Raw genomic sequence first — 72,089 nt, 5'->3', positions numbered from 1 at the left:
CACCAGTGTTTCATCCCGCAAGTCCATGAATATCTCTTAGAGAAGGGCTTGCCATTCAAGATCCTTCTCCTTATGGATAACGCTGGTGGACACGCAACTGACCTGTCGCGTGAGGGCGTTCAGGTTGAGTTCCTGCCACCCAACACCACGTCATTAATTCAACCGATGGACCAGGGGGTTATCAGGGCGTTCAAGGCCCTCTACACGAAGAATACCTTGGCGGACCTCGTTGCGTGTGTGGATGCTGCCCAAGATGACGAGGATGAAGATTTCAACTTGAAGGCGTACTGGCGGCAGTACACCATAGCCACGTGCCTGCAGAATATTCAAAAGGCACTTCAAGAGATGAAACCTGCAACCGTGAATGCGAGCTGGAAGAAGCTGTGGCCCGATATTGTTTACGACGACAAGGGATTTACTCCGTCGGAAATCCAACACTCTGCAATACAGAAATCTGTGCAGTTGGCTGCCATAATTGGAGGTGACGGGTTTGGCGACATGACGACTGAAGACGTCGACGAGTTGTTGGACTGCCATTCCCAGCCCCTAACTGACGCAGACCTCGAAGACCTGACGAAATCGGCAAGTGAGGAAGAGAGTGAGGGTACCCAGGAAGAGACCTAAGAAAATGTCGAAGAAACGGGCTTAACATTAGAACGGCTTGCCAAGTTCTGCAACCATATGAAGGAGGCGAAAGAAATGTTACAAGAGTGGGACGAGGATATGGTTCGCTCGATGCAATTCTCAAATAAGGTCGATGACATCATGACTCCCTACAGGATGCTCTTGGATCGAAAAATGTTATTTCCATTAGTAAAATAAATTTTTGAATATACTTACCCGATAATCATGTAGCTGTCAACTCCGTTGCCCGACAGAATTCTACGGAAGGGATACGCCAGCGATCACTATACAAGAAGGGGGTGTACTCACCAGCGCCACCTGTGGCCAGGTACTGCAGTACTTCTTGTTGACACCACCTCAATTTTTCCTCGGTCTACTGGTTCTCTATGGGGAGGAAGGGTGGGTCAATTAAATCATGATTATCGGGTAAGTATATTCAAAAATTTATTTTACTAATGAAAATAACATTTTTCAATATTAATCTTACCCGATAATCATGTAGCTGATTCACACCCAGGGAGGTGGGTGAAAACCAGTGTACATGTATATCAAGAAGCTAAGTATCCCGTAATTCATATTATCAGTTATTCAAAATAACAATGAAATTATAAGTACCTGGTAAGGAAGTCGACTTGAACCATTACTCTGCCTTTAATAAGTTCGTCTTCCTTACTTAGGAGGCTGAACAACCCTAAGGTGCTGAAGTATAAAGGGCTGCAACCCATACTAAAGGACCTCTACACAACCTCTAACCTAGGCGCTTCTCAAGAACGAATTGACCACCCGCCAAATCAACTAGGATGCGGAAGGCTTCTAGCCTACCGTAACAACCCAAAAAACAACAATAAAAGCATTCAAGAGAAAGGTTAAAAAAAGGTTATGGGATTAAGGGAATGTAGTGGCTGAGCCCTCACCTACTACTGCACTCGCTGCTACGAATGGTCCCAGGGTGTAGCAGTTCTCGTAAAGAGACTGGACATCTTTGAGATAAAATGATGCAAACACTGACTTGCTCCTCCAATAAGTTGCATCCATAATACTCTGCAGAGAACGGTTCTGTTTAAAGGCCATCGAAGTGGCTACAGCTCTCACTTCGTGGGTCCTTACCTTCAGCAAAGCAAGATCTTCATCCTTCATGTGAGAATGAGCTTCTCTAATCAGAAGCCTTATATAATACGAAACTGCGTTTTTGGACATAGGCATCGAAGGTTTCTTGATGGCACACCATAAGGCCTCTGATTGTCCTCGTATAGGTTTTGACCTTTTAAGATAGTATTTTAGAGCTCTGACAGGGCAAAGAACTCTCTCTAGCTCGTTACCCACCATGTTGGAAAGGCTAGGAATTTCGAACGATCTAGGCCAAGGACGTGAAGGAAGTTCATTTTTTGCTAAAAATCCGAGCTGTAAGGAACATGTTGCTGATTCGGATGTGAATCCTATGTTCCTGCTGAAGGCGTGAACCTCACTAACTCTTTTGGCTGTTGCAAGGCAGACGAGGAAAAGAGTTTTGAGAGTAAGGTCTTTGAAAGAAGCTGACTGGAGAGGTTCAAACCTAGGAGACATAAGGAACCTTAAGACTACGTCTAGATTCCAGCCTGGAGTGGACAATCGGCGTTCTTTAGAAGTCTCGAAAGATTTAAGGATGTCTTGTAGATCCTTGTTGGAGGAAAGATCCAAACCTCTGTGGCGGAGAACTGAAGCCAACATACTTCTGTACCCTTTGATCGTAGGAGCCGAAAGAGATCTAACATTCCTAAGATGTAACAGGAAGTCAGCAACTTGGGTTACAGAGGTATTGGTAGAGGAAACTGCATTGGCTCTGCACCAGCTTCGGAAGACTTCCCACTTGGATTGATAGACTCTACGAGTGGATATCCTCCTTGCTCTGGCAATCGCTCTGGCTGCCTCCTTCGAAAAGCCTCTAGCTCTAGCGAGTCTTTCGACAGTCTGAAGGCAGTCAGACGAAGAGCGTGGAGGTTTGGGTGTACCTTCTTTACGTGAGGTTGACGTAGAAGGTCCACTCTTAGAGGGAGAGTCCTGGGAACGTCGACCAGCCATTGTAGTACCTCTGTGAACCATTCTCTTGCAGGCCAAAGGGGAGCAACCAGCGTCAGCCGTGTCCCTTCGTGAGAGACGAACTTCTGAATGACTCTGTTGATGATCTTGAACGGCGGGAATGCATATAGCTCGAGATGGGACCAATCCAGCAGAAAAGCATCCACGTGAACTGCTGCTGGGTCTGGAACTGGGGAACAGTACAAAGGGAGCCTCTTGGTCATGGAGGTGGCGAACAGATCTATCGTTGGCTGACCCCACAAGGTCCAAAGTCTGTTGCACACGCTCTTGTGAAGGGTCCATTCCGTGGGGATGACTTGATCTTTCCTGCTGAGGCGATCTGCCGAGACGTTCATATTGCCCTGAATGAACCTCGTTACCAGTGAGAGGTTTAGACTTCTTGACCAAATGAGGAGGTCCCTTGCTATCTCGTACAGCTTCCTCGAATGGGTCCCTCCCTGCTTGGAGATGTATGCCAAGGCTGTGGTGTTGTCGGAGTTCACCTCCACCACCTTGTTTAGCAGGAGGGACTTGAAGTTCATTAAAGCCAGATGAACTGCCAGCAACTCCTTGCAGTTGATGTGAAGCGTTTCCTGTTCCTTGTTCCATGTTCCCGAGCATTCCTGTCCGTCCAAGGTCGCGCCCCAGCCCGAGTCTGATGCGTCCGAATAGAGATGAAGATTGGGGGTCTGAACCGCTAACGATAGACCCTCCTTGAGAAGGACGTTGGTCTTCCACCACATGAGAGTAGTCTTCATCTCTTTGGTAACAGGAATAGAGACCGCTTCGAGCGTCATATTCTTGTCCCAGTGAGCTGCTAGATGGAATTGAAGGGGGCGGAGGTTGAGTCTCCCTAACTCGGTGAACAGGGCTAACGATGACAGGGTCCCTGTTAGACTCATCCACTGTCTCACCGAGCATCTGTTCCTCTTCAGCATGCTCAGAATGCACTCTAGGGCTTGGCTGATTCTTGGGGCCGACGGAAAAGCCCGAAAAGCTTGACTCCGAATCTCCATTCCCAGGTAAACGATGGTTTGGGAAGGAATAAGCTGGGACTTTTCTAAGTTGACCAAAAGACCCAGTTCCTTGATCAAGTCCAAAGTCCAGTTGAGACTCTCCAGACAGCGACGACTTGTGGGGGCTCTTAACAGCCAGTCGTCTAAATAAAGGGAGGCTCTGATGTCCGCCAAGTGGAGGAATTTTGCAATATTCCTCATCAGTCGTGTAAACACCATAGGCGCCGTGCTTAGGCCAAAACACAGGGCTTGGAATTGGTACACAACCTTTCCAAAAACGAATCTCAGGAAAGGTTGGGAGTCTGGATGAATAGGAACGTGAAAGTAAGCGTCTTTCAGATCCAACGAGACCATCCAGTCCTCCTGCCTGACCGCTGCTAGGACCGACTTCGTCGTCTCCATAGTGAACGTCTGCTTGGTGACATAAGCATTGAGCGCGCTGACGTCCAGCACCGGTCTCCAACCTCCTGTCTTCTTGGCCACCAGAAAGAGACGGTTGTAGAAGCCCAGGGATTGATGGTCCCGGACTATCACCACTGCCTCCTTCTGTAACAGGAGCGACACCTCTTGGTGTAACGCTAGCCTCTTGTCCTTTTCCTTGTAGTTGGGAGAGAGGTTGATGGGAGAAGTGGTCAGAGGGGGATTGCGGCAGAATGGTATCCTGTAACCCTCCCTTAGCCACTTGACAGACTGGGCGTCTGCACCTCTTCTTTCCCAAGCTTGCCAGAAGATCTTGAGTCTGGCTCCTACTGCTGTCTGGAGAGGAGGAGAGTCAATGTTTGCCTTTCGAAGGCTTGGGACCTTTCTTGGACCTGCCCCTGAAACCGTCTGGACGGGTACTTCCTCGGCTGGGGGCTCTGCCACGAAAGGGCGGAATAAATCTTGTAGCAGGAGTATCGGCCACTGGGGTGCGGTAAGTTCTAGGAACCGAAGGAGCAACCTTAGCCTTACGTGCTGAAGAGGCCACAAGGTCATGAGTGTCCTTCTGAATAAGAGCCGCAGACAATTCCTTGATAAGGTCCTCAGGAAACAGGAACTTAGAAAGCGGAGCAAAAAGTAACTGAGACCTTTGACAAGAGGTGATACCAGTGGAAAGGAAGGTGCAAAGTTGTTCCCTTTTCTTGAGTACTCCCGAAACAAACATGGAGGCAAGTTCGCCGGAACCATCGCGAATTGCTTTATCCATACAGGACATTATAAGCATGGCCGAGTCCTTGTCAGATGGGGCAGTCTTCTTGCTCAAGGCCCCCAGGCACCAGTCGAGAAAATTAAAAATCTCAAAGGCGCGAAAGACTCCCTTTAAGAAGTGGTCTAAGTCAGAAAAGGTCCAGCAGACCTTAGAGCGCCTCATAGCCGACCTTCGTGGAGAGTCAACCAAACTTGAGAAGTCAGCCTGGGCAGAGGCAGGGATTCCCAAGCCTGGTTCCTCTCCTGTGGCATACCATACGCCCGCCTTAGAAGTCAGCTTAGTAGGTGGAAACATGAATGACGTCTTCCCTAGTTGCTGCTTGGACTGCAACCAATCCCCTAACATTCTCAAAGCTCTCTTAGAAGATCTAGCGAAGACGAGCTTAGTGTAGGCAGACTTAACAGGTTGCATGCCTAGAGAAAACTCTGATGGAGGAGAGCGAGGGGTAGCAGAAACAAAGTGATCCGGGTAAACTTCTCTGAAAAGAGCCAGGACCTTGCGAAAGTCAATGGAGGGTGGTAACGACTTGGGTTCCTCCACGTCAGAAGAGGGATCATCCAGGTGCGCAGCTTCCTCCTCAGAAACCTCATCACCTGAGGGTTGAGAAGCGAGAGGTAAAGTTACAGCGGTATGCTGAACGGCAGAATCCTGACAAGCGGGTGCATATACACTTGCGGATTCATCCTCAAGTCTCTGTTGAAGAGGATGAGGGCTGGTAATGACAAAGTCATGAGGCTGGGAAGAAGGAGGCTCTGCGGGAGTCTGGGGAGCAAGCGTGGTGAGAGGCGACTGTAGTAAAACCTGAGGTTCAGGCTGCAAAGACTGCTCAAGCTGAGGAGAAAGAGGTAGATGCATGCCTTGAGGTGGCTGACTCATTGCATGAGGTTCATGTCTCAAGAGTTGCGCTTGCTTCAAGGGTTGAGGTGGCTGCGCAGTAAGAGATTCCTGTCTCACGAGTTGAGGTTCTTGAGGTGGGTGCTGCGAGAGTTGAGGTGGCGGCTGCGCAGAAAGAGGCTCCTGTCTCACGAGTTGAGGTTCTTGAGGTGCTTGCCTCGAGAGTTGAGGTTCTCGCCTCGAGGAAAGTGGAGGTATCAGCTGCGAGAGCTGAGGTGGCTGCCTCAAGGATGGCAGAGGTTGTCGTACCTCAAGAGGTTGCTGCCTCGAGGATGGTCTTACTGCAAGAAACTCTTGCCTCAAAGGTAGAGGAGGTTGTAAGGCATAAGACTCCTGTCCCCATTGTTGAGGAGGTTGCCGCGTGGTAAGAGGTTCCTGCCTCAAGGAAGGCGGAGGTTGCTGCACAACGCTGGTATCTGGCAACTCCCAACGCGGTAGCTCACGCATGGAGGTAGCTTGAGGAACCTCAACTTCGTACGTCTGGCAGACTGGACTGCGTAGAGGAGGAGGAGCGCTCGCAGGAGGAGGTGTAACCTTCTCTGCCTGAAACTCACGCATCAATACCGCAAGCTGCGACTGCATAGACTGCAGTAAAGCCATCTTGGGATCAACAGACGTTGAGGTCTGTTGAGGCAGAGCCTTAACAGAAGTTGAGGTCTGTTGAGGCATCGCCTTACCTCTCTTAGGAGGCGTGCAGTCACCTGATGACAGCGGCGACTCAGAGCTAGCCCAATGACTACATCCGGGCTGTAGAACTCGTGCGGTCTGGACTTTACGCTTAAGAGGTCTTGAGACCTGAGTCCAGCGTTTTCTCCCCGAAAATTCTTCTGCAGACGAGGGAAATAAGGGCTCAATCGTCTGAGAGTGGAAGTGACGATCTCTGTAAGATACGCCCGCAACCACCGAGGATACTGCTGTGCGCCGATCAAGGCCTGCCGAACCCTTTTGCCCTTCGACATTGCTTCTCCCCTGGGCTTGGGAGCTTGCAAGAGGTCCCGGACTGGGAGGACGACTGGCACGCACAGAAGTACCCTCACGCACAACACTGACACTGACACTAGCACTCGGCACAGCACTGGCACTACCACTTCCCACTGCACTTTTCACTTTAAGTTCCTTGACGTCTGCCAAGAGGAACTTGTGGTCACTCACTACCGACTCCACTTTATCTCCTAAAGCCTGAATGGCACGTAAAACATCAGACATATCAGGCTGAGCACAAATAGTAGGATCGGGGGTAGCCACTACAGGGGGAGGAAAAGGTTGAGGATCATGGGGTGAGGAATAAAGCGAAGAGCGAGCCGAACTCCTCCTAACTCTCTCTCTCTCTAACTTAGTGGTATACTTGAGGAATCGAACAAAATCAAGTTCCGAAAGTCCGGCGCATTCCTCACATCGATCTTCCAACTGACAGGATTTTCCCCTACAGTCGGAACAAACGGTGTGAGGATCAACCGAGGCCTTCGGAATACGCCTATTACAAGTCCTACATCGTCTTTGGGGAGGAGCTTGAGAAAGGTCGGACATCTTGAATCAAAGAACAGTCAAGGGGGATTCCAATTAAAGCAAAAAATCGTTAACCATTAATCATATCAATCTAAAAGCTATCTAAGCTAAGAGACAAGTTTCCTGTATAGCGAAAGCTGAAATCTTAGAGCAATACTTCACCAAAAACCATGAACAAGACTCCAAAATTATAAGCGTATCCATGTAGGTCTTGCCGGAAGCACGACAGAGGAAAAATTGAGGTGGTGTCAACAAGAAGTACTGCAGTACCTGGCCACAGGTGGCGCTGGTGAGTACACCCCCTTCTTGTATAGTGATCGCTGGCGTATCCCTTCCGTAGAATTCTGTCGGGCAACGGAGTTGACAGCTACATGATTATCGGGTAAGATTAATATTGAAAAAAGAAGCAGCGGCAACAACTTCCAATCACAATGTTCTTCCAGCCTCGCAAAAAAGAGCCAGTTCCTCCTGCTAGTACGCCTTCGGAAGAAATTGAAGAAGTTGAAGAGGTGTCCCAGGAAAAGACACCTCCGTCTGAAGAGACGTAAAATGCTATCATTGACTGCACAGTAGAACACATCATCAGCTTCATCATCATCATTTCTACTGTGCAGCAAATTCATCGCCATCGTCATTCAAGTTTTTCTTGAACTTCTTTCGTGGTGAGTACAGTAACAATCTTTATTTTTTACTTTAACCTGTTTTATAGTTTAGTAATGTACGTACTGTATGCATTAAGTTAAAGGGAAGGTTTTAAAAGTCTACATGTTGTAACCTATCATATTTTTTTTGTTTAAAATTTACATTCGTACGTAAAACAATCTCTCTCTCTCTCTCTCTCTCTCTCTCTCTCTCTCTCTCTCTCTCTCTCAAATTGTTTTCCTGCTTTGCTACGTACAAGTACTGTATAATTTATATTTGTAAGGTATCATATTTTGTAAATGCTTTTACTGTAAATACTGTATGTACTGTATCATTATTTATCACTATCATCATGCGCGTTAAATGCCTTGTTTGTTCTGAGCGTGGTTGTTTACTGAGCGTACAGGCCGTCGTTTCAGGCGGCGTCATAAAGAAAAAGATTTCATTTGGAAGTCCTAAGCAAAATACGTAAACTAAAACATTGGTAATAAAAAAATCAACATACAGTACTGTATAATCAATATAATCGATGCAAAAACTAACCTATACATATATGTGTACACTAAATGAGTTTGTTTCTTCATTATGATCAGAGATGAACGTAAACAAAACATTGGTTGCCATTTTTTATCGTGCTTTTTAGGTGTTTAGGAAACACATGATATAAAATCGCCTTTAATATTTGTGCCTGTTTTAGTTTAGGGTGCTGTAGTACATGCATTAAGTGTTCTGTACATTAAAGGGTGGTTTGTTAACAGTACTACGTACAAGGGAAGGTTTTAAAAGTCCGAATATACATGTTAAATAAATAGGTAAATATGCTGTCACTACTTCGCGGATTTTCACCTATCGCGCCCGCGTCTGGAACCTATCTACCGCGATAAACGAGGGTTCACTGTATGCTTAGAGTTTTTGACAGTTATAATATAACAAAACCCAAATATATAGGTACCTGGTAAGGAAGTTGACTTAGACGATTACTCTGCCTTGTAAGTCTGTCTTCCTCACGAAGCCCAGCGATCCTCTCAGGATGCTGAAAGACTCCCAGGAGCTAAAGTATCAAGGGCTGCAACCCATACAAACAGGACCTCAACAAACCCCTAATCTGGGCGCTCTCAAGAAATGACTTTGACCACCCGCCAAATCAACCAGGATGCGAAAGGCTTCTTAGCCTTCCGTACAACCCAAAAAACAATATTAAAAAAATTTCAAGAGACAGATTAAAAAAGGATATTGGAATTAGGGAAGTGTAGTGGTAGAACCCTCACCCACTACTGCACTCGCTGCAACGAATGGACCCAGTGTGTAGCAGTCCTCGTAAAGAGTCTGGACATCTTTTAAGTAAAATGGCGCGAACACTGACTTGCTTCTCCAAAAAGTCGCGTCCATGATACTTTGCAGAGATCTATTTTGCTTGAAGGCCACGGAGGTTGCTATAGCTCTAACTTCGTGCGTCTTAACCTTAAGCAAACATCGGTCTTTCTCATTCAAGTGAGAATGAGCTTCTCGTATTAAAAATCTGATAAAATATGACAAAGCATTCTTTGACATAGGCAATGATGGTTTCTTAACTGAGCACCATAATGCCTCAGATTTACCTCGTAATGACTTAGTACGAGCTAAATAGAACTTAAGAGCTCTAACAGGACATAATACTCTTTCCAGTTCGTTGCCTACGATCTCTGATAAGCAAGGAATATCAAAAGAGTTAGGCCAAGGACGAGAAGGCAGTTCATTTTTGGCCAGGAAACCAAGTTGAAGTGAACAAGTGGCTTTTTCTGTAGAAAAGCCGATGTTCTTACTGAAGGCATGAAGTTCACTGACTCTTTTAGCCGAAGCCAAGCACACTAGGAAAAGTGTCTTGAGGGTGAGATCCTTCAGGGAGGCTGAATGTAATGGCTCAAACCTGTCTGACATGAGGAACCTTAGGACCACGTCTAAGTTCCATCCAGGAGTTGCCAAACGACGTTCCTTAGAGGTCTCGAAAGACTTAAGGAGATCTTGGAGATCTTTATTGTTGGAAAGATCTAAGCCTCTATGCCGAAAGACCGAAGCCAACATGCTCCTGTAGCCCTTGATCGTGGGAGCTGAAAGGGAGCGAACCTTTCTCAGATGTAGCGATTTGGACTACAGAGGTACTGGACGAGGACACAGATGCTGACTTGCACCAGTCTCGAAAGACTTCCCACTTCGACTGGTATACTCTAATGGTAGAAGCTCTCCTCGCTCTTGCAATCGCACTGGCTGCCTCCTTCGAAAAGCCTCGAGCTCTTGAGAGTCTTTCGATAGTCTGAAGGCAGTCAGACGAAGAGCGGGGAGGTTTTGGTGTACATTCTTTACGTGGGGCTGACGTAACAGATCTACCCTTAGAGGAAGACTTCTTGGAAAGTCTACCAGCCATCGAAGTACCTCGGTGAACCACTCTCTCGCGGGCCAGAGGGGAGCAACCAACGTCAACCTTGTCCCTTCGTGAGAGGCGAACTTCTGCAGTACCTTGTTGACAATCTTGAATAGTGGGAATGCATATAAGTCCAGATGAGACCAATCTAGGAGAAAAGCATCTATGTGTATTGCTGCTGGGTCTGGGACTGGAGAGCAATAGATTGGAAGTCTCTTGGTCATCGAGGTGGCAAAGAGGTCTATGGTGGGTTGACCCCAAGTCGCCCAAAGACTCTTACACACGTCCTTGTGGAGGGTCCATTCCGTAGGAATTACCTGACCCCTCCGACTGAGACAGTCTGCTAAGACGTTCAAGTCGCCCTGGATAAACCTCGTTAACAGGGAGATGCCTCGATCTCTTGACCAAATGAGAAGGTCCCTTGCGATCTCGTACAGCGTGAGGGAGTGGGTGCCTCCTTGCTTGGAGATGTACGCCAAGGCTGTGGTATTGTCGGAGTTGATCTCTACCACTTTGTTTCGAAGGAGACTCTCGAATTTCATCAAGGCCAAGTGGACTGCCAAAAGCTCCTTGCCGTTGATGTGCATGCTCCTCTGACTTGAGGTCCACAGACCTGAGCATTCCCGACCGTCCAGGGTCGCACCCCAACCCAAATCCGACGCGTCTGAGAATAGTACGTGGTTTGGGTTCTGAACTGCTAGGGAAAGTCCCTCTCTCAGACTGATATTGTCGTTCCACCATTTCAGGCATGCCTTTACTGGTTCGGAGACCGGGATTGAGACCGTCTCTAACGTCTTGTCCTTGTTCCAGTGAAAGGCTAGATGGAACTGGAGAGGTCGAAGGTGTAGTCTTCCTAGCGAGACAAACAGCTCCATGGATGATAGAGTTCCTACTAGACTCATCCAATTCCTGACTGAGCACCGTTCTCTCTTCAACATTAGTTGGACTTTGAGCAGGACTTGATCTATTCGGGTGGCAGACGGAAAAGCCCGAAAAACTGGACTGCGAATCTCCATCCCTAAATACAGTATAGTTTGGGATGGAATCAGCTGGGACTTTTCTAGGTTGACCAAAAGTCCCAATTCCTTGGTCAGATCCAATGTCCAATGAAGATCCTGCAGACAGCGATGACTGGACGAAGCTCTGAGAAGCCAGTCGTCCAAGTACAGGGAGGCTCGGATTCCCGATAAATGGAGGCATTTTGCTACATTCCTCATAAGCCTCGTAAACACGAGAGGAGCAGGACCTGGTATACCACATTCTTGAAAACAAACCTCAGAAACGGTTGGGAATCTGGGTGTATAGGGATGTGGAAGTACGCGTCTCGTAGGTCGAGAGAGACCATCCAGTCTCCCTTTCTGACCGCTGCTAAGACTGATTTCGTGGTCTCCATAGTGAACTTTGTTTTCGTAACAAAGACGTTGAGCGCACTGACGTCTAGCACCGGTCTCCAACCTCCTGTCTTCTTCGGGACTAGGAAGAGACGGTTGTAAAACCCCGGTGATTGAAGGTCCGAGACTTTCACCACCGCTCCCTTCTCTATCAACAGAGACACTTCTAGGTTTAGGGCTTGTCTCTTTGACTCCTCTCGGTACCTGGGAGAGAGGTCGATGGGGGATGTCGCTAGAGGAGGTTTGCGTACAAATGGAATTTTGTACCCCTCTCTGAGCAACCGAACAGACTGTTGGTCTGCGCCCCTCTTCTCCCAGGCCTGCCAGAAGCTCTTCAATCTGGCTCCTACTGCTGTCTGAGGCTGTGGGCAGTCAGACTCTGCCACGTGAGGACTTGGCTCCTCTCTTCTTTCCTCTCTTTCCCTCGGCACGAGTACTTCCCCTGCTGGGAGCTCTGCCACGAAAGGGCGGGATAAATCTGGATGCCGGAGTGTTGATCCTGGGTCTAGCAGCAAAGGATGTAGAAGGAGTCCCCTTGCGAGCAGAGGACGCCATCAAGTCATGGGTGTCCTTCTGCACAAGCGAAGAAGCTATGTCCTTAACCAATTGTTGCGGAAACAAAAACTTTGATAAGGGAGCAAAGAGCAGTTCTGATCTCTGACAGGGAGTAACTCCTGCCGAAAGAAAAGAGCAAAGGGACTCTCGCTTCTTTAAGACTCCCGACGTAAAAGAGGAGGCGAGCTCATTGGAACCATCGCGGATGGCTTTATCCATACAGGACATTATCAGTAAGGAGACATCTCTATCAGCCGATGAGATTTTCCTACTTAAGGCTCCCAAAGACCAGTCAAGGAAGTTGAAAACTTCAAAGGCCCTGTATACACCTTTCAGCAGATGGTCAAGATCCGAGGAGGACCAACTAATCTTCGAGCGTCTCATGGCTAGGCGGCGGGGAGAGTCTACGAGGCTTGAGAAGTCACCCTGGGCAGAGGCAGGGACTCCCAAGCCGAGAACTTCTCCCGTGGCATACCAGACGCTCGATCTAGACGAGAGCTTTGACGGAGGGAAGGCAAAGGCCGTCTTCCCCAAACTCCTCCTGGTATCCAACCAGTCGCCTAAAAGTCGTAAAGCTCTCTTGGAAGAGCGAGAGAGCACTAGCTTAGTAAAGGCTGGCATGTTAGCAGGTAAGCCTAGAGCAAACTCAAACGGTGGCGAACGAGGAGCAACAGTGACAAAGTGATCGGGAAAAAGCTCCTTGAAAATTAACATGACTTTCTTAAAGTCCATTGAGGGAGGAACCGTTCTAGGTTCGTCTACATCCGAAGGATGATCATCATGATGAGGGTCAGCAACGTCCTCATCTGAAGGATCCTCATCTGACAACTGCTGAGTAACAAGCAAAGGGGTTGGCAATGCTTGACACGCAGAGTCCACACGCACTGGTGCATTAGTAGCAGTCCAGGACGCTACGTCATGTAACTGCTTAACAGCCTGACTGTCAACAACAACAGGAGCGGGAGGACGCTCGACGTCAACTCGAGACTGTTTTGACTGCCTAGACTGAGCAGTCAAAACAACTCTAGACTGCGGTGGTTGACGCTCAGCGTCAAAACAAGTCAACTCCGCTGGTTGGCGAACGTCCTGAACGTCAACAAGAGCATTAGGAAGTGGCTGAACGTCCATATGCGGCTGAAAGTCAACACGTGACTGCATCGAGTGAGGCTCTACAAAGCGTGACTGACGTGACTTAGCAACGCCAACGTCAACAGGACGAGCAAAGGCTCGTTTTGGCGGCTGAAGGCCAGGATCTCGATGAGTTAAGCGGCGAGGATCATCGTGAACCTTTTCCGCAGAATAGTCTTCCATAAGGGAGGCGAGCTTGATCTGCATGTCTTGCAGCACAACCCATTTAGGATCAACGGGAATGGGTGCGGTAAAAGACGGGGTTAACGTCTGAGACTGCACAACCTTGCCTACACCAAGACTCTCTGAGCCTGTGAGACGTTGCTGCTTAGGCGGCGAGCAGTCTTCCGATGACTGCAAAGGGTCAGAGCTGTCCCAATGGCTACAACCAGGACGCTGGACCTGTCCTGAAGGGACCGACTTTCGCTTAAGGGGCCTAGAAACCTTGCTCCACGGTTTCTTATGCGAAAAGCCTTCGGATGACGAGGAGAAAATGGTCTCTCTCGTCTTATGGTAAGGGCGATCTTGATGAGACACGCCTGTTACCATAGAGGGAACGTCTGTTCGCTGATCAAGGCCTCTCGAACCCATAAGTCGTACGACATTACTTCTCCCCTGGGCTTGGGAGCTTGCAAGAGGTCTCGGACTAGGCGAACGACAGGCACGAACAGACGAACCCTCGGTCGCAACACTGAAAACACTTTGCGCACTAATCACTTTCCCACGATTTTCCGCTGTGGCACTCTGACACTTTAGCTCTTTAACGTCAGCCATGAGTTGATTACGATCTGTAGCTAACGACTCAACTCTTTCACCCAAGGCATGAATGGCACGTAACATGTCTCGCATCGATGGTTCCTGAGTGCCAGTAGGGGGTTCAGGCACAACCACTACAGGGGAAGGATTAGGTTCAGGGGGCATGTGGAGAGGAAAAATCTACTGATCTAGAGGAACTCCTCCTTACCCTATCTCTCTCTAGCTTACGAGAATACTTATCGTATTCGAGCCAATCGAATTCCGAAAGGCCCACGCATTCCTCACACCGATCTCCTAATTGACAGGTTTTACCCCGACAATTAGAACACACAGTATGTGGGTCGAGAGAGGCCTTTGGAAGACGCCTATTGCAATCCCTAGCATTACACTTACGAAATCTAGGGGCTTGTGAAGCGTCAGCCATTTTGAATTAGTCAAAGAAAGTCCAAAAAACAATCCAAGTCATCAACAATTAAATCTGTCCAACAAAGAGTTCAAGAGTTTAAGTTGAGGAAAAACACCTGCACTGCGAAAGCTCAAACCAAAATGAAGTACAGTGAACCCTCGCTACTTCGCGGTTCGACCATCGAGGATTCACCACTTCGCGGATTTTTTCCATAACCCATATATATACAGTAATATATATATATATATATATATATATATATATATATATATATATATATATATATATATATATATATATATATATATATATATATATATATATATATATATATATATATATATATATATATATATATATATGTATGCATGTATTTATATATATATGTAGGTATGTATATGTGTATACATATAAATATATATATATATATATATATATATATATATATATATATATATATATATATATATATATATATATATATATATATATATATATATACACACACACACACACACACATATATATATATATATATATATATATATATATATATATATATATATATATATATATATATATATATATATATATATATACATATATATATATATATATATATATATATATTATATATATATATATATATATATATATATATATATATATATATATATATATATATATATATATATATATATATCTAAAGTAGGAAGATGTGATGTAGTTCTAGGGGAAAAGTATGGGAAATATGTCTGGGTAATAAGCAAAGCTCTACCTCCAGTTTGTTTCTACATTATGATCAGAGATAAATGTAAACAAAACATTGGTTGCCATTTTTTATCGTGCTTTTTAGCATGTTTAGGAAATGCATGATATAAAATCACCTTTAATATTTGTGCCTGTTTTAGTTTAGGGTACTGTAGTACATGCATTAAGTGTTCTGTACATTAAAGGGTAGTTTGTTAACAGTACTATGTACAAGGGAAGGTTTTAAAAGTCTGAATATACATGTTGAATAAATAGGTAAATATGGTGTCACTACTTCGCGGATTTTCACCTATCGCGGCCGCGACTGGAACCTATCTACCGCGATAAACGAGGGTTCACTGTACTTCACCAAATATGTTAAGAAAACTCCAGGTTATACAGCGAGTATTGATACGTCTTGTCGTTAAGGCCGACAGAGAAGAATTGAGGCTTGTTTACATGCATGTGCGGTATCTGGCCGATAGTTGGCGCTGGTGGGCACACCCGCAACCTTCATAGCGATCGCTCGCGAGTTTTTGTGTGTTTTTCTGTCGAGCCGCTGGAGCAGCAGCTATTATATATTCACCGGCTAAGTTAAATATTTAAAAATATAAATTAAACTTTGTATTCAAGCACGCAAATATACTTTTATGTGTAAATCTACATATATGTTATCATAAGCATACAAAATAAGACATTTGGAGTGCAGTATGGGGGGGGGAGTGTTTGCTCAGGTGACACCCTAAAAGGGGGTGACACCCTGAGTGTTACATCTACAAAAAGTTTGTCTTTCTAGCTTGAGAGATATGATATGATTTTCAAAAAGTTATTTAATACTGGGGACACACTCAAAGGTGTTGACACTCAGAGGTGGAACCTTCAAAAAGATCTACCAAATCATGGTGACATCCTCGAGAGGGGTGTCACCCCAAATGCTACAAATAATAAAAAAAAAAAAAATCTTTCTTGTATATACATTGTTCCTAGAATAATTCATAAATCCAAATGAAAATTTCAGGTATTAGGGAAAATATGTTTTCCCTTTTCTGCTAATTTCCATGTTGATAACTGCAATAGAAAAGATGCAGCTGGTGTGTTGCCTTTTTGATATAGTATTCAATGCAGCAACATTAGAGTAAACAGCATGATAGTGAGAGATATCAACGACAGACAAAGCTGATCCCATAAACAATATTCGTCCTAAGTTGTACATATCCAGTTTATTCTTATTATTTTTACCTCATATTATGAACGAGCCATCAAATTGACACTTTTACCTACAAAAGATAATCTTACAGAAAAAACAACCAAGAATGATAAAAACAAAACATGAATAAGAAAGTCATTTGCTCAAATAGTAACAGAAAGGGAGGCAATCAAAGATTTAAGAAAAAGAGATGAAATGAAGAACAATAAAGGGAAAACCCTAAAGAAAGGCATTAAGAGAAATAAAAACAAAACAAATAATGGTAATACAAAGCAACCAAATATTTCTCGATTTCTAAGAAAAATGTGTGCAAACGCTAAAGTGAATATAAAAAAATCTAAATTGACCAAATTAATTAATAGTGATTATTCAAACTACTTGGATAGTCCTGATAGCGAATCAAAAGGAATTTAATTAATTTTGGGAGAGCGTTTCACTTCCATATAAAGAAGCCTCAGTTGTAGGAAAATGGTATGTGGTAATTTATAAAGATAAGGAGCATCCATTATTTTGCATCGGTAGAACAACAAAATGGTTTTTAGCGGAAGAGGGAGGCAAAATGACTCACTTTGAGTTAAATAGCTTGAAACCACACATCATCATCTCCTCCTACGCCTATTGACGCAAAGAATCTCGGTTAGATTGCCATTCTTCTCTATCTTGAGCTTTTAAATCAATACTTCTCCATTCAACATCTATTTTGCGCTTCATAGTCCTCAGCCATGTAGGCCTGGGTCTTCCAACTCTTCTAGGGCCTTGTGGAGCCCAGTTGAAAGTTTGGTGAACTAATCTCTTGGAGAGAGCGAAGAGCATGCCTAAACCATCTCCATCTACCCCTCACCATGATCTCATCCACATATGGCACTTGAGTGATCTCTCTTATAGTTTCATTTCGAATCCTGTCCTGCCATTTAACTCCCAATATTCTTCTGAGGGCTTTGTTTTCAAATCTATAAAATCTGTTGGATATTGTTTCATTGTTATACCACGACTCATATCCACACAGTAACACTGATTTCACTAAACTCATATATAGCCAGACTTTTATATGTAATTTCAGGCGATTTGATTTCCAGATACTGTATTACTTAACCTAACCATTGTCTCATTTTTTTTTTTAATCTTTCATTGAACTCAAAATCTTAATCCCTGTAGTAGATATCATAGTTCCTGAATATTTAAATGGTTCCACCTCATTAAACCTTTTTCCTTCCAATGATATTTCCTCTTCCATTGCATGCTCCAATCTCCTCATCTCTGTCTTTCTTCTATTTATCTTGACCTGTGGCTTTCTGCTAATAAGGACAGCATCATCAGCATACTCTAGGTCAGCTAATATCCTGTTACCGATCCAGTCCAATCCTTTTCCAACATCACCAACTCTTCTATGCATTACAAAATGCATGAGGAGGATAAAAAACATAGTATTTTCATGACAACTGACGTAAATGTGATACCTCTGTAAATATGATATTTTGATTATAAAATAAATTTTTGAATATACTTACCCGGTGAATATATAATAGCTGACGTCTCCGACGGCTCGACAGATTCCAAAAACTCGCGAGCGATCGCCGTGAAGGTTGCGGGTGTGACCACCAGCGCCGACTATCGGCCAGATACCGCATATACTTGTAAACATCTCCAGTTCTTCTCAGTCCCCTAGGTCTCTATCGGGGAGGAAGGGAGGGCCTTTAATTTATATATTCACCGGGTAAGTATATTCAAAAATTTATTTTATAATCAAAATATCATTTTTAAATATTAAACTTAGCCGGTGAATATATAATAGCTGATTCACACCCATGGTGGTGGGTAGAGACCAGTATTAATAGAACAAAGGCGTATATGCTCAAGAGTTTTTGACAATTATTCAAAAAACAGACTTAAGTATAGGTACCTGGTAAGGAAGCAGACTCTGATTATTACTCTGCCTCATTAGTCCGCTATCCTCATGAAGCCCAGCGATCCTCTTAAGATGCCGAAAGACTCCCAGGATCTGCTATAACCAGGGTGAACACCCCTATAACAGGACCTCATCAATACCCTTAATTTGGGCGCTCTCAAGAAACAATATTTTGACCACCCGCCAAATCAAAAAGATTGCGAAAGACTTCTTAGTCTCCCGTACAACCCAAAATAAGATTAAAAATTTCAAGAGTAGATTAAAAGGATATTGGGATTAAGGGAATGTAGTGGTAGAGCCTTCACCCACTACTGCACTCGCTGCTACGAATGGTCCCAGTGTGTAGCAGTCCTCATAAAGAGTCTGGACATCTTTCAAGTAATATAAAGCGAAAACCGACTTGCCTCTCCAAAAGGTCGCGTCCATAATACTTTTAATGGGTCTATTTTGCTTAAACGCTACAGAAGTTGCTATCGCTCTAACTTCATGAGCCTTGACTTCAAGTAAATTATGATCCTTCTCACTTAATTGAGAGTGTGCCTCCCGAATCAAAAGTCTAATAAAATAAGACCACGCATTCTTAGACATAGGCAAAGAGGGCTTTTTAACGGAGCACCATAAAGCCTCTGAACAACCTCGTCGCGGTTTAGTTCTGGATAAACAAAAATTAAGAGCTCTAACGGGGCACAGCACTCTTTCAACTTCATTCCCCACAATCTCAGAAAGACTGGGGATTTCAAATGATTTAGGCCAAGGACGAGACGGAAGTTCATTCTTAGCCAAAAAAAAACCAAGTTGAAGAGCGCATACTGCTTTATTAGCGGAGAAACCGATGTTCTTGCTAAAAGCATGTATCTCACTAACCCTTTTAGCCGAAGCCAAGCTCACCAAAAAAAAGTGTCTTGAGGGTAAGATCCTTCAGGGAGGCTGAATTTAATGGTTCAAACCTGTCTGACATAAGGAACTGTAGGACCACGTCCAAGTTCCAAGCAGGAGTCGAAATATGACGCTCCTTGGAAGTCTCGAAAGACTTAGGCAGGTCTTGGAGATCTTTGTTATTAAAAAGATCCAAACCCTTATGCCTGAAAACAGAAGCTAACATGCTTCTGTAGCCTTTAATGGTGGATGCAAAGAGGGAGCGACCGTTTCTCAGATAAGGCAGAAAATTCACAATCTGCGCTACAGAGGCACTTGGAAGAGGAAATAGAGGAGGACTTGCACCAGTCTCTAAATACCTCCCATTTCGACTGATAGATCCTGATGGTAGAGGATCTTCTAGCCCTCGCGATCGCTCTAGTTGCCTCCTTCGAAAACCCTCAAGCTCAAGAGAGTCTTTTGATAGTCTGAAGGTAGTTAGACGAAGCGTGGGGAGGCTGTGATAAAATCTCTTTACGTGAGGCTGTCGCAAGAGATCCATCCGTAACGGCAGACTTCTTGGAACGTCTACCAGCCATAGAAGTACCTCTGTGAACCACTCTCTCGCGGGCCAGAGTGGAGCAACCAATGTCAACCTGGTCCCTTCGTGAGAGGTGAACTTCTGCAGCACCTTGTTTAGGATCTTGAAAGGTGGAAAGGCATAAACGTCCAGGTGAGACCAGTCCAGCAGGAAAGCGTCTATGTGGGCTGCCTCTGGATCTGGAACTGGAAAGCAGTAAGTCGAGAGCCTCTTTGTCAGAGAAGTCGCAAAAAGATCTATGGTGGGTTGACCCCATGTCATCCATAGCTTCTCGCACACAGTCTTATGCAACGTCCACTCCATGGAGATGACTTGTCCTCTTCTGCTGAGGCAGTCCGCCAAGACATTCATTTTTCCTTGCACAAATCTCGCCAAAGGAGAGATGTTACTTGCCTTAAATGGAGTTCCTTCTGATCCGTGGATCAAAGACCCGAGCATTCCAGACTGTCCAGTGGAGCTCCCTAACCCAAATCCGATGCATCTGAATACAACACATGGTTTGGGTTCTTGATCGCAAGAGAAAGACCTTCTCGAAGTCTGATGTTGCTGTCCCACCAAGTCAGACATGTCTAGACTGAGTTGGAGATTGGGAAAGAGATACTCTCTAAGACCTTCTCCTTGTTCCAATGGTTTAGGTGAAATTGGAGAGGGCATAGGTTGAGTCTCCCCAGAGAGATAAACTACTCCAGCGATGAAAGAGTTCCCACGAGGCTAGTTCAAACTCTTACAGAGCAACTGTTTTTCTCTTGCAAGTGAAGGACTTTTAACAGAGCTTGTTCCATTCTTGTGGGAGACGAAAAGGCCCGAAAAATCAGACACTGTATCTCCATTCCCAAATAAAGAATAGTCTGGGATGGGGTACTGTCAGTTACGACTTCTCTACGTTCACTATGAGACCTAGCTCCTTGGTTAGGTCTGATGTCCATGAGAGGCTCTCCAGACAGCGATATAATGACGACGCCCTGATTAGCCAGTCGTCAAAATAAAGGGAGGCTCTGAATCCTCAAAAAATGTAGAAAGCTTGCTACATTTTGCAAGGGCCTTGTAAAAACAAGAGGAGCAGGAATGAGGCCGAAGTACAGTGCCCGACATTGGTACATTACTTTCCCGTCCACAAACCTCAGATGTTGTTGAAAGTTTGGATGAATCGGGATGTGGAAGTATGCATCCTGAAGGTCGAGAGAGACCATCCAGTCGCCTTCCCTTACTGCTGCCAACACAGATTTGGTAGTCTTCATCGTGAAGTTTGTCGTGACAATGAACACATTGAGCGCACTTACATCTTAAGTACTCCTGCAGTGAACGTGGCTGCCAGATCATTGGAGCCATCCGATAGCCTTGTTCCTGCAGTGAACGTGGCTGTCAGATCATTGGAGCCATCCCTGATAGCCTTGCTCATGCATGACATAATTGTACAGCAATACATTGACAGCTGGAGAGACCTTCTTACTTAAGGCTCCCAGGGACCAATCCAACAAATAAAAACTTCAAACGCTCGAAAAACTCCTAACAGGAGATGGTCTAGCTCTGAAGCCGACCATAAAATCTTGGAGCGTCTCATGGCCAGGCGACGGGGAGAGTCTATGAGGCTTGAGAAGTCTCCCTGGGCAGAGGCAGGAACTCCCAAGCCGAGAACTTCTCCCGTGTCATACCAGACGCCAGTTTAAAAGGAGGGAAAGCAAAGGCTGTCTCCCCCAAACTCCTCCTGGTGATCAACCAGTCGCCTAGCAAACGTAAAGCTCTCTTAGAAGAGCGAGAGAGCACTAGCTTAGAAAACGACGGCTTCGAAGTAGCTAGGCCTAGCGTAAACTCTGACGAAGGCGAACGAGGAGCAGCAGTTACAAAATGGTCCGGAAAAAGATCCTTAAAAATCAGCATGATTTTTTTAAAGTCCATAGAGGGCTGAGCAGCTTTAGGCTCCTCTCCGTCTGACAAAGTCCCCAAAGGAATATCAGTAGGAGGAGGATCAGCAACTTCCTCATCTGAAGGAACCTCGTCCGACAATTGCCGAGTCTCATGAAAAGGAGAGACCTGCCGCAGCGGCAACGCTTGACAGGCAATGTCAACAAGCAAAGGAGCAGCAGTAGCAGTAGAGGAAGCGACGTCACGCCGCTGCTGAAAGGACTGAAATCCTTGTGACTGACCAACAACAACAACTGAAGTTGATTGACGCTCGACGTCACGTCGGAACTGCCTTGACTGCATAGACTGAGCAGGCAAAACAACCTTCGACTGCGGTGATTGACGCTCAACGTCAAGTCGAGGCAACTGAGCCGGTCGGCGAACGTCAGGTCGGGGCTGCGGCGGCAGCGGCTGAACGTCAACACGAGACTGCGGCAGCGGCTGAACGTCAACACGAGACTGCGGCAGCGGCTGAAAGTCAACACGAGACTGCAGCGAGGGAGGATCCCTGTCACGTGACTGACGTGAAAAACTACTGACATCACGTTTCAAAGTACAAGAAACGTCAGCACTAACGTCAAACGGACGAGTAAATGCTCGTTTGGGCGGCTGACGGCCAGAGTCTCATTTAGCGTAACGGCGACTCGAAAGCGAAGGTTCATCGTGAACCTGCCCAACGTCATACTTTTCCATAAGGGAGGCAAGCTTAGTCTGCATGTCCTGCAGGACAACCCATTTAGGATCAACGGGAGTCGGAACGGGCCGAGACGACGGTAACGTCTGTGTTGGCAAAACATTGCCTTTACCGCGACCCTCGGACCCCGTGTTACGCTTGCGTTTAAGAGGCGAACAGTCTTCCGACGACTGCAAAGGGTCAGAGCTGTCCCAATGGCTACAGCCAGGACGCTGGACCTGTCCTGAAGGGACTGACTTTCGCTTCAAGGGTCTAGAAACCTTGCGCCAAGGTTTCTTTTGCGAAAAGTCTTCGGATGACGAGGAGAACACAGTCTCACCCGTCTTATGGTAAGGGCGATCTTGATGAGAAACGTCCGATACCAAAGAGGGAACGTCTGTACGTTGGTTAAAGCCTCTCGTCCCCTTAAGTCCTACGACATTACTTCTCCCTGGTGCAGGGGAGCCTGAAAGAGGTCTCGGACTAAGGGAGCGACAAGCACGAACAAACGAACCCTCTGCAACACAGAACATGTTTTTGCACTTACTTCACTGATATCGTATTTTTCAATAATTTCACATTAGGCATGAATAAAACTGATATCTACCTGAAGCACGCAATTCTCCCTTACATCAAAAGGTTATAATTGCGCAATGAGTCGTATAATGTAAGCACATTAGTACAAAATGAAACACACATGCAAAAATCAATAAACATATACATATATATCGAATAAAACGGAAATATATAAAGTTAAAAAGGATCAGTGACTGGGGAGGAGACTAAACACTAGTTCACTAAAGACTACGTTTTCAATCTCTCACCGTACAGTGCCTTGGGATGAGAATAAAAACTAAAAACGTTTTATCCTCTCTCCCCGTACAGAGACTTGGGACGAGAGTAAAAAACTGAATCGAGAACAACGTTACTCGCTCCCAAACTCCTTGTACAGAGACTTGGGACGAGAATAAAGATCGGATCGTTCTCTCTTTCTCTCTCTCTCTCTCCGTCTCTCTCTCTCTCTCCGTCTCTCTCTCTCTCTCTTGTCACACACAAGAGAATTGCCCACTCACCCTTCGTCAATAAACAGGTCATTTGACCAAAGGAAAAAACTGAAAGGACTAAGAAATTGAAAATTAACAAGTTCCTTTAAATTAGTATCTAAAACACTTCAGTTTGAAAGAAGAATGAACAAAACGTCAAAATCGATTTACTCTTTCTGCAAAGTGAAACCGTGATTCTCTCTATCTCTATCGTAACGATAGAGCGCAAACTGCGTAGCATAAATAAACCAAACGTTAGTTCATCTTTGAAAAAAACAGCACGAAGACTATTCAAAGAATATATTTCTTAAAATATTTTCCAAAAAATATTCATTTCATAACTCTTCCAGAGCAATTGATTTAAACTTAACAAAAATAAAAGTTGAATGGGCTCAACGTTGTTTAACTTCGTTTTCCAGGTTAGGACCGCCTACAAGGAATAGGTAAAGGCCGCATATAAACAAAACATAAAATTTATCTTGATGTTTAGTATAAATGGAAAGCTAATCGAAGAGGCCTAATAAAGGCGGGTGAGATATAAAATATATAGAGGAAAATCTATAAATATCAACAATAATTTATAACGTGATAAAATAATTACTAAAAGCCTTAAACACACTTCCGTACACTGAGGGAAGGGTCGGCCATCTTTACTCTATGGAAAAACCAGAGATAAAAAAAAAAAAAAAAGCAAGGGCAAAACACTTTTCCTCTCCTTTCAAAAGCATTTCTTTTGAAGATAGTATTGAATAATCCAACACGGCGAAAGCAATGAAACCAAAACCAAGTACTTCACCAATTCGGTAGAAAACTCGAGGTCATAAAGCGAGTGGAACCAACTTGTCGACAAGACCGACAGAGAAGAACTGGAGATGTTTACAAGTATATGCGGTATCTGGCCGATAGTCGGCGCTGGTGGTCACACCCGCAACCTTCACGGCGATCGCTCGCGAGTTTTTGGAATCTGTCGAGCCGTCGGAGACGTCAGCTATTATATATTCACCGGCTAAGTTTAATATTTAAAAATTGCAATCAGTCAGATCTCCTATTTGCCGTTTTCACCAACACTCCTATCTCACATTCATTAGGCTTTGCCTCTTCACGCCACATTCTACAAAATAATTTTCTAGTTCATTGCCTACGATCTCCGATAAGCTGGGAATATCGAAAGATTTAGGCCAAGGCCGAGAAGGCAGCTCATTTTTGGCTAGAAAACCAAGTTGCAGCGAACAGGTGGCTTTTTCTTCCAATATTATCTCAGCAGTTATTCCATCATAACTAGAGGCATCCCATCTCTTCGAGTTTTTTAAAAAGATAGCTTCGACTTCAAACACACTGAATTCATTGATGGGCACATCAAGGTGTTCCTCAGCTTCAGGTATATCAATCAAATTAATCCCTTTATATCTCCTATTCATGACCCCACTAAAGTGTTCCATCCAACGTTGCCTTTCTTCATCTTCTGTTGTTATAACAGCTCCATCTCTCTTTTTGATGGGTATATGCTTCTTCTGCTTGGCTCCCGTAGAGATTTCTATAATAATTCTATGTACAATTCTTATACCATAGCCACTCCCTGAATCCATAGCTTTGTCAGACTCATCTGCTTTCCTGTCTAAATATTCTCGCCAGTCATTTCTGGCTTTTCTTTTGACCTCACTATCAATACTGGAATGCTTAGCATGCTCTACCTTGCAATTTTCATTACTTCCTCAAAAACTTCCAACAATCAACTTCTATCTTTGTCTCCTTTTTATAGTATCCCAAGTATCATTCGTTAATTGTTTGCTATTTGTGTCCTGAAGTCTCTAAGACTGCAAATCGATTCTTACATTCAATTACAAAGATTTCTCTGCTTATCCTCTAGAAGCTAGTTGTATCAACCTAGATATTTTATCTACATTTCTGTTGGGTGCATTCGGTTTTAATTTCAGTGTAGCAAGAGGAGCTAGTGGTCACTACCAATATTTGCACCTCTATAGCTTTTTATACTTCTCAGAGTCCTCCTTCTCTCTTTATCAATGGCTATGTGATCTATTTGATTTTTGCAATTGCCACATGATGAAGCCCATGTATATTTGTGGATGTCCTTGTGCTGGAAAAGAACAAAAACTTATAAAATCTGCCCCATTTTCATTTGCAACTTCACCAAGACCCTCAACACCCATCACATTCTCTATACCTAGATTATTCCTTGCAACTTCAGCATTGAAGTCACCAATCACAATTTTCGTATCTCTCTCTGGGATCTCATCTGTTATACACTGCAATTCCTTATAGTATTCATCTTTCCTGTCTTCAGGGGAATCATTTGTTGGTGCATAGTTAACTATAGTACTCATATTGCACTGCTTTGATTTAAACTTTGCAAGTGACCATCTGCTATATACAGCTCTTCATTCCATTAATGACTTTTCTGCTCTTGGTGTCGTCATTCCTACCCCTTCTCTTCCAACTCCATCTGTTCTTCCTGAGTAAATACTGTAGATATGTATTGCCTTGGTGTGAGCTCTTTACCGATCCTTTTACAAAGTGTTTCACTTAGGGCTAAGATATCCAAACTGTAATTCATAAATTCATTCTCTACTTGCTGTAACTTCCAAATCTGATTCATGTTTCTAACATTCCAATTACCAATTTTAAATTTTTCTTTTGTATTTATTAACTGGGAGATTCTTAGCACCCTGCAACGCCCGGGACGAGGGGCCATTCTTTTATTTTCGCTTTTTAAAGAAAGATTAAATCCATAGGGGATTCGTTAGTTAGAGTCCTAAAAGGACAGCCAGTTCCTTGTGATGCGCAGTGCCTAACTAAGGCAAGTGACCCCTGCCGGTCCATACTAACTCCACTAAGATCATCCGCCAGGCATCAGGGGTAGAGGAGTATCCATAGCACCCAACGAATAGCCTACATACCTTTTTCAAATCACAGATGTAATTAAAGGTCCTTTATTTATGAAACCCAGGCCTTAACGAAAATGGTTAGTGCCATCTATAAATGAACAGAAGCAGTTTTTTGAGCATTCAGTTGAAGTAAATAGACAAGACTTATATTCAGGCATTTATTTTGTTACGTATATGGCTATAATATATATTGAATTGTTCACTTTTATTTCAGGTTTTGTATTGTACATATTTTTTCATTAGTAATAGGTTTTATTAATACCTTCTTTGAAAAGAAAACCTTTTTCTTTTTCCGTTTTTTACAAATCAATATTTTTTCTCTTGAAGTATATGGTAAAAAATATTTTCAAATAACTATCATTTTTGGTTAAAATTATTGAGAAAATATAGATACATATAAGAAGAATATAAAAGATAAGAAAATTACAAAATGTATTACTTAATAACTTAACATTATGAACTAGTTGTTTTTCATTTAAGTGTCCAAAATTGCCTCACCATTTTTCGAGGTGAGGCAAAATTGGACACTATAGTCCATTTCTTTTAGCGATGCATATTTGCACCGACTCGCAGCGGTGCCCTTTTAGCTCGGAAAAGTTTCCGGATCGCCGATTGGTTGGACGAGATAATTCCAACCAATCAGCAATCACGAAACTTTTCCGAGCTAAAAGGGCACCGCTGCGAATCGGTGCAAATATGCATCGCTAAAAGAAATGGACTATAGATATTCCAGGTTTTTTCATCATTTTTTTATTCTAAACCTTCCTTTAGTATCATCTACTAATTTTTTTTTAGAAAAAATAATTTCTAGTATTATTTTTGAGAAGCCCTAAAATGAAGGTGAGGCAATTATTGGACACCCATATTCAACAATTTTTCTAGTGGTATTTAATACTTTTTCAAAACCAAACGTACTAATATTTATAAAGTAAAAGGTTGGGGAATTTCTAACAACATTATAGTTTTTGAAAATTATAAATAGTTATAGAGATATTGCATCTGTCCAATTTTTGCCTCGCTTGTCCAAAATTGCCTCTGTCCAAAATTGCCTTACCCTACTATACTGTTAACAAACTACCCTTTAATGTACAGAACACTTAATGCATGTACTACAGTACCCTAAACTAAAACAGGCACAAATATTAAAGGCGATTTTGTATCATGCGTTTCCTAAACACACCAAAAAGCACGATAAAAAATAGCAACCAATGTTTTGTTTATGTTTATCTCTGATCATAATGAAGAAACAAACGCATTTAGTGTATACATCTGTGTATAGGTTAGTTTTTGCATCGATTACTGTATATTGATTATACAGTATGGTGATTTTGTTATTACCAATGTTTTACTTAATTTTTCTTAGGACTTCCAAATGAAATGTTTTTCTTTATGACGCCGCCTGCAACGGCGGCGTCATAAAGTACGCTCCATCTTCAATCGTAATAAAAAAACGAAGGCATTTAACGCGCATGATGAAAGTGATAAATATGATATTCTAATTATAAAATAAATTTTTGAATATACTTACCCGGTGAATATATAGCTGCAACTCTGTTGCTCGACAGACAAAAAACTGTACAAAAAAAAACTCGCCAGCGATCGCTATACAGGTTGCGGGTGTGCCCATCAGCGCCAACTGTCGGCCAGATACCAAACTCCATGTAAACAAAGACTCAATTTTCTCCTCGTCCCACTGCGTCTCTATTGGGGAGGAAGGGAGGGTCATTTAATTTATATATTCACCGGGTAAGTATATTAAAAAGTTTATTTTATAATTAAAATATCATTTTTAAATATTTAACTTAGCCGGTGAATATATAGCTGATTCACACCCAGGGTGGTGGGTAGAGACCAGTAAAATATGTTTACATTTTATGAGCTAAGAGTTTTTATTTCATTTTAGAAGTTATCAAAATAACAAAAACAAAATAAATAGGTACCTGGTAAGGAAATCGACTTAAACGATTACTCTGCCTTATAAGTACGTCTTCCTTACGGAGCCTCGCGATCCTCTTAGGATGCTGATAGACCCCTAGGAGCTGAAGTATCAAGGGCTGCAACCCATACAACAGGACCTCATCAAACCCCTAATCTGGGCGCTCTCAAGAAATGACTTTGACCACCCGCCAAATCAACCAGGATGCGAAAGGCTTCTTAGCCTTCCGGACAACCCATAAAAAACAACATTAAAAACATTTCAAGAGACAGATTAAAAGGATATGGAATTAGGGAATTGTAGTGGTTGAGCCCTCACCCACTACTGCACTCGCTGCTACGAATGGTCCCAGTGTGTAGCAGTTCTCGTAAAGAGACTGGACATCTTTCAAATAAAAAGACGCGAACACTGACTTGCTTCTCCAATAGGTTGCGTCCATTATACTTCGCAGAGATCTATTTTGCTTAAAGGCCACGGAAGTTGCTACAGCTCTAACTTCGTGCGTCTTCACCTTAAGCAAAGCTCGGTCTTCCTCACTCAGATGTGAATGAGCTTCTCGTATTAACAATCTGATAAAGTATGATAAAGCATTCTTTGACATAGGCAAAGATGGTTTCTTAACTGAACACCATAAAGCTTCAGATTGGCATCGTAAAGGTTTGGTACGCTTTAAATAGAACTTAAGAGCTCTAACAGGGCATAAGACTCTTTCTAGTTCATTGCCTACGATCTCCGATAAGCTGGGAATATCGAAAGATTTAGGCCAAGGCCGAGAAGGCAGCTCATTTTTGGCTAGAAAACCAAGTTGCAGCGAACAGGTGGCTTTTTCTGACGAAAATCCGATGTTCTTGCTGAAGGCATGAATACCACTGACTCTTTTAGCCGAGGTTAAGCATACCAGGAAAAGAGTCTTTAGAGTGAGATCTTTCAGGGAGGCTGATTGTAACGGCTCAAACCTGTCTGACATGAGGAATCTTAGCACCACGTCTAAATTCCATCCAGGGGTAGCCAAACGACGCTCCTTGGTGGTCTCAAAAGACTTAAGGAGGTCTTGAAGATCTTTATTGTTGGAAAGATCTAAGCCTCTATGCCGGAAGACCGATGCCAACATGCTTCTGTAGCCCTTGATAGTGGGAGCTGAAAGGGATCGTCCTTTTCTCAGGTATAAGAGAAAATCAGCTATTTGAGCTACAGAGGTACTGGTCGAGGATACAGAAACTGACTTGCACCAGTCTCGGAAGACTTCCCACTTCGACTGGTAGACTCTAATGGTGGACGCTCTCCTTGCCCTAGCAATCGCACTGGCTGCCTCCTTCGAAAAGCCTCTAGCTCTCGAGAGTCTTTCGATAGTCTGAAGGCAGTCAGACGAAGAGCGTGGAGGCTTTGGTGTACCTTCTTTACGTGAGGCTGACGTAGAAGGTCTACCCTTAGAGGAAGACTTCTGGGAACGTCTACTAGCAATCGAAGTACCTCGGTGAACCATTCTCTCGCGGGCCAGAGGGGAGCAACTAATGTCAACCTTGTCCCTTCGTGAGAGGCGAACTTCTGCAGTACCTTGTTGACAATCTTGAACGGTGGGAATGCGTAGAGATCCAGATGTGACCAATCTAGGAGGAAGGCATCTATATGTATTGCTGCTGGGTCCGGGACTGGGGAGCAATAGATTGGAAGCCTCTTGGTCAGCGAGGTTGCAAAGAGATCTATGGTTGGTTGGCCCCAAGTGGCCCAAAGTCTCTTGCACACATCCTTGTGGAGGGTCCATTCTGTTGGAATTACTTGCCCTTTCCGACTGAGACAATCTGCTATGACATTCAAGTTGCCTTGGATGAACCTCGTTACTAGGGAGATGTCTTGACCTTTTGACCAGATGAGCAGGTCCCTTGCGATCTCGTACAACGTCAGTGAGTGGGTACCTCCTTGTTTGGAGATGTACGCCAAGGCCGTGGTGTTGTCTGAGTTTACTTCCACCACTTTGCCTCGAAGGAGAGACTTGAAGCTTTTCAAGGCCAGATGTACTGCCAACAGCTCCTTGCAGTTGATATGCATGCTCCTCTGACTCGAGTTCCACAGTCCTGAGCATTCCCGACCGTCTAGTGTCGCGCCCCAGCCCAAGTCCGATGCGTCCGAGAAGAGAACGTGGTTGGAAGTCTGAACAGCCAGGGGAAGACCTCTCTTAGGTTGATATTGTCCTTCCACCAAGTCAGACAAGACTTTATCTTTTCGGAAATCGGGATCGAGACCGCTTCTAGCGTCTTGTCCTTTTTCCAGTGAAAAGCTAGATGGTATTGAAGAGGACGGAGGTGTAGTCTTCCTAGTGACACAAATTGTTCCAGGGATGACAGCGTCCCTACCAGACTCATCCACAGCCTGACTGAGCAGCGTTCCTTCTTCAGCATGTTCTGGATGAATAACAGGGCTTGATCTATTCTGGGGGCCGACGGAAAAGCCCGAAAAGCTAGACTGTGAATCTCCATCCCTAAATACACAATAGTTTGGGATGGGACCAGCTGCGACTTTTCCAAATTGACTAGGAGTCCCAATTCCTTGGTCAGATCTAGAGTTCACTTGAGATCCTTCAGATAGCGACGACTGGAAGAGGCTCTGAGAAGCCAGTCGTCCAAATAAAGGGAGGCTCGGATGTCCGATAAGTGGAGAAATTTGGCCACATTCCTCATCAGCCTCGTAAACACGAGAGGAGCTGTGCTTAGGCCAAAGCACAGGGCCCGAAACTGGTAGACCACATTTTCGAAAACGAATCTCAGAAAAGGTTGGGAGTCTGAGTGAATGGGGACGTGGAAGTAGGCGTCCCTTAGGTCTAGCGAGACCATTCAGTCTTCCCTTCTGACCGCTGCTAAGACTGACTTTGTGGTCTCCATGGAGAACTTCGTCTTTGTGACAAAGACATTCAGAGCACTGACGTCTAGCACCGGTCTCCACCCTCCTGTCTTCTTTGAAACTAGGAAGAGACGGTTGTAAAATCCCGGTGATTGAAGGTCCGAGACTTTGACCACCGCTCCCTTCTCTAGCAAAAGAGACACTTCCAGTTTCAGGGCTTGTCTCTTTTCTTCCTCTCTGTACCTGGGAGAGAGATCGATGGGAGACGTTGCTAAGGGGGTTTGCGTACAAAAGGGATTTTGTACCCCTCTCTGAGTAACTTTACAGATTGTGAATCTGCGCCTCTCCTCTCCCAGGCTTGCCAGAAGTTCTTGAGTCTGGCTCCCACTGCTGTCTGAAGTTGCGGGCAGTCAGACTCTGCCCTTAGAGGACTTGGATCCTTTCCTCTTCCCTCGCTTCCCTTCGGCACGAGCACCTCCTCTGCTGGAGGCTCTGCCACGAAAGGGCGGAATAAAGCGAGACGCTGGAGTGTCTATCCTCGGTCTAGCGGAAGATGAAGGCAAAGGGGGAGCTTTGCGAGCTGAGGACGCAACCAGATCGTGAGTGTCCTTCTGAACTAACGAAGCAGCAATTTCCTTTACCAAGACTTCTGGAAACAGGCACTTGGAAAGAGGAGCAAAGAGAAGTTCAGATCTCTGGCATGGTGTAACTCCAGCAGACAGGAACGAGCAGAGAGACTCTCGCTTTTTCAGGACTCCAGACGTGAATGAGGCAGCTAGCTCATTGGACCCATCACGGACGGCCTTGTCCATGCAGGACATAATGAGCAAAGAAATATCTTTATCTGTCGAAGAGATTTTCCTGCTCAGGGCTCCTAAGCACCAGTCTAAAAAGTTAAAGACTTCAAAAGCCCTAAAGATCCCTTTCATAAGGTGGTCCAGGTCCGATGGTGACCAACAAATCTTCGAGCGTCTCATGGCAAGGCGGCGGGGAGAGTCTACAAGACTTGAGAAGTCGCCCTGGGCAGAGGCAGGAACTCCCAAGCCGAGAACTTCTCCCGTGGCATACCAGACGCTCGATCTAGAAGAGAGTTTAGATGGGGGAAAGGCAAATGCTGTCTTCCCTAAACTCTTCTTGGACTCTAACCAGTCTCCTATCAGCCGCAAAGCTCTCTTGGATGAGCGTGAGAGGACGAGTCTAGTAAAGGCAGGTGCGGTAGAAGGCATGCCTAATACAAACTCTGACGGCGGAGAACGAGGAGCCACAGAAATAAACTGGTCAGGAAACAACTCTTTGAATACAGCCAAGACTTTTCTAAAGTCCAAAGATGGTTGAGTTGACTTGGGCTCGTCCAGTTCTGACTGTTGATCGTCTTGTTGTTCAGCAACATCCTCATCAGAAAGTTCCTCATCCGAAAACTGATGAGGAAACGGCAACGGAGTGGGCAACGTCTGGTTCGCTGAGTCCGGTCGCACTGGTGCATGCATGACGGAGCCGGACGCAACGTCATGGAACTGCTGCACAGTCTGTGAACTGTCAACAACCATGGGAGCGCGAGGACGCACAGCGTCCACCCGAGACTGTCTAGACCGTCTGGGTTGAGCAGTGGAAACCACACCGGGTTGCGGAGGTTGACGCACCGCGTCAAAACAAGTCACCTCTGATGGTTGTTGAACGTCCTGAACGTCAACAACCACCTCCGAGCGTCGCTTAACGTCAACGTGCGGCTGGCAACCCACACTGGATCGCATCGGTGGAGGAACCACCTCAACTGGTAGACGCAAGAAGGTTACCTCAGCGTCAACAGGACGCACAACCGATCGCTTGGAAGGTTGTTGGCCAGAAGGTACGGTAGCAACCTTCTCCGCATGAAAGTCCTGCATCAAAGACGTAAGCTTGGACTGCATGTCTTGCAGCAAAGCCCATTTAGGGTCTACGGGAGCAGGTGCGGCGACAGACGGGGTTAGCGACTGAAGCGGTACCGCTTTGCCTCTCTTAGGCGGTGAGCAGTCATCAGATGACGGCAACGAGTCCGAACTGACCCAGTGGCTACAACCGGGACGTTGGACTTGTCCTGAAGGGACCGATTTACGCTTTAAAGGTCGTGAGACCTTGGTCCAAAGTTTCTTACGAGAAACACCTTCAGACGACGAGGTAAAAACGGGCTCTCTCGTCTTACGTAGGTAGGGGCGATCTTGGGGAGATACGCCTGATACCATGGAGGGAACGTCTGTTCGCTGATCAAAGCCTCTCGAACCCATGCGTCGTGCGACATTGCTTCTCCCCTGGACTTGGGAGCTTGCAAGAGGTCCCGGACTAGGAGGACGACAGACACGAACAGACGAACCCTCAAGCGCAACACTGTTCACAACACTTTCACTTGGCATTTTATCACTTCCCGCGGCACTTTGGCACTTTAGCTCCTTAACATCCGCCATGAGTTGATTGCGGTCACTTGCAAGGGACTCAACTCTCTCCCCCAGGGCATGGATAGCATGCATCATGTCAGCCATCGATGGTTCCTGAGTGCTAGGAGGGGAAACCACCACTACAGGGGAAGGAATAGGTTGTGGGGCATGAGGAGAGGAAACATCAATCGACCTAGAAGAACTTCTCCTAATTCTATCTCTCTCTAGCCTGCGTGTGTACTTTTCAAATTCGATAAAATCGAATTCCGAAAGGCCCACGCATTCCTCACACCGATCTTCCAATTGACAGGTTTTACCCCGACAATTGGAACAAACAGTGTGAGGGTCGAGAGAAGCCTTCGGAAGACGCCTAGAACAGTCCCTAGCATTGCATTTTCTAAACTTGGGAACTTGTGAAAGGTCAGCCATTTTGAATTGGTCAAGGGAAAATTCCAAAAAACGATCTAAGTCATCAACAATGAATCCAATAAAAAAAAGAGTTCAAGGATTTATTTGAAGAAAAACCCTGCACAGCGAAAGCTCAAAACCAGAATATAGTACTTCACCAAAGATGATGGGAAAAACTCCAGGTAGCAACAGCGAGTAAAGTACGTCTTGTCGACACGTCGACAGAGAGAAAATTGAGTCTTTGTTTACATGGAGTTTGGTATCTGGCCGACAGTTGGCGCTGATGGGCACACCCGCAACCTGTATAGCGATCGCTGGCGAGTTTTTTTTTGTACAGTTTTTTGTCTGTCGAGCAACAGAGTTGCAGCTATATATTCACCGGCTAAGTTAAATATTTAAAAAATGATATTACAGTAAAAGCTTTTAGAAAATATGTTATTACAAATATTATTCACCGTATCTATATAAAATCATACATATGTAGCAAAGCATTAAAACAATTTACGAGAGAGAGAGAGAGAGAGAGAGAGAGAGAGAGAGAGAGAGAGAGAGAGAGAGAGAGAGAGAGAGAGAGAGAGAGAGAGTTGTTTTACGTACGTAAATGTAAATTTTAAACAAAAAAAAATAGCCCCATTTCATATAAAATAGGTTATTACAAATATTTTATTTTATCATATCACAGTAGTCTGTATAATACTGTACAGTATTATACAGTACAGTATGTTGTTGTTAGTCGTGGCGATGAAATTCTCACGAAACAAAAACACGGCATTCGATTACAACAGCTGACTCATTCTCTCTCTCTCTCTCTCTTCATGTTATACAATACTTACATATAGATGAAGAAACTAAAACGGATTTTGAGCGAAGCGAAAAATCTATTTTTGGGTAAGATGGCCATGTCGTCCTGATGGAAGTTCCTATTAGGTAGCCTCCTTGGGTATATTACAACTACGGCGATATTCCCAGAGAATCTACCTTAAGGTACCCAGAATTCTAACTCCTGGAGCGAATATCCCCAATAAAAGAACCAGGGATATCGCAAAATATCAGCGGACGTATTCTTGACACGCCAAATGGCAATCTGTACCCCGAACAGTTAACACTTCGTAGGGGTCAAATGGCAAGAAAACAAAAACGAAAAGAGAAGGGGGAGCCGTTCGTAAGGTATCTCTCCTCTCCCGTTTCGTAAGCGTGCCCTGCGCCGCTCGCGGCGCCATCTGTATTCCTTGTAGCGATACACGAGGTGCTACAGATACTGTATGTAGGGAGGGAACCTACAGCCCCTTCTTTTTTTTTTTTTTTTTTTTTAAAGAAAGGGGCAGGGCGGGTCCATCAGGACGACATGGCCATCTTACCCAAAAATAGATTTTTCGCTTCGCTCAAAATCCGTTTTTTGGGCTCAAGCCATGTCGTCCTGATGGAAGTATACCAGAGCATTACTGTATCTGTGGATTCTCAAAACGTGCCGTACTCCCCAGAAGTATTTCCCCGGCCGACTCGACCTAGAGACCTAAGATGTTACCGTTATACATCTTTTCAACTAACCATAAACCATGATAGAGCTTCCTGCCCCCTTCAGGGAAGAGTCCTACTAGACTCTGGGAAAGTCTCGAAGAGTACATATACCTATGTATAAATCACTGGCAAGCCAATATAGTGGTCTCACCCTATATAAAGTATAGCATAGTTTGTAAAGAACTACTGCGTCAAAATGAAATATCGACCAGTTCCACGTTCGATACTGAGTTGGACAAAGGTTTATATCTGTGTAAGAAGAAACTTGCAACAAAAGCTTGCACCAAGGAACAGACTATTATAGTTATCCCCGATAAACATACATAGGATGAATGCTCAATTAATGATAAGAAATTGACATAGGTGAAGGAGACGCAAGGTTCCCAAGAACAAGTTTATTGACAAACAATAAATAGACATGGTTACAACAATTATATACATATAAGAGGTGGATAACCAAAGATTTGCATAAGTATGGTAGTAAACAGATACTTGTTTATCTGAAAGAAAAACATTAGAGCCACTTTCACGTACCGAGGTATCAAAGATAAAAGTCTGTGTTACTAGCCACTCACATTAGCGTCCAAAAACGCCCGGCACACATGTCTGTACTTATGCTAAGTTCACCTTAAAAACGGAACAGATAACGTGGGCAACCCGTGCCCTTACACTTATTTATAGCACCGCATATAACTACACACTCACCCTGGAATTAATAGTCCCAATTAAATCCACTGTTCCTCGCAGAGTTAAACAGCAGGGTTAACGACGCAACCCACTGCTACCACAGACCTCTTTAGTTGCTCCACTTGTTTCGCATAGTGGCGAAAGAACACCCTGGAAGACTTCCAGCCGGTGAATGAACGCAGCTGTTCAAAATCCATAAAGTTAAAGAAATTTAAGGATGAGGCAACTTTCCTCGGATCATGACCTGCGGGTGAACTGTCAGGATCCGCTCTGCGAATAAAACATGTAATTTTCGCCCTGAGTTGTTTCAAAGATAAATTTGAACCCGATGTTTCTCCTCTGAACAGTTGACCCCCCCTGAAGTCTGAAGTTCTACGAAGATAGACCTTTAGGCATTCTACGGGACATAGAGATGCATCTTCTTTCAGAGGGCAGATTCTCCAGGGACCCCACCTGTTGGTGGGTAACTCGTTCTTAGCGAGAAACGTAGGGTCCGGAAACAGGTTCAGTTCTCCCCCATCCAGGAACTGAACACGACCTTCCTCTCTCGAGAGGGCTACAATCTCACTAACCCTGGCCCCGGACGCGAGTGCAAATAGGAAGATGACCTTTTGGGTCAAATCCTTCAACGTACACTCCTCATCATTCAGTAATGAGGCGAAGTGAAGGACTTTATCTAAAGACCATGAAATAGGCTTTGGAGGTGCTGAAGGCCTGAGCCTAGCGCAGGCTTTCGGGACTTTATTAAAGATCTCATTAGCGAGGTCTACCTGGAAGGCATATAGGATGGGTCTTGTCAAAGCAGACTTACACGTAGAAATCGTGTTAGCTGCCAGCCCCTGCCCGTGGAGGTGGATGAAGAAGGACAAGCAGAAGTCCGTCGAGATCTCATGCGGATTCTTCTCTTTGACAAATGCCACCCATTTTTTCCAAGCTGACTCATATTGCCTTCTAGTAGACTTGCACTTATACTCCTCCAGGAAGTCAATGCTGTCTTTCGAGATCCCGAACCGCTTCTTCACCGCTAGGGAGAGAAAATCATGAGCTGCAGGGTCCGTGTTTTCTGTAATGAAGCGCAGACAGTCGACTTCTGGACTCGCTGGGTCAGAACTGGGTCCGGCAGCGGTAGAAACTTCAACCGTAGTTCCAGTGCCAGAGGGAACCACACGCTGTTCGGCCACTTGTGGGCCACTATCGCTGCTACTCCCTTGAAGGATCTCAGTTTGTTGAGAACCCTCAACAGAAGGTTATGAGGAGGGAACAGATAGATCCTGGACCATCTGTTCCAGTCGAAGGACATTGCGTCCACTGCTTCCGCCAAGGGGTCCTTGTACGGGGACACGTACCGGGGCAACTTCTTGTTGTCTTTCGTCGCAAAGAGGTCTATCTGCAGTTCCGGGACTTGACTCGAGATGAAGGAGAATGATCCTGCGTCTAGGGACCATTCCGACTCTACCGGTGTAAACCTGGATAGAGCGTCCGCTGTCACATTGCGGACTCCTTGAAGGTGAACTGCCGACAGGTACCACTTCTTCTTTTCCGCCAGTCGGAAGATGGCCAACATCACCTGGTTGAGAGGTGGGGACCTCGATCCCTGTCGATTCAAGCATTTCACAACCACCTCGCTGTCCAGCACCAACCTTATGTGGATCGAGTGACGCGGGGAAACTTTCTTTAAGGTAAGAAGCACTGCCATAGCTTCTAGAAAGTTTATGTGAAAGGTCTTGAATAGCTTGGACCAGGTCCCTTGGACCTTCTTCCGATGAGAGTGACCTCCCCACCCCTCCTTCGAGGCGTCTGTGTGAATCGTCACCGACGGGGGAGGTGGTTGGAGAAGTACCGACTTCTTTAGTTGTCTGGCTTGGGACCACGGTCTGAGAAGAGTACGTAGACGAAGCGGAACTGGTCTTCTCAGATCTCTTCGCGCGTTTGATGCAAAGCTTCTCCATACTCCGGCTGCATCCTTCAGCTGTGCTCTTAGCACCGGGTCTGTTACTGACGCAAACTGGAGAGAGCCCAGTACCCTCTCTTGTTCGCGTCTTGATATCCTTTCGGAATCTAGAAGTCTCTTGACAGACCCCGCTATCTCCTTCCTTTTCATCATTGGGATGGAGAATCGGTGTGACACTAGGTCCCAGTGAATTCCCAACCACTGGAACCTCTGAGATGGAGAAAGACGAGACTTCTTTCTGTTGATCTTGAACCCTAGATACTCTAGGAACTGAATCACCTGTAGGGAAGCTTGCAAGCATTCTGCCCTGGATGCTGCCCACACCAGCCAGTCGTCCAGGTAGGCTACCACCTGGATCCCTTTTAGGAGTAATTGTTTGAGAGCTGCACTCGCAAGCTTCGTGAAGATCCTTGGGGCTATGTTTAGCCCGAATGGCATGGCTCTGAAGGCGTATAGTCTTCGTTGTAGCTCGAATCCTAGGTAGGGGGAGAGACGGCGACTGATCGGAACGTGCCAATAGGCGTCTGACAAGTCTATGGAGACGGTAAATGCTCTCTTGGGAAGTAAGGTCCTTATGTGTTGCAGTGTTAACATCTTGAACTTGTAGTTCACTATGAACTTGTTGAGTGGCAACAAGTCCAGAATGACTCTGAGTTTCCCCGAGTCTTTCTTGGGAACACAAAACAGCCTCCCTTGGAATTTGATGGACTTTACCCTTCGGATCACATTTTTCTCCAACAGTTCTTGAATGTACTCCTCCAAAACGGGGGTGGAGTGTTGGAAAAATCGAGGGCACGGGGGCGGAGTGCTGTACCAGCTCCAACCGAGTCCATTCTTGAGCAGGCTGTGGGCCCAGGGATCAAAGGTCCAGCGATCCCGAAAGTTCTGAAGTCTCCCTCCTACCGGCATCATCTCACTTCGATTGCTGTCCTGCAGTCTTGCCTCCCTGACCTCGACCACCTCTGGATCCCCTTCCCCTTGAGGGGCGTCTAGACGAGCCTCTGGCCGCTCCTCTAGGTTTCGCTCGAAAGGTAGTCGACTGCCCTTCGAACGCTGGGTTGAAAGCCGGGGATTGCGATGACACGGCCTGGGGCACCCATTGGAAAGTGGTCGGGGCTTGGGCCACCATCTGGGGCACCGAAGGCAAAGCCAACTGCTGCTGCTGTTGTCGTTGCTGTCTAAAAGGCCTGGCTGGCCGGGAAGGTAGCCTAGATCTCATCGTCTTCCCCTTCGGTTGGGGACCCTCATCGGGGGAAGACTTCCTCTTGAGGGACAGGCCCCAATTCAGGAGAAGATTTCTGTTCTCCGTGGCGGCCTTGTCCACCACCTCCTTGACTGCATCGTTAGGGAAAAGGTCCTTGCCCCAGATGTTGGAGGAGATCAGCTTCCTTGGCTCGTGCCTCACTGTTGCCGAAGCGAACACAAACTCTCTACAGGCCCTCCTCGCCTTGACGAAGCTATAGAGGTCCTTGGTCACCGTGGCCAGATGGGTCTTGGCCACCACCATAAACATCTCGTGGACCTTAGGGTCGCTCGCCATTGTCTCGAGAGTTGTCTGGAGAGACATCGAAGCCGCCAAACGTTCTTTCGTCTCGAGCTCCCTCCGCAGGAGGAAGTCAGACAGCCTAGGGAGGTTCTCGCCGAACTGCCGTCCAGCAATATCGGCGTCCAACTTCCCGACCGAAAAGGTAAGATGAACGTCCTTCCAGTCCTTGTTGTCCATCGGCAGGGCTAGAGACAAGGGCTTACACTCCTCCAAGGAGGGGCATGGCTTACCAGCCTCGACTGCTTTAAGAACGGCCGCGAACCCCTTCTGCAGAAAGAGGAAAGCTCTAGCCGGAGAAGATACGAAGGAAGGGTGCTTCTTACTCAAAGCAGCAACTTTCGAGTTCGAGAAGCCCCTCTCCTTCATTGCAGATGACAGCAAAGCTTGAGCCTTGGCGTGGTCCATAACGATCACCTCCTTCGGCTCCGTCTCCTCCTTAGACGCCGGCTCCTTCTTCAGACGGACGTAACAGTCCGGATACGCCCCTTTGCTGGGCCAGAATTCCACCTCCTCGAGGGGAACTGAACCCAGTTTCTCCGACATGACGATCTTCCCGACCGTCATCGGCATGTGCTCAGCATATCTCCACGGGTTAGCATCTGAGCACACAGGAAGGTCTTTCACGTTGAGCTTTTTCTGGGGCCCACGTGACGCTGCAAGTCTCTGCATCTGCAGTTCCATTGCAGCCGCCTTCTCACTATTCTCCTTCTGCATCTGTTGGATCATACCAACGATGGAGGAGAGAGCCTGTCCCAGCTCTGCTGGAAGAGCGGACGAAGTTGAGGGAACAGGTTCAGGGGCCTGAACCGGAGCGGCTGACGGCTCGACAACCTCTTCTTCTTCGGCGTCTGGAGCCTGATCTTCGTCCTGGCCCCCTGCCAGGAGGTCCTCTTCCAGACGTTCGGACACGTCCGACATCCTGTCATCCAGCTGAATGTCCTGCATGGCGACCGCCACTTCAGCATCCACTGGGATCTGGACTAGAGGGATCTCCGGCCGAGGCTGGGGGATCACTGCATCAGCTGAAGCCCTGGGAAAGAGGTAAGCCCTCATCTTCTCACTGGGAAGATAAGGTCCGGAGGCGTTCTTCTGGAAGCCCCTTACCCAGGTACGAAGCTTCTCCCTCGCTGCATCCCTTGACTCCGCCGTCCTAGGGGAATCAAAAGCCTCAGCCAACAGGTTAGTGCATACCGAACATACCTGAGGGTCCCAGTAACGGAGATCATCCTTGGAGGCTGCGCAAGCCGCGTGCCTCCTACACAAATCATGTCCGCAGAAGTTCCTGCTGCGGACGTTGCAGAAGACGTTACCGCACTTCGGATTTTCCTCCTGTAAAAGAAGAAAATTTCCATGAGTATCAGGTGAACTGCATAACACATGGATATATATTAACATATAAAAATAGAAAGGGAAGACACACACTTATGTTTCCCACACAGTCAATTGCTGCAGCCTTCCAGATAATAAAATCAAATGGTTAGTCTTTTCTAGAGTAACCAATGCCAATATTCCCAAAGGAAATAGGTGTTGCTCACACCTAAAGTATGATTTTAAGATACTGGATAATAGACAAGAAAGAACTCACTTTCTATATCTGTAAGGCAACACCAAGGGGCTGTGCAAGGCAACACAAGCATGTTAGAAAACACAGCGTTGTAACACTACCATACTATAGTTTTCTCCCCACAGCATATACTATACTGTACTGGGGAATACTGATACAGTATAGGAGGTAATGTGCCGGCCGGCACTTACCATAGCTAGATCAAAAGTATACAACTTAAGAACTATAAGGCGGCAGAGCTCTGGTTCAGATGCATGTGCCGGCCGGCCGTGACTGCCGGCCGGCAGCTACGCTAGGTAGCGCCCGGCTGCCGGCCACCACTCCTAGCGGTCGGCAGACGAGGCGAGATAAAGGCCGGCCGGCAGAGGTATACAACCGATGCCGGCCGGCAGCAACAGAACCAGAGTACTCCGACTGCCCGGCTGCCGGCCACCTAGGCCGGCAGTCGGTAGAGTACAACACTAAAAGAAAACAGAATGGATGCCGGGCTAAGAGGCTATACTACCTCAATGCCCAACAAACCGAAAGAGTGCCCAAAGGAAGGGGAGAATCTAATTCAAGCTTCCTAACCACTGCCGACTGGCTCTACGGACAGGCGTGGATGAGGGACCAAGGGAGGACCGGGCAGCACTCAACGCAGCAGACCTTTGCCGGCCGGCAAGGGACTAAGTCAGCTCCACATCCTAACCTATGCTAGGTACAGATGTAGAATGACAAACAGTAGTGGAACATTACGGAAAGGACAGAGGGGAAGGGACAAAGAGGGTCCTACCAACCTTGCAATAGTTAAGGATCACCCACCGCCAAGAAAACTCATCTTAGCCTAAGGGAGATCCGGGGAGGGAGGCCAGCAATACTTGCTACCTCCCACCGAACCAAAGCAAGGAAGGCGTTGCCATTTCCGGGTGAGGGATCTCAACCCCACCATCCGGAACAGCAATAAGGACTAGTCTGATGGATCACAGAAAGAAGGACTCATATCGTACAGAGACCTTCGAAAGTGACCGAAGGAGGCTAAGCCTCCTAAGTCTGTATCAGTCTAGCGAGGGAGACTCGACCCCAAGCCAAACGAGACAGACTCAGACTAATAACTCTGCTGTTCCGTCCCCTCTCTGAAGCCAGACTTGCTGGAACAGGAAGGAACAGAACACCCTAATATAGTAATATCGAAAGTTAATTCGGATACACCACTAGAGTTAAGCCCAAGGCTTACGCAGAGGGAAAGGGATTGCACACCTTCTCCGAAGAGAAGGGAGCAACCGGGGAAAGCAAGAAAGTATACCAAGGCCCCAAGACAACCTAGCTTAGGCACTGGGAGAATCGATTACCTAAATCACCGAAACTCACTCGTATACCATCTTGGAAGAACTCAGCATAATCTTATATGTATAACGTTGCCTAACGCTTCAATAAAATTATATAAAAACACTAGGAAATCTGAATATCATGCAGGAAAGTACAAGGACCAAACGACTAGGCTACAAGGTCTAGCGTAAGCCAACCTAGGCGAATCCTTCGCCAAGGCACCAATACTAAAAGCATCATAAAAGAAATCCTAATTAAGCTAAGCAGCTAAATTTATTAAAGCGAAACAGCTGGGAACGTCGCTCTGGCTAACAAAATAACTCCTATCTAGCAAGCGACAGCGTCCAGGACGCCTCCAGCAGGCAACAGCTCTTGTAACAAAGATAAATCTCTTAATCACTTTAAAATTTACCAAGAGCCTACATTTATACATAAAAGAAATGGTACTCAACTTATCGGAGGCAGAAGAAGTTGGAGAAAGCATAAATGCTGAGATAAATCCAAGATTTGCTAGAAACACAGGGAAAAACACCGAGTTGTTAAGCTACGCAAAAAGGAATACAGATGGCGCCGCGAGCGGCGCAGGGCACGATTACGAAACGGGAGAGGAGAGATACCTTACGAACGGCTCCCCCCTCTCTTTTCGTTTTCGTTTTCTTGCCATTTGACCCCTACAAAGTGTTAACTCTGTTCGGGGTACAGATTGCCATGTGGCGTGTCAAGAATACGTCCGCTGATATTTTGCGATATCCCTGGTTCTTTTATTGGGGATATTCGCTCCAGGAGTTAGAATTCTGGGTACCTTAAGGTAAATTCTCTGGGAATATCGCCGTAGTTGTAATATACCCAAGGAAGCTACCTAATAGGAACTTCCATCAGGACGACATGGCTTGAGCCCAAAAAATTAGTTTTCTTAGTGTCAATTAAAAACGAAACGAAAATATTATGCCGAGTTTACATCCATTTCAATCGTTGCTAAAAATACGGCATCCGATTTCATCAGCAAACCACTATTTTTTGGGAAACATCATTTTATTCTAGAAAATTGCTACTCTTTAAATAGTTAATTGCACATTAAGAAAGCGTGTACTTTTGTTTTTAAATTTCGGGTGTGTTTTAAAAATGATATTTTCATTATAAAATAAATTTTTTTAATATACTTACCCGGTGAATATATAAATAGCTGACGTCTCCGACGGTCGACAGATTCCAAAAACTCGCGAGCGATCGCCATGAAGGCTGCCGGGTGTGCCCACCAGCGCCGACTATCGGCCAGATACCGCATATACTTCTCAACCAAACCATCTTCTCAGTCCGTAGGGTCTCTATCGGGGAGGAAGGGAGGGCCTTTTATATTATATATTCACCGGGTAAGTATATTCAAAAATTTATTTTGTAATGAAAATATCATTTTTAAATATTAAACTTAGCCGGTGAATATATAAATAGCTGATTCACACCCATGGTGGTGGGTAGAGACCAGTACTAAAACAATAAAGGCGTATATGCTCAAGAGTTTTTGACAACTATTCAAAAAACAAACTTAAGTATAGGTACCTGGTAAGGAAGCTGACTCTGATGACTACTCTGCCTCATTAGTCCGCTATCCTCATGAAGCCCAGCGATCCTCTTAGGATGCTGAAAGACTCCCAGGAGCTGCTATATCCAGGGTGAACACCCCTATAACAGGACCTCATCAATACCCTTAATCTGGGCGCTCTCAAGAAACAATATTTTGACCACCCGCCAAATCAAAAAGATTGCGAAAAACTTCTTAGTCTCCCGTACAACCCAAAACAAGATTAAAAATTTCAAGAGTAGATTAAAAGGATATTGGGATTAAGGGAATGTAGTGGTAGAGCCTTCACCCACTACTGCACTCGCTGCTACGAATGGTCCCAGTGTGTAGCAGTCCTCATAAAGAGTCTGGACATCTTTCAAGTAATATGAAGCGAATACCGACTTGCTTCTCCAAAAGGTCGCGTCCATAATACTTTTAATGGATCTATTTTGCTTAAACGCTACTGAAGTTGCTATCGCTCTAACTTCATGAGCCTTGACTTTAAGTAAATTACGATCCTTCTCACTTAAATGAGAGTGTGCCTCCCGAATCAAAAGTCTAATAAAATAAGACCACGCATTCTTAGACATGGGCAAAGAGGGCTTTTTAACAGAGCACCATAAAGCCTCTGAACAACCTCGTAGCGGTTTAGTTCTGGATAAGTAAAATTTAAGAGCTCTAACGGGGCACAGCACTCTTTCAACTTCATTCCCCACAATCTCAGAAAGACTGGGGATTTCAAATGATTTAGGCCAAGGACGAGACGGAAGTTCATTCTTGGCCAAAATCCAAGTTGAAGAGCACATACTGCTTTATTAGTGGAGAAGCGATGTTCTTGCTAAAAGCATGTATCTCACTAACCCTTTTAGCCAAAGCCAAGCTCACCAAAAAAGTGTCTTGAGGGTAAGATCCTTCAGGGAGGCTGAATTTAATGGTTCAAACCTGTCTGACATAAGGAACTGTAGGACCACGTCCAAGTTCCAAGCAGGAGTCGAAATATGACGCTCCTTGGAAGTCTCGAAAGACTTAAGCAGGTCTTGGAGATCTTTGTTATTAGAAAGATCCAAACCCCTATGCCTGAAAACAGAAGCTAACATGCTTCTGTAGCCTTTAATGGTGGATGCAGAGAGGGAGCGACCGTTTCTCAGATAAAGCAGAAAATCCGCAATCTGCGCTACAGAGGCACTGGAAGAGGAAATAGAGGAGGACTTGCACCAGTCTCTAAATACCTCCCATTTCGACTGATAGATCCTGAAGGTAGAGGATCTTCTAGCCCTCGCGATCGCTCTAGCTGCCTCCTTCGAAAGCCCTTGAGCTCAAGAGAGTCTTTCGATAGTCTGAAGGCAGTTAGACAAAGCGCGGGGAGGCTTTGATGAAATCTCTTTACGTGAGGCTGTCGCAAGAGATCCATCCGCAACGGCAGACTTCTTGGAACGTCTCCAGCCATAGAAGTACCTCTGTGAACCACTCTCTCGCGGGCCAGAGGGGAGCAACCAACGTCAACCTGGTCCCTTCATGAGAGGCGAACTTCTGCAGCACCTTGTTTAGGATCTTGAAACGTGGAAAGGCATAAACGTCCAGGTGAGACCAGTCCAGCAGGAAAGCGTCTATGTGGGCTGCCTCTGGATCTGGAACTGGAAAGCAGTAAGTCGAGAGCCTCTTTGTCAGTGAAGTCGCAAAAAGATCTATGGTGGGTTGACCCCATGTCATCCATAGTTTCTCGCACACAGTCTTGTGCAACGTCCACTCCATGGAGATGACTTGTCCTCTTCTCCTGAGGCAGTCCGCCAAGACATTCATTTCTCCTTGCACAAATCTCGTCAAAAGAAAGATGTTACTTGCCTTAAATGGAGTTCCTTCTGATCCGTGGACCAAAGACCCGAGCATCCCAGACTGTCCAGTGGAGCTCCCTAACCCAAATCCGATGCATCTGAATACAACACATGGTTTGGGTTCTTGATCGCAAGAGAAAGACCTTCTCGAAGTCTGATGTTGCTGTCCCACCAAGTCAGACATGTCTAGACTGAGTTGGAGATTGGGAAAGAGATACTCTCTAAGCCCTTCTCCTTGTTCCAATGGTTTAGGTGAAATTGGAGAGGGCAAAGGTTGAGTCTCCCCAGAGAGATAAACTACTCCAGCGATGAAAGAGTTCCAACGAGGCTCGTTCAAACTCTTACAGAACAATCTGTTTTTCTCTTGCAAGTGACGGACTTTTAACAGAGCTTGTTCCATTCTTGTGGGAGACGAAAAGGCCCGAAAAATTTGACACTGTATCTCCATTCCCAAATAAAGAATAGTCTGGGATGGAATACTGTAAGTTACGACTTCTCTACGTTCACTAAGAGACCTAGCTCCTTGGTTAGGTCTAATGTCCATTAGAGGCTCTCCAGACAGCGATTTAATGACGACGCCCTGATTAGCCAGTCGTCAAAATAAAGGGAGGCTCTGAATCCTCAAAAAATGTAGAAAGCTTGCTACATTTTGCAAGAGCCTTGTAAAAACAAGAGGAGCAGGAATGAGGCCGAAGCACAGTGCTCGAAATTGGTACACTACTTTCCTGTCCACAAACCTCAGATGTTGTTGAAAGTTTGGATGAATCGGGATGTGGAAGTATGCATCCTGAAGGTCGAGAGAGACCATCCAGTCGCCTTCTCTTACTGCTGCCAACACAGATTTGGTAGTCTTCATCGTGAACTTTGTCTTGACAATGAACACATTGAGCGCACTTACATCTTAAGTACTCCTGCAGTGAACGGGGCTGCCAGATCAATGGAGCCATCCCTGATAGCCTTGTTCATGCATGACATAATTGTACAGCAATACATTGACAGCTGGAGAGACCTTCTTACTTAAGGCTCCCAGGGACCAATCCAACAAATAAATACTTCAAACGCTCGAAAAAACTCCTAACAGGAGATGGTCTAGCTCTGAAGCAGACCATAAAATCTTGGAGCGTCTCATGGCTAGACGACGAGGAGAGTCCACTAGGCTTAAGAAGTCTCCCTGGGCAGAGGCAGGTACTCCCCAACCGAGAACTTCTCCTGTGTCACCCCACACGCTCGAGCGAGTAGCTAATTAAGAAGGAGGAAAAGCAAAAGCAGACTTTCCTAAACTTCTCCTGGATTCCAACCAGTCTCCCAGTAAGAGCATGGTTCTCTTGGAAGAACAAGAGAGAACTGACTTCGTAAATGTAGGAGTCGAAGAAAGTCATGCCAAGAGTAAACTCAGACGGCGGAGCAGCCGTTACAAAACGAGTAGGACAAAATTTCACTAAAGAAATTCATAATTATAAAACAAGGGATTGTTGGACCACCCTAGGATACTCCTCTTCTGAATGACTCCCCAAAGGTACATTAGTTGAAAGGGGGTCATCAACTTCTTCAGAAGGAACATCATCTGATAAATCTAAAGTCTTGCGAGAAGGAGATTTATATTCAGAATGACGTGAAGGAAAAGCCTGACAGGCTACATCAACTTGAATATGAACAAAAGTTAAAGTTGGAGGGTCGATGTCACGTTGTGACTGCAGAGAATGTTATTCTACTACACGTCGTGACAGAAGTAACTGACGTTCAAACGTCCCGTAGTAACAGCGGTGACTGCTGTTCGATGCTATATCGTGACTACGATGACTGACCCTCGACGTCACGTCATGTCTACGGTGTCTACCGATTAACGTCACGTCGTGTCTGCGGTGTCTGCAGCTTAACGTCACGTCGTGTCTGCGGTGTCTGCAGCTCAACGTCACGCTGTGACTGCGGTGGCTGACGTTCAAAGTGATCAAAGTTACATCGAGATATATGCTCCGCATCTCGTTTAACAGCAAAGCTGTCACTAGGGATAACGTCAGCGTGGCGTAACAAAGCTCGTTTAGAAGGTTGAAGACCTGAATCACGTATCCCAGAACCGTGACGTACAAAAAGCAAAGGATCCTTTCGCACAGGAACAGGATCGTAAGCTTCTATTAAAGAAGAAAGCTTTAACAGCATATCTTGCAAAACACTTAACTTCGGATCAACCTGTGACTGCGGTGGCTGACGTTCAAACGTCACGTAGTAACAGCGGTGACTGCTGATCGATGCTATATCGTGACTACGGTGACTGACACTCGACGTCACGTTGTGTCTACGGTGTCTACCGCTCACGTCACGTCGAGTCTGTGGCAGAAACGTCTGTACATGAACGTCATCGCTATGAACGGGACTCTCATGATGACTACAGCTAGGACGTTGAACTTGTTCTGAAGGAACTAATAAACGTTTCAACCGTCTCGAAACCTTACGCCCAGGCTTTTAAAGAAACGAATCATCGGAAGACGAGGAGAAACTTCGTCTCTCCTGACTTATGGCAAGGACGTGCTTGACGAGCAACGTCTGATACCTTTGAGGGAACGTCTGTTCGTTGGTTTACACCCCTCACTCCCTTAGGTCCTACAACATTCCTTCTCCCTGGTGCAGGGGAGCCTGAAAGAGGTCTCGGACTAGGCAAGCGACAAGCACGAACAAACGAACCCTCCGCAAAACAGAACATGTTTTTTGCCCTTTCTTCACTAATATCGCATTTTTTAATAATTTCACATTAGACATGAATAAAGCTGATTTCTACCTGAAGCACGCAATTCTCCCTTTAATCAAAAGGTTAGAATTGCGAAATAAGTCGTATAATGTAAGCACATTAGTACAAAATGAAACACACATGCAAAAATCAATAAACATATACATATATATCGAATAAAACGGAAATATATAAAGCTAAAAAGATCAGTGACTGGGGATGAGACTAAAAACTAGTTCACTAAGGACTACGTTTTCAATCTCTCACCGTACAGTGCCTTGGGATGAGAATAAAAACTAAAACGTTTTATCCTCTCTCCCCGTACAGAGACTTGGGACGAGAGCAAAAATCTGAATCGAGAACAACGTTACTCGCTCCCAAACTCCTTGTACAGAGACTTGGGACGAGAATAAAGATCGGATCGTTCTCTCTTTCTCTCTCTCTCTCTCTCTTGTCACTCACAAGAGAATGGCTCACTCACTCTTCGTCAATAACAGGTTATTTGACTAAAGGAAAAAACTGAAAGGACTAAGAAATTGAAAATTAACATGTTTCTTTAAATTAGTATCTAAAAAACTTCAGTTTAAAAGAAGAATGAACAAAACGTCAAAATCGATTTACTCTTTCTGCAAAGTGAAACCGTGATTCTCTCTTTCTTTATCGTAACGATAGAGCGCAAACTGCGTAGCATAAATAAACCAAACGTTAGTTCATCTTTGAAAAACAGCACGAAGACTATTCAAAGAATAAATTTCTTAAAATATTTTCTAAAATTATTCATCTCATCACTCTTACAGAGCAACTATTTTTATCTAAACAAAAATAAAAGTTGAATGGGCTCAACGTTGTTTAACTTCGTTTTCCAAGTTAGGACCGCCTACAAAGAATAGGTAAAGGCCGCTTATAAACAAAAACATAAAATTTATCTCGGTGTTTAGTATAAATGGAAAGCTAATCGAAGAGGCCTAATAAAGGCGGGTGCGATATAAAATATATAGAGGTAAATTTATAAATATCAACAATAATTTATAAAGAGATAAAATAATTACTCAAAGCCTTTAACACACTTCCGTACACTGAGGGAAGGGTCGGCCATCTTTTCTCTATGGAAAAACCAGAGCGAGATTAAAAAAGCAAGGGCAAAAACTTTTCCTCTCCTTTCAAAAGCATTTCTTTTGAAGATAGTATTGAATAATTCAACACGGCGAAAGCAATAAAACCAAAACCAAGTACTTCACCAATCGGTAGAAAAACTCGAGGTCAAGCGCGAGCGGAACCAGTGTTGTCTTTAACACCGACAGAGAAGAACTGATTTGGTTGAGAAGTATATGCGGTATCTGGCCGATAGTCGGCGCTGGTGGGCACACCCGGCAGCCTTCATGGCGATCGCTCGCGAGTTTTTGGAATCGGTCGACCGTCGGAGACGTCAGCTATTTATATATTCGCCGGCTAAGTTTAATATTTAAAAATCGAGTATTGTTGACTTCTTTTTGTTTTACTTTTGGCTGTGATCAGATCAGCTGACGTCTAGCTGCTGCTCTTGAGAGCGTACGAATACACTAACAAAGTATCGTTTATACCATTTCTTAACTTATTCAAACCGTCTATACAGTTGATATTACATAAGCACCAATGTGTTTTAACCTATCAAATTTTTTTGTTTATTACATTTAAAACAACACACTCTCTCTCTCTCTCTCTCTCTCTCTGTGGGCTACTTTTCACTACCTCCCATTCCTTACCTCTCTCTATCTCTCTAACAAATTATATCTTTGTTGCTCCTCAAAGTTTCATTTATATTGAAAATCAATCATGATTCAATTTTCCTTACTTTCTCCAATCTCGCACCATCGGTCACATCGCGGTATTTTTTAAATCTCCGGAAAATCCGCAATATATGTATATACATGCGTTATGAAAAAAATCCGCGAAGTGGTGAATCCACGATAGTCGAACCGCAAAGTAGCGAGGGATCACTGTACTCGTTTTATTATCCGATATCTTATAAAATCACCTCATTTTATATTCCCATTAAATATTATTTATCATACATTCCATTTTATCTTTTTATATTACTTTTATACATTTTTTTATTACTTTGTCACACCCAGATTTCATATAAATACTTGCTCTGGACAAGTTTCCCACTCTGGTTCATTCATGTTTATTCTCTAGACTCCGTTGTTTTTCCGTTAACCAATCACGAACTCATACGTATGGAAAGTTTGCATGGGGGGTTAATATTTCCCAACCCCCACCTTCCAACAAACCCTTTTCCGTGGAAACCTTTATCCAAGTCAGGTCTTTGTTAGTTCAAGTGACGTCTTTTTGCATATTTTACGAAGGAAGTTACGTATAGAAATTTGTAACGACTGCAGTAATCCATACTTGAAAGTATTTCGGTGAATTCCAATGATGATAATTTTCTTAAATCTCATATGTAATAACCCAACTTTTACAGTGTCCCAAGTGCAGTACTAAGTTAAGACAAAGAAGAAACAGCGTTGTGGATAAACAGAAGTTTAGACGTCACAGTCACAACACCCCTGTGACCCACAAGTTTCGTCGTCGCGGTCATAATAGTAAGTCATTAATTTCTTTAATTTTACATATTTGCAGGTAAAACCTTGGCTAGGGGTTGTGACCTGGGAAGGGTGGCTAGGGGTTGTGACCTGGGAGCTTCTAGGTTAGGTTAGGTGGGTTTGTTAGGTTCTGTACCCTTTTATACCTTTTTATATTTTGTGTAAAGGGTATATGGAAAAATGCTTTAAAACACACATGCTAATATTATCCTAGCATTGCTAACGTTAGCAATGGCAGTGTAACATTGGTAACGTTGCGTAACATTGCTAATGTTAGCGTTCACAATACATGCATTCTTGACGAGTGAAGTGACACGGAAAATGAACAAGTCATTATATTTAAAACATTATAACAGAAAACATATAACAAGAGACCTTATATTTAAAAATTCTAACAGAAAATATATGTTTTCCTGTAGAAAATAACATGATTTAACAGGTTTTCACCTTCACTTCTGTCGTAATAACAGCAATCAGTTTGGCTACTTAAAGTTAGTCGAACTGGTTGTACTGTTTGCGGTTGAAATGAAGGTCAAATCCCATTATTTACTACAGGAAAACATATATTTTCTGTTCGAAATGAGAATCTGTAATACAGTAAAACTTTACCGAACAATTGTTTGGTACTCTGTGTAGTCAAGTGTATGAGGACACAGGAAAATCTGTAAAGAATAGGCCAGACTATTCGGTGTATGTGTAGGCAAAGGGAAAGTGAACCATAGTCTGTACCCAGAGAGAAGGATCAAATGAAGTACTGTCTGGTTAGTCAAAGGAACCCATAACTCTCTAGTGATATCATCTCAATATAATAAAATAAGAGCTATGATTATATCGCATATTCCAATATTAAAAATTCAAACAATGAGATTTAGAACATAAATGTTAAGCCCTTTATTCTGTTCGAACATTAACTTATGGAAGAGGCCCACCTATCAATGTTATTCTGATCTATCGGGTGGAAAGAGGTTCCTATGACCATGTGGTATGACGACAAAATGTGCAAAACGTTTTTTTTTTTTATTAAAATCCGTAACTTTCTTAATAGATTTCAGCCAATAGTATAAGGTATTCAAAATTGTGTATTTGCATGGATACATTCAATTATGGATGTTTCAGTGCCCTAATATTGCACCTCTCTATAATTGAACCAGTTAGTTAGCCTAGTAAATAATAACTAGACTTCGGATACCTATTCAATCAGTCCCAAAACGAGAAATACATTACCTTTTCTTGAACCTAACCATCTTGTCAACCTACTCACACTGAAATAGGTTAGAGCTTGGATTTGAAATTCAGAATTTTGGAATTTTATTTTTGAGTTCAGTTCAGTTCAGTAGTTGGGCGGAGGGATTAGCCTTTCTATCGGCACCTCCTTAGCTTTCTTCTTTATTCTAATTCTTTTTTTTTTCCACATCTGATAAAAATATTCTTTTCTTTTCTCTATTCCTTGATTTCCTTCTTTCTTAAACAGCAGGTATCCTATTATCTTCTTTTTCGTACGACTGCTGTAATTCTATTATTTTCCTTCTCTCGTCGCTGAGGTCTGGACAGTCAAGAATGAGATGGGAGAGGTTTTCAGTATCTGTCCCACATAGCTTCAATTCTACCCTTCCTCCTACTTCATGTCTTTTACTATAATTTAATCTCAAACAGTTGGCCCTAGCTCTATACATAATAACGGAATCATGTTTGTTGCCATAAAACATTTCTTCTCCTATTTGATCTTTTCATTGTTTGTATATTTCTAAACTATTTTTTTTTCTCATCCCTCCACTTTTTACCTTCTACTTCCCTGATCTTGGTCTTATGAGCGCTTCTCTTCCTATTTTTTTAAAGGTTCAGGTAACTGGTTGCTCATTAAATGCTCTCTCAACAACACGATGGTTGTAGCCTGTAGGATGTGGGCAGTACTAGAAGCGTAGCTGCGTAGGTGCAGACTGCAAAGCGCTGCAATCAGCACTCCGCAGAACATTTAGTATCATTAGTTATATTCTATAAAGACAGCACTTACTTTACTTTGATGGCTGCTTTTCCGGTCCCATACAGCAGGCGAGCAGGGGAACACCACTCTCTACAGGACCTCTACTGTCGTTTTACCTGTTTCGTTCAGATTTTTTAACGTTTCATTTCGCGTATTGTTCATTTACTGTTAAATTGTCGCTGTCAATGGATTCGTGAAATAAGAAAGTCTTCAGTTTCCTCTTGAAAGCCTTAATGTCTTCAATCATTCGAATGTTTCGTGGGAGCTTGTTATATAGTCTCGTGACCTCATACTTAAAGGCTCTAGAGCTGTGGTTCTTAACCTGGGGGTCGTGACCCCCGGGGGGGGGGGGTCGTTTTGGGATTTCTTAAGGGGTCACAAAGGGTTCTGAAGAATGATTTATTTTTCATATACATTATACACGTATTTGAAATAGCCAGTAGGGCTTTTACCAGTTTGATGAGTACAACACTAGTCACAAATTCCAGGACTAAACGACTGCTGTACTGATGCGTGGATCTATAGACCCATTTCAGTAAAGGATAGTGCCATCAGTGATACTGATGTTACTGCTAAGGTAGAATTTTATCAAATTCGTGAGGATTATCAGCTTAAAATCGATTTTGCAGAGCAAGAGCTCCCAACATTTTGGGCAAAAGTGAAGGACTACTGTTCTATTCTCTCGATGCGTGCATTAAGCATGTTGATTCAGTCCCCGTCAACCTACCGGTGCGAGGTTGGATTCTCAGCAATGGTTACACTGAAAACGAAGGCATGCAATAGGCTTGTCATCGATGCTGACATGAGGTGTTGCCTATCGAACACTGGTCCTCGCTTTGATAGACTTGTGGCTGCAAAACAATTTCAACCATCACACTGAGTGAATGAGAAGTAGGTGCTAGGTTTTGTATGGTGTTGAATAGTTCTTTGGAATTGATAATTTTAGGGCATTTTTAGAGGCTATGTAAGTGGAATTTTTCAAGGTTTTTGTTCTGTGGTGTTTCCAATAAAATTGTATAGGAGTAAACCATGGTCTTCCTGTAATTTTATTTTACTTGACCCTTTGACAAGGTTCATTATTTCCAAATCTATTATAGGGGATCATAATAATACTCTGATTAGTCCAGGGGGTCATGGGATGAAAAAGGTTAAGAACCACTGCTCTAGAGCCTAAAGTACACATGTATCTAGGTTCCAACAGTTTGAAGTCATCTGTAACTATTCTCGTGTCGACACGATTTGCTGGGTGCGCAATATGTAGCAATTCTCTTAAGTAATTTGGACGCCCGGTTCTGATAACTTGGTGGGTTATTGTACATATTTTAAATTCAATGCTCGATTAAATCGGCAGCCAGTGTAAATCGATTAGTATAAGGGTGATCCTTTCTCTAGGTGGGACACCTTTTATCAGTCTTGCTCCTCTGTTTATTATGGTTTTAAGTTGCACTTTTGGTAAATTGTAATAGATAGAGTTGCAGTAGCTTTCATACTTTTTTCTAACTTTCAGAGACTGTTTAATATATTGGCCACCTTCTATGTTTGGTGTTTTTAACTTCCCAAATTGTATCATTGCTTTTACATTTTCTTAATTCCTTACTGCTAAACATACGCTCAGTTGTATCTTCTGTCTCACTACATAGTACACAAAGCCTATTCTATTTATTCATGTTTCTATAACTTTCTTTTATATCTATCATATTCAGCCTTGTTCTCACAATTATAACTGTTTCCTTAGCGTTAAGTTCTCATATGCAATCTTTTCTGTCGTGTCATTGTTGTTTACAAATCTCAGTTTAGTCATTTGAGAACCATGACTTATGAACGTCACCTGTGTGTGACACTGTGACCGTTGTAGAGCACACCCCTCGCTTGTAGCTCGTTTGTACATTGTTTACATGCCAAATACAAATGGAAATCGTTCCTATTTATGTACAAACGATCCGAGGGAGAAGTCATTGTTAAAAGACATTATTGCAAGTGATGCAACGAGCTGAGTGATAATGTGGTGACTAGTGCCAGCCAAGGGTAAACTAAACGTGGCCATAACAAAAGTGAAGGGACTCGAATCTAATGCAACCGGGAATTGTCAAGAACAGTGTTGCTGTGTATTAAAGTTAAGTCTGTTACTAGATCTACCTGATTGTGTGTCCCTACACCACGGTATGAACAAACCCGCAAACCTGTGGAGAATGTGAATACAGCAAAAGGACTCAAAAGGTCAGCAGTATCCAAATGGTTTACAGTTATTAAAGTGATTCACTCTATCAGTAATTCCCTAGTAGGTAATTCACAGTGATAAGCAGCAAAATGGCCGCACAAAGCATTGGTTGCCCAGTGCCTGGATGCACCTATCGAACCGAGGCATCCACAGAGCCCATCATTACCGCAGCGCTCCTGAACGCACACACAACGACTCATGCCCAGGGCCCAGTAGCTCAATACCACCCGCCAAGCACCAAGGTTGAAAAACTTAAGCGCCCAACGATATCAGCGGCCGGCATGAGTGGGGAGTGGGACTATTTCCTAACTCGTTGGGGCGAATACCGCAAGGGAACCGGGCTCCAAGGGGATGATGTTGTGGTACAGCTCCTTGAATGTTGTGAGGAGCCTGTTAGGCGAATCGGAGGATGCGGTGCTTAGTGCGATAAAAGCCCTCGCGGTGCGCGGGGAGAACGCAATGGTGGCGCGGGCGGCTCTCTAACATGCGACAGGGCCGCGAGGAACCGATACGGGCATTTCACACCCACGTGAAGGCCCAAGCAAACATGTGCAAATACGTCAGGAGGTGCACATGTGGACTAAACGTAAACTTTGCGGACGACGTGATCAAAGATGTGCTTGCACGAGGTATCGCTGACCAGGACATCCAGCTGGATCTACTTAGCGACCAGCGGCAGGAGATGTCGCTGGAGGAAACAATCAGGTTCATCGAAGCGAAAGAGTCTGGTAAGCAGTCTGCGTCCCGATTGCTGGACACCCACAGTCATGGCGCGGAGGCTGTCACCAGCTCCTATCGCCGCATCAAGCGCCAAAACGCGGTAAACAGGGGTGATGCAAGTGACGGTGGCAGACAAGCTGTTTGTGGGTACTGTGGTGAGAAGGGCCATGGCAAGAGTGCGCCCTGGCGAATCAGGAAGACTGAGTGCCCGGCTTACAGTAGAAAGTGCCGCAAATGTAATCGCGATAACCACATAGAGCGAATGTGCCGGAGTAAATTGGCGGCTGAATCTGCCAACACAGACGCATGCGACGAACAGACGGCAGCATTCGCAGAGTTGTGTGCCATGTCAGATATCCGAACGATCGACGGTGAACAGTTGCTAGCACTAGATCACCACCTGTATGACAACATGTGCGACAGATGGCTCTGGCGGAACTCCCAACCGCAGCCGTTCATAAACCTCCGACTCAGCATCCATGCAGGGGATTACCTCGCCCTGGGATTCAGACCGGTCAAGCGCGCAAGACCTGCAACACTCCCTGCCATGGCCGACACCGGTTGCCAGAGTTGTCTGGTCGGGGTTAACATTATCGAGCAGATGGGCCTGACGACCGCGGACCTGCTCCCGGTCTCGATGAGAATGAAGGCAGCGAATAAACAAGATATCCGTATCTTAGGGGCAGCCATCGTCCGATTCTGCGGAACACACGCCGGAGATCCGCAAACCGAATCTCGGCAAATAGTGTATGTCACGGATTCGACTGACAGAGTGTTCTTGTCACGCAGCGCCTGCGTCGATCTTGGCATAATCTCCAAAGATTTCCCCACACTGGGCGAGATGTCGTGCAGTGCGGCAACCACAGACAATTGTACACCGCAAAATGATACATGTGACAATGGCGTGACATCTCAATGCAATTGTCCTCGGCGCACGGCACCCCCACCTAAACCTACGTCTATCCCCATGCCGGCCACAGAAGGTAACAGGGAGGCCATTCAACAATACCTGAAGGAACTTTATGCCTCCAGCACATTCAACACGTGCGTCCACCAGCCCCTCCCCATGATGGCGGGCCCACCGATGCGCTTGATGGTTGACTCAGATGCTAAGCCTGTTGCCCATCACACCCCCATTCCAGTAGCGTTACACTGGCAAGAAACCGTGAAAGCAGGTCTGGACCAAGACGTCAAAATGGGAGTTATCGAGCCAGTGCCCGTAGGAGAGCCGGTGACATGGTGCCACAGAATGGTAGTCTGTGCCAAGAAGACGGGGAAGCCTAGAAGGACGGTAGACCTTCAGGCTCTCAATGCTCATGCCACTCGTGAAACACACCACACCCAATCGCCCTTTCATCAGACCCGTTGTGTCCCACCGGGGAAACTAAAAACAGTGTTCGATGCCTGGAATGGATACCACAGTGTACCACTGCACGAGGAGGACCGCCACATGACCACCTTTATCACACCCTGGGGCAGATATCGATACTGTGTCGCCCCACAAGGCTATGCCGCGTCGGGCGATGGCTACTCAAGGCGATATGATGAGATAGTATCCGACGTCCGTGACATGACGAAATGCGTTGATGACACATTACTGTGGGCCGACACTATTGAGGAAAGCTTCTACCAGGCAGTCACTTGGCTCGACGTCTGCGGGAGAAACGGCATCACCCTCAATCCCGACAAACTTTTGTTTGGCTGTCGCGAGGTAGAATTCGCCGGCTTCACCATCTCAATGGACAGTGTGCGCCCTTGTGCGAAATACCTGCAGGCAATATCAGACTTCCCACGCCCGAAGAACATTACCGACGCTCGATCGTGGTTTGGCCTAGTAAACCAAGTGTCTTATGCTTTCAGTATGACTGAGCGCATGCTCCCATTCCGCGAGCTACTGAAACCCAACAAGGCATTTACGTGGACCGACGATCTTGAAAGCGCATTCCAAGCATCTAAAGAGGCCATTGTAGATGAAATTACCAACGGGGTGCGCATCTTCGACAAAACCAAGCCGACATGCCTTGCGTCCGATTGGTTTAAAGAAGGCATCGGGTTCTGGCTATTCCAAAAACATTGCCAATGCCCAACAGACAAGCCATTCTGCTGCCGCGAAGGTTGGAAGGTGACCCTAGTCGGGAATCGTTTCACGCACCCAGCCGAATCCAGGTATGCCGCGATAGAGGCGGAAGCCCTGGCGGTAGCCGATGCCCATGACAAATCACGCTACTTTGTCCTCGGCTGCTCAAACCTGGTCATTGCGGTAGATCACAAGCCACTATTAAAGGTGTTGGGGAACCGATCCCTGGATGACATCCCGAATCCCCGACTGCGCAACCTAAAGGAGAAGACACTGCGCTACCGCTTCCGCATCGTATACGTGCCAGGGATGCGCAACAAAGCAGCTGATGCCGTTTCACGTCATCCGAGAGGCGACACCAACCCAGAAAAACTGTATCTCCCTGACGACAATGCATCAGTCTGCGACCACTCCATACCGTTGGTCCACCACGATATCCTTGCCGGCATACGCATGAGGGACGGTGACACATTAACGATTGAAGAGCCCGCATACCTCACAGCCCTAGATTCCCTTCCAACGGTCACCTGGGACCGTGTACAGGAATCTACAGCAAGCGATCCCGCCCTTCACGCGCTCACAGAGCTCATCGAACATGGGTTCCCGACATCAAAAGATGACATGCCACAACACCTCCGTGCGTACTACCACCTACGGAACGAGCTCATCACCTTCGACGGTGTCGCATTGTTCAAAGATCGTGTTATCATCCCGACGTGCTTGCGCCAGGGTGTCCTATCCGCATTACATTCGGCACATCAGGGTGTTTCCATGATGACTGCTCGTGCAGAGGCATCAGTGTACTGGCCAGGCATTACCGCAGACATACAGGCGACTAGAGATAACTGTGAGGATTGCCACCGCATGGCCCCTCCCAACCATCCGCCCCCCCCCCTACCCCACCCGTCTTGCCTGTTTACCAATTCCAGTCAATGTGTGCCGACTACTTCACTCACAAGGGCGCCCACTACCTGGTAATTGTGGACCGATACTCGAACTGGCCACTTATATCAAAGTCTACCAGTGGTGCCAAAGGACTAACTGACAACCTGCGCCGTGCATTTGTCACGTACGGAATTCCTGAGGAACTTGCCAGTGATGGTGGGCCAGAATTCACGGCAACCGAAACACATGGGTTCTTGAGAGACTGGGGTGTCCACCACCGACTGTCATAAGTAGCATTTCCACACAGCAATTGCCGAGCGGAAATCGGAGTGAAAACGATGAAGCGCCTGATTACTAACAACACGGGGACAAATGGAGACCTAGACACAGATGCCGTTCAGAAAGCAGTCCTCCAGTACAGGATTACTCCAGACCCAGTCACAAGAATCTCCCCAGCCATGTGCGTCTTCGGTCACCCGATCCGCTATCTCATCCCTATCCTTCCTGGGAAGTACAACCCCCACACCACATGGCGCGAAACCCTGAGATCCAGGGAAGAAGCCCTACGCAAGCGCCATGTCCGCATGATGGACACTTGGTCACAACACACTCGCCGTCTGCCACCCCTACGGGTTGGTGACCATGTTCGCATCCAGAATCAAACTGGCCCACATCCCACCAAACTGACCGGACCGGGACAGTCGTCGAGATAAGGCAGTACGACCAGTACGTGGTAAAGGTTAATAGCTCGGGCCGAGTATCGCTGCGCAATCGGAAATTCCTGTGAAAGTTCACACCGGTTACGACCCCGACAGAGCCGCAAAATATAACCTATGGTGGCATACCCCTTCAACCACCCGCAAGCGCGGCCCCGACCAAGCCGAAGGAGACTAACCGACACGTATCAACACCGCCTGACCCGCCTGCTGACCAACCACAACTGCTGGCTGACCGACATTACCCAACATCAGTCGATCAACCTCCCCCACTCACGCCTGTAAAGCCGGCCAACCACACTCGCCAGCTTATACACACAACGCCGAACGACCAAACTCCACTGCCCCCACCAGCAACACCAAGTCGTGTCAGACCTTCAATGCCAGCCGCTCCACCCCAACTAGCAAATCCCATCCCACCAATTGGTCTCTCCGTGGGCCGGCCACCCAGGACTGTCAAAACGCCCAACTGGCATGAAGACTATGATTTTTCATCTCATGATTAACATGTCTATATCCAATGTCGTAGAATGCTCGATCGACCTGATATTATATCAGACATTGCATTACTTTCATCAGTGTAATTATTGCTTTGTGTAACTTGACTAGTTTGAAGAATGTTTGATCAACCTATTATTAGACTAGATGTCATATTACCATCCTCATTACATTCATTTATCAGTATAATTTACAGAACTATCAGGCTGTTCAGTGAAGATTTTCCATTTTAAACTCAATGACCCAGTTAATTACTGTTCAAACTTAATCAGTCTCTTCCTAGCCGATCAAGACTTGGGAGGAGATAGAGAACCATGACTTATGAACGTCACCTGTGTGTGACACTGTGAACGTTGTAGAGCACACCCCTTGCTTGTAGCTCGTTTGTACATTGTTTACATGCCAAATACAAATGGAAATCGTTCCTATTTAGTCATTTCCGCTTTTTTTTTTTTTAATTTCATTTGCCACTTTACTTTTTATTTCTTCCTTAAGGTCTTCTTTTTTTATATACTTTCTGACTTCTTCAATTTCAATATCATATACTGTCAGTGTCATGTTTCTTCAAGACGGTTTCCTAGCATTCCACATATGGTTCTGTTATTTGATCTTCTTCTATCTCCTTTATTAATCATTTAACATCTGATATGCAACAGAATCACCTTTTTGGACACTATTCTATTTTCCTCTGGTCATACTCCTGTTTCTGCTATTAAGCCCTCATTCCACTAAGGTGTGGTTGCAACCTGTTCAAACATTCCTTTCATAATCTTGCACTGTATACAGTATACCTTCTAGTCCTTTCACTCATTACACTCATGTCTCAATGTTTGTAAATATTGTAACTACTACTACTGTTTCATACATCTTTATTCTTACAAGCAATGCCAAATCTCCTACTCTGTTACAGTCTCCATACTTCATAATTTCTTGCACCATGTATTCTATTTTTGCTTCCTTTTCACTTACGTTAAGACTAGGGTTTCCATTTTCGACGTAGGCCTACCATTCTCCTAAGTATTAACATTCCTTAACTGTGTGTATCCTTCAATTTCTAACTACTCCATTAACCTTGCTAACTTATGTTTTGTGCCTTATTAATACTAACACCGTTGACTTCTGTGGATTGGTGCTAAAAGTACAAATTTCTTGAGTTCTTTAAAACGGTAGGAGTTGATAGTGACTTTTCTACTTTGTATCTATTGTTACTTGGGAACATTATATCATCTACATAAATCAGGGTTTCTATTCTAATGTTTTTAATCAGATTTGCCGTCTTCTCACTTATAGTTTTAACTTTGTTCGTGACTAGCCATAGTTTTGATCCAAAATTGCTCCCTGATTCACATTTCCTTCTGTGGTAGTTTCTTCTACATATCTGGCAGGACTCTTAATTATCGATTTATCTTCCTCATTTAATTTATTTATCATCTGAGCATCATCTTTCCATGCCATCTTCCTCAATTCTTTAATACAGTCATGCAGTCTTTCAAGCATAGTTTATCGAATCATTTTACACCATCCCCAAACCATGTGTAGGCCTATATCGAGGTTCCTAAATAATTATTATAATCTATAAGTGCATTCAGTGTGATAAAGTGTTCTGCTGTTGATCTACCCTCCGTACCACCACGATGAAGTTTGCTTATCTTGTCATTAAATTCATCCTTAATTTTAATTAATCTTAGTTTCTCAGACATCTTATTAACCGTTTTCGTAATAAATAGTCCTCTTCTCTTGTCTATATCTGATCTGCTACCTTTAGACTTTCCCACTGATAATGTTTCTATTTCATCCCATTTATCAGGTATTTCTATTCACTTTTCCATTTCATTTATTATTTATCTTATGCTATTCTTCATGTCTTGACAAATGTTTTCATGATTTTATTGCTCATTTCCTGTCTGTCACTTGTATCATTTTTTATCATAGATAGTAGGTAATAGATAATTGGTAAGGGCACCAGCCACCCATTGAGATAGTACCACTAGAGAATTATTGGGTCCATTGACTGGCCAGACAGTACTACATTGGATACGTCTCTCTGGATACGGCTCATTTTCTCTTTGCTTACACATTATCACTATTATTATTACTAGCCAAGCTACAACCTTTGTTGGAAAAGCAAGATGGGTACCCTTGCGGGAACTTTTGCTGGTACCGCTCCTATATTGAAAGAATAGTATTTCTTCAATATTCTGATTGAGAATCAGTCATCCTGACCCATAGTGTTAAGAATAAAAAGGGACAGTGAATTTGTACTTCTCTACCCCTAGGGGTAAGAGCCCTTTTAGTTGGAGTTCCTTGATAGAGGAATCTCCCTATAGTTAATACTGAGGGGAGGTAACAACATTTGCTTGCAGGGGGTACACAAGTATGTGTCTCTTACTGTCCCTTTATAGCTTACTATCCTAAGCTATTTTAGTTAAAAGATGACTTTTGCATGTTGATTATATGTGAGATAATCCATTATATACTCATTCGGTTTTCCTTTCTTTACAGGAGGAACATCAGATGACTTGTGCTGCAGTCTTCTGCAAGGCCAAGAGTAAGTAATTTTACGGTCATAATACTTGCAGGTTTCATGCCCCCTGCAATATTATTTCCGAATCCCTACATTATTGGAACCTGCAGGTTTGCAATATATGTCGGACATTAATGTCCAAAGGTTTCGAGAATCCCACATCTACAGAGACTAGGGATACAGCTCGAGTCAAAATTACACAACTGGGTGAGAGGCTTCCAGAAAATCTCTCCGGGCCTTACCTACCTAATGATAGGATGCGTAAGCTACTATTTCCGAAAGCAAGTAAGGAAATAGTAGTGCCTCAGGCACCAATTACATCCCCCGACGGCCAGATAGCCTTTGGGAAGGAGGGCAGGAAGTACCCATGGGTAGAAGGAAAAAATGTTGTGTCGGAATTGCCTCCGCCTATGCCGGCTCTAGAGCCATTGACGTCGACATCTTCGTCTTCTACCCCTCTATTAGATAGAATGGAGCAATTATGTGCGCAAGTGAATAATCTAATAGAAAGCTTTCGTAAACAAAACGAAAAGCAGGAAGTAAAATACAAGATAGAGCCTCGCAAAGCTTCTCTTGTCGCTTCTCAAGGGTCATTCAAACGAACCATGGATCAAGACCTACCGACATGCTCCAAAACCAATCCCTGGAGGTTTGCGGAGCTGTTGCCGATTTTAAATGGTAAACTCTACATCTCGGAAAAGATGGGTGCTGTTCCTTTGGACAAAATCCAATTTTGAACAACCTTTGATGCTTTCCCTAATTGTTTTGTTCGACTGAGGTATGAACCAAAGTCAAGAAAAGAAACGGAATCGAAGGAGGTCATGATTCTCGACCATGATAAGGCACAGGCTATCTTGTAAAGTAGCCTGAAAAAGGCGTGTTACTCGGAGTTGAAGGTATTCTCACTGGATAATAGGCACCCTTCATATAAAACAGCAAGTTCAGGATGTTAATCCTTCTGAACATATGGACCTTGTTTCAAAAAGGGGTGTTCCTATTCTTGTCAGACCTGAAAGGTGTCCTTTGGCAACTTCCAGTCATTCACCCCCTCCCCTCCTATCTAGAATTCAAGTTACAGATAGTAATATACATCCTAGGAAAGATACATGTCGGACTAGATACAGTCCTAAATATCTTCATAGGATTGGCAGACTTAGTCACATAAAAACCAAGCCTAGAAATGGTTCAGGCAACAATGTACCTGGACGAGAGGCTGGGGTGGGCAGCACCCGATGTGGATGGTCTATGTGCATCCAAGGAAATGACCCGGTTCCCGGGACATCATGGATGCAAGATAAGCTTCTAGAAGTCTCGTTTCTCTCCAGCTCAAAGGTTTCAATGGCTGAAAAACCATTGAAGCCTGTGGTCACTTCAACTCTCCTTTCCCTTGGGAATATAAAAGGAGATCGTAAGGTCAGTCAAGAGACTCAGATAATCAGTCAGATTTCCAAGACGCTAACAGGGAGAAGCTCTGAACTCTCCCCAGTTCACAATAGTGACAGACCTAGTGCGAAGAGCACAGCGGAAAGATGCGTCAAGAGCCTGGAGAAAATACGCATCAAACGCTTGAAGAGATCTAAAAAGACCGATATCGGTCCCTCTTTAATCGCTTCTCTAACAAAAATCAAAGCCCGAAAGTCCCAAGACTATGCTGGTCCTGTCATGAGTGGGAAAGCTCTCTCCACACAGATCAGACTTCCTATGACTGATCTGGGACACCGAAGCGATAATGAGACATCGCAACCGACAATGCTAAGGAACGTCTCATACAGTCTATGTGAAGTTAACCATCCCTTTCTTAAAGGGATGGCACCTGTCAGCAGTTCATATACAATTTATCCACAATGTGACAGTTGATGCTCTATTTCGGTTCAAGCCGATAGAGTTGGAATGGTCCATGGACGCAGACCTATTCCCTCCCAGATGGGAACAAGTCCCGGAGCTGCAGATCGACCTCTTCATCACGAGCGTCTTCAAGAAACTACCTCGATATGTAGCCCCATACGAGGATCCTCTAGTGCAGTTTATAGACAGCATGTCTCGTATGGAAGGGATGGACTCAGGTATTCCCGTTCATCCCATCCAATCACCTGCTGAAGGTCTTCAACAGGCTTAGATACTTCCAAGGGGGAGTAGCTCTATAGGCTCCCAAGTAGCCCAAGAGCAATCTGTCTTCCTTAATGAAGAAACTGAAGCTGAGGTTGGCCCTAGTTCTGAACCTAGGTCTATTTCAGAAGGTTCAGAAATTAATTGCCTTCGTTTCATCACAGAGAACCCGAACCCTTCATTTCATGATTTTCTTGCCCTAGCGGTTAGAAAAAGATTTGGGATCTCAGAAGGCAATATAGAATTCTTAGAAGAATACAAGTCTAAGTCAACTAGAAGACAATATGAGCCTTCTTGGAAAAAGTGGATTGCGTTCGTGAAAGCAAAAGTACCGAAAGAAATTTCAATGAACTTCTGTTTGTCCTTCTTTGTCCACCTTCATAATCAAGGTCTGGCGGCCAACACGGTAACTACGTGCAACTCAGCCTTGACTAGACCTCTTCTATATGCCTTTCAAGTGGATCTGGCGAATGAAATCTTTAACAAGATTCCGAAGGCATGTGCAAGGCTTAGGCCTGCAGCACCACCAAAGCCCATCTCTTGGTCTTTGGACAAGGTTCTACATTATGCCTCATCGGTGAACAATGAAGAATGTTTCCTTAAGGATATAACCCAAAAGGTTATCTTTCTGTTTGCTATAGCCTCCAGGGCTAGAGTTAGTGAAACAGTGGCCCTATCTAGAGATGAGGGCCACATTCAGATCACAGAAGCGGGAGAACTGAATCTCTTCCCTGATCCAACCTTTCATGCTAAGAACGAGCTACCCACTAAGAGGTGGGGTCCCTGGAGAATCTGCCCTCTGAAGGAAGATGTCTCTCTATGTCCTGTAGAGTGTCTAAAGGTCTATCTTCGTAGAACTTCAAACTTCAGGGGAGGACAGCTCTTTAAAGGAGAAACCTCTGGATCAAACTTATCCCTGAAACAACTGAGGGCGAAGCTCACCTACTTTATTCGTAGAGCGGATCCTGACAGTACTCCCGCAGGTCATGATCCTTTCAAGAAAGAAATATAGTCTCTGTATTCGTTACGTGTATAATTCAATTGTCATGCTACATTCGTTTTACTGGTTAACTCATTTAGTCATTTATTAGGAATAAATGTCTATTAGAATGTATTGCATCCGAATTCGCTCGACAATTGCATGTATAAAATGCCAGAGTTCTTTGACTTACTAAAGTAAGTATTCTTCATATATTTGTATGCTCACAAACAATAGATATAAGAGACATTGATATGGATTCAGCAATATATACAAACTATGAGACTATTTGTATATTCAGTGTATACTTATGTTTGTTCATACAATATATGTTAACCTTGAGACCCCTTTTCTACTGTCTAGAACGACTCTTCCCTGTAGGGGGTAGGAAGCACTAACATTGTCTATGATTAGTTATGATGACAGATAACGGTAACGTCATTTGTCTCAATTGGTCCACATGACCATAGAAATGCTGTCCCAAGGTTAAGGCACTGATGAAAATTCACAGATACACTAATACTCTGGTATGCTTATGCTTCCATCAGGACGACATGGCTTGAGCCCAAAAAACGGATTTTGAAGCGAAGCGAAAAATCTATTTTTGGGTGAGATGGCTATGTCGTCCTGATGGACCCACCCATCTTTTCTAAAAAGAAAAGATCTTCACAGTATCCCTCCCAAAGTACTGTATCTGTAGCACCATGCTCAATGCTACAAGGAATGTCCGCCATCTTGGAGATGGCGCTGTTGTCAAACTTAATAGTAGTACGAGAACGGGGGTAACCTGGATACGGCTCCCCTTCTATTCTGCCACACCCCCCTCGAAGCGTAAACGCTATTAGAGGTGCAGATTGCTATGTGGCGTGTCAAGAATACGTCCTCTGATATAATGAGATATCCTTGAGTGAAAATTTAAGGATATTCGCGCCAGGAGTTAGAATTGTGGATACCTAAAGGTAAAATTCTCTGGGAATATCACTGTAGCACATATATCCCTTAGGGAGCTACTTTAAGGAACTTCCATCAAGACGACATGGCCATCTCACCGAAAAGTAGATTTTTCGCTTCGCTTCAAAATCCGTTATGTCAGCCTGTTCAACATAAAAACATTTGCTGCAACTTTGAACTTTTGAAGTTCTACTGATTCAACCACCCGATTAGGAAGATCATTCCACAACTTTGGTCACTGATGGAATAAAACCTCTAGAATATTGTGTAGACTGAGCTTCATGATGGAGAAAGCCTGGCTATTAGAATTAACTGCCTGCTTAGTATTACAAACAGGATGGAATTGTCCGGGAAGATCTGAATGTAAAAGATGGTTAGTTATGAAAAATCTTATGCAACATGCATAATGAACTAATTGAACGACGGTGCCAAAGATTAATATCTAGATCAGGAATAATAAATTTAATAGATCGTAAGTTTCTGTCCAACAAATTAAGGTGAGAATCAGCAGCTGAAGACCAGACAGGAGAACAATACTCAAAACAAGGTAGAATGAAAGAATTAAAAGACTTCTTCAGAATAGATTGATCACCAAAAAACTTGATAGACTTTCTCGATAAGCTATTTTTTTTATTTTTTATTTTTTTTTGTACAACTGAAGAAGACACAGACCTAATGTTTTTCTCAAAAGTAAATTTGCTGTCGAGAATCACACCTGAAATTTTAAAAGTCATACAAATTTAAAGAAACATTATCAATACTGAGTTTTGTTAGGATTCAACTTCATACCCCTTAATTTGCACTATGCACTCATTTTAGCTAGATCTCTATTAAGGGATTCAGCAACCCCAGATCTACTTTCACGGGATGGAATGATGCAAAGAGAGTAGCATCATTTGCATATGCAACAAGCTTGTTTTCTAGGCCAAACCACATGTCATGTGTATAAAGTATGCAGAGTAATGGGACAAGAACACTACCCTAAGGAACACCAGATATCACATTCCTATACTCACTATGGTGCCCATCAACAACAACTCTTTGAGAGCTATCAACATTAACCCTTTGAGATCTATTACTTAAAAAATTCAATAATGATGGTAAGAAACAACCCACCCACTCCCAACTGTTTCAGTTTGAAAACAAGGGCCTCATGATTAACACGGTCAAAGGCAGCACTAAAATCAAGGCCAATCATAAGAACGTTCTGACCACAATCAAGGGATTTCTGTGCAGCATTGGAAATTGTAAGAAGGGCATCACATGCTCCAAGGCCTTTATGAAAACCAAATTGCAAACTAGGGAATAGATTATTACCTTCAGCACTATTAAGACGTTTTGCTAAAAGACGTTCAAAAACTTTAGATAATATGGGAGTTGTGGAAATTGGGCGGTAGTCAGTTGAACTTCAGCTACCACAAACACATTTGCATAGAGGAGTAACATTACCAATTCTCCAACAAGTGCTAAAAGCTCCTCTTCTTGCTAACTTGCGTAAAATAACAGATAACTTTGAAACTAAGAAATCTGCTGTCTTTATAAAAGAAAGAAAGGAAAAATACCATTTGGGTCTACACTTTCATAAGCATCAAGGTCCATCAACAGAGCTTTAATTTCACGAGATCTAAACACTAAACTAGTTAGTTTAGCATCAGGAAAACAGGAATGAGGAAGTTCAATCTTTTCATTACTCTGTTTACTGTCATAAACATCAGCCAAAAGGGTTTCTTTTTCCTTTGGACAGTGAGTGACTGAGTCATCTGGTTTAAGTAAAGGAGGAACTGATGCATCTACACCAAAGAGTGCAGATTTAAGTGTAGACCACCATTTATGTTCCTGGTTTGTACCAGAAAGGGTTTCTTTTATGGTAAAATTATATTCCTTTTCAGTTGAGGCATAAACTCTCTGAGCAAAAGCTCGAAGCTGAGTATAGTTATTCCATGTCAAATTTGATCTGTTATCTTTCCAAAGATGATAGGCCTCCTGCTTCTCCAAATAAGCACGTCTACAATCATCAGTGAACCACGGTTTGTCTTTCACTCGGTACCTTAGCACACGAGAAGGGATACGCCTATCAATTATGTTGACTAGATTCTCATTCAAAGGGACAACAGGATCAACACTACTATATAATTGTGACCAATTCAAACACAAAAGATCATGCAAAATCCCATTCCAGTCTGCTTAAGATTTCATATAAATTTTACAAGAGTATGAAACATCAGGGACAGGCTGCTCAGTTTTCACTACTAATGAAATCAAGGCATGATCAGATGTCCCGACTGGAGAACCAACCTTACTAGTTATAATGCCAGGGGAGTCAGTGTATACAAGGTCCAAACAATTACCAGACCTGTGAGTAGCTTCACTTATGACTTGCTCACAGCCTGATTCAGAGGCAAAGTCTAAAACTCTTAAGCCATGGCGATCGGTAGGAGAGATAGAACTTAACCACTTCCTATGGTGAGCATTAAAATCACCAACAAAGACAAAAGAAGCCTTTCCATCGTCTTCTTGTAACTTAGCCATAATGGCAAGAAGACAATCAAAGATAGAATCATCCATGTCTGGATTCCGGTAGATCGAACACAAATAAAAGTTGTTATGCCTGCCACAAACTTTTATTGCCTGAATCTCATGACATCCACATTGATAGCAGGACTTGTGGGAAGCAAGGTACTAAGTCCTAATATACACCGCCATTCCCCTGGGCCTAGGGATGGCATCACGTTTCAACATTATTGGCTTCTTAAAACCAGTTATAAGGAGCTCAGATGAGTGCCTCATATCAGAAACCAAAGTTTCTGAGCACAAAAGAATATCATACTGTCTGGATGCAACTGTAAGTTCTAGAATATTTGCATGAAGACCCCGAATATTGCAATACAGAAGACGACATTGACGAAATCTAGGACGTCCTGGTCCTGGATTTCTCTCAATGTCTCCAGACAACATAAGAATTAATAGTAATAAAAAAAGAGACATCATACTTGAAAACTAGATTGACAAGAATTATAACAAAAACAATATGTACAGAATTATAAATAAAGTGATTGATCAAACCCATAGACTAAGTAAAATGTCAGAAAAACTGGTCAACATGGAGGAGCCGATATACCATGCAAGGCTAAATACCCTCCAGGATAGCCACTTCAACTGAAGGGAGGGCAGTAAGGATGGTTTTGAGAAAAAAAAAATCAGATAAGGAAAAGGCAACCTATTGATAAACCACCAGGCATCCACGACCCTTCTATCAAGCCTGCCCAACACACCATTTCAAAAAAACAAGAGGAAGAGAAAAAAAGAAGATAGGATAGTGTGCCCGAGTGTACCCTCAAGCAAGAGACTTCTAACCCAAGACAGTGGAAGACTATGGTACAGAGGCTCTGGCCCTACTCAAGACTAGAGAAAAATGGTTAAATTTTGGAGTGTCCTTCTCCTAGAAGAGCTGCTTACCATAGCTAATGAGTCTCTTCTACCCTTAGCAAGAGGAAAGTACACTGAGCAATTGCAGTAGAGTAATTGACACCTTGGGTGAAGAAGTGTTTAGTAATCTCATTGGTGTCAGGTGTATGAGGAAAGACGAGAATCTGTAAAGAATAGGCCAGACTTTTCGGTGTATATGTAGGCAAAGAAAAAAAATAAGCAGTAACCAGAGAGAGGAATCCAATGCATTACTGTCTAGGCAGTCAAAGGATCCAATAACTCTCTAGTGGTAGTATCTCAACCGGTGGCTGGTGTCCTGGCCAACCTACTACCTACCTACTTAGTCTTGCCTATCAAATGTTAAAGGCCGCTCATAAATGGCAGGGGCAAGGGACGGTGACATTGCCCTTTCGAACAGGACAATGCCCTAGAAACTGATCAGATATACATATGATCAGCGCCTAAGACCCCTCTTCACCCAAGCTAGAACCAAGGAAAACCAAGCAATGGCTGCTGATGACTCAGTAGATAGACGTATAAACTCCCCCAAACACCCCTTCCTAACCTCACAAGGGTGGTGAGGTTGCAGCAACCAAAAAAGAAAAAAAAAAACTAACAAGTTGGAGCGGGACTCTAACCCCAGTCTGGCGTTCACCAGTCAGGGACGTTACCACATCAGCCGCCACAACCTCTTCTTTACATAGGCTATCCTCCTCTGTCCTCGTACACCTGGCAACACTGAGATCACAAACAATTCTTCTTCTTTCAAGGGGTTAACTGCTGCACTGTAATTGTTCAGCGGCTACTCTCCTCTTGGTAAGGGTAGTAGAGACTCTTTAGCTATTGCAAGCAGCTCTTTTAAGAGAAGGACACTTGAAAATCAAACCAATGTTCCCAAGTCTTAGGTAGTGCCAGAGCCTCTGTACTATGGTCTTCCACTGTCTTGGGTTAGAGTTCTCTTGCTTGAGGGTACACTCGGGCACACTTTTCTATCTTATTTCTCTTTCTCCTTTTTTTTTCTTTTTTTTTTTTTTGATTTCTATAGTTTATATGTGAAAGATTTATTTCAATGTTGTTACCGTACTTAAGATATTTGATTTTAGATGTCAATTACCCCTATTGTAGTTTATTTCCTTCCTTTCCTCACTGGGCTATTTTCCTTGTTGGAGCCCTTGGGGCTATAGCATGCTGCTTCTCCAACTTGGGTGTGGAGAATGGCTCTTTATTTAATTTTGAGTGGGAACTTGCTGTTCCGGGAAAGTCTCCTCACGTCATGTATGCAAAGATCAGCGGGGATGGGGGCGGGGGGGGGGGGGGACGGTTAAGGAGCACTATACCTCAAGGCACAAACACCCTGTTAATAACTTTGATGACGTGGTTCACGAACCTTCACTCAGATAATAAAGTCTTCTTCGTTCAGAGACCTAAAACTCCACACGTGACTAAGTAATTAATAGATGGTCTACCTTATTTTTGTCAGTCTAAGGTCATCTACACAATTAGACTCTGTTTCGAATCCGTCCTAGTGAGCCCAGTGAGATGCTGGACAGGCATTTACGTTAACATAAACAAAAGCAATGGATAGGAGCAGAGATGTATTTAAATAAAGTTAAATGGGGATCTTCCCCTTCATAGCATTAAGTTAAAGAAGTGTACACTCGCTTATACCAACTTACCTAGACCTACATTGGATTATTCTCAACATCTTGGGTGCAACTAACTTGTACTAAACTATAGATTGGTAGAATCTTGA

Source organism: Palaemon carinicauda, chromosome 11 (assembly GCF_036898095.1).
Source record: "Palaemon carinicauda isolate YSFRI2023 chromosome 11, ASM3689809v2, whole genome shotgun sequence".
NCBI classification, from domain to species: Eukaryota; Metazoa; Arthropoda; class Malacostraca; order Decapoda; family Palaemonidae; genus Palaemon; species Palaemon carinicauda.
The sequence above is the reverse complement of the archived record's forward strand: the minus strand, read 5'-3'. Positions refer to the sequence as shown.